Source organism: Cupressus sempervirens, chromosome 5 (genome assembly GCF_028749045.1).
Source record: "Cupressus sempervirens isolate cs-2001-9-10 chromosome 5, ASM2874904v1, whole genome shotgun sequence".
NCBI lineage: Eukaryota > Viridiplantae > Streptophyta > Pinopsida > Cupressales > Cupressaceae > Cupressus > Cupressus sempervirens.
This window is the reverse complement of record NC_143122.1, coordinates 634225463-634297551: the sequence shown is the minus strand read 5'-3', so window position 1 is coordinate 634297551 and position 72089 is coordinate 634225463. Positions and strand designations below refer to the sequence as shown.

The following is a 72089-nucleotide window of genomic DNA, read 5'->3' as shown; positions in this document are numbered from 1 at the left end:
CAGCATGTCCGAAATAGACCTTTAAGTGGATCACAGTCAGTAACAACCATTGCGGAGACCCCACAGACCCATTTACAACCCTCTTAGATCTAAAGTATCTCGCTTTCTTTTATGGTATGTTATTCACGGTGCAAGGGAAACAACATCCCTCAAGATTACTCACCATTGTGCTCCCCTCGTAGAGGCATAAGGCCACTTGGGTTTCATCTCCAAGGGTCGTTGTTCCCGCAGAAGGGGAACTTCTATTTGTCATGCCTTGAAGGTTCTCTGATGTGTATCCTTTGTCGATTGACTCTTGTATCGACTCACTTCTTCGATTAGAGGGAAATATTGCACTAGAACCAGGAGACATCAAATTGTGGGCCGTTGAATAACATATGACAATCAAATTCTGACTTGTAGGGATAAAGTGTGTGTTTGAATTGTCTTAAATTGTGCTCAAGACCTGTGAAAACATTTGTTGAACATACACAATTCAGTGGTTACTATCAAAAAAATTCTTTTTGCTAAAGAGATCAACTGTTTGTATTTCTCAAAGTTGCTTTGTCTTTTGAGAAATTGTTTGCTTATTTATCCCCGTATCAAAAGAAAGAAAGTTTCACCTTTGTCATCTCAAAACAACGGTTGTTAGCAAGTCCATTCGCAACAACTGCTTGTCTCACTGGTCCAATTTTTCTGTTTGTTTCAAAACGATCTACTTATTCCCTCAAAAATCACTAAGTAGAATCTAAGTTACAAATCCTTTGTTGGCCCGAAGTCTTGTTCTTTTTCAAAAATACTTTGCCATTTACCCTACTTGACCGAAAATATCACAAATTCTATCTTTGAGAGACCTCGCCTTCAATATATAAGAAACGGTTGTTAGCAAGCCCACTCCCAACACCGTACTTGACTGAAAATGCCACATTGTTTTCCCTGACTAGAAGTTAGTTAGCCAAATTAATCCTGAAAGAATCCAAAACTTGCTATTTCTTAATTGATTTATGTTCCAACCCAAGGTCTAGAAGGTATATTTAGTGTAGTCACTACCTCCAAAACCCCATAGTTGTGATCAAAATCCCTTGGAAATATCTCATGTCAAGCCAACCTAAGGCTAAGTTCAAAAAGGCTAAACTTCCACAAATACCGATTTACACGGAGATAGAAGTTGAACATCAAAAACATACCCCCAACCCAAGGATTGCCAAGCTAGACCAAATTAAGAAAGACAGAGCATATGTTGCATTACAAACTGAATGGGATTACAAGATTCAGAAACTAACTCTCCGACGAGGTGTCAACCATAGCCTTATCAATAACTCTCGTGTTAACTACTTTGATTAGATCCATCTTTTTCCACACACACTTATGCACTTGTCTCCTTGTAGGTTTTGGTCTCTCTATTAATTCTTCATCCCATCTAAACATTTGGTATAATCATCTCCTCCACCTTTTGTCATCAAACCTTAGGTTTTTAGAAATCCTCCAAATCAAGCATCAATAAACCCTAGAATCCTCCATTAGTTTCTCCACTCTTACAAACATTTTCGCATCCCCTCATTAAGATTTGTCTCCCTAAAGAAATCTCCATCCATCTCACCATCATAGTTATCCTTAAACTAAGCATTGTTTAGGATAAACTGTCACTTGTCTCACATCACCGTAAGCAAAAGGTTGGGCTACACACTTGATCCCATTTGTCTTCCTAACGGTCAAAAGGCTACCTTAGGGTTTGATATTGCTACCACATATTCAAGTTCACACTTAAGGGAAACACAATCTCCTCCACATAGCACCATATCATCTAGATTCCTAAAAGTATCATATACACTTAGGATCATCCCTCTTTGCATTTTCATCATTAGGAAAGTCATCCTTTCATGCCACCCACCACTCATTTTGGTAGGAACACAAGGAAAAAGGACATGGATCCTAGTCATAGTAATAACACATCCCGAGCTCAGCCATACCCCATAGTTTCCATGATGCTACCAGATCCACCACCATAAATCTCCAAAGAGACAAGTTCCTCCCTAGACATTGATGCTTTCATGGACCAACCTGGTCATGCCACCATTGTTAATGCCATCATAGACTGAAACAAGGAAACCATCATGGCAAATTTCTTAAGGGATAGTGTTGGTTCCTTTGAATTTGGGCGTCCACCACCTATCGACATTTCAGATCCTACACACCCTCTGTTTGGGTGGCAACCACCAGTTGCAGGGTCATCTATCCTTACCGATCCTTTCTCTGGATATCAACCACATCAAACAGAACCTGCAAACCCGAATATACCTTCAACCCAGGTGCCTGCACCTATTCCACAAAACAACCACCCCATCCTCACTCAACCCTTAGTACATACTACATCCCAACCAACCTCATGTGTATCATCTGCCTCTGCTTCAACCACTCATTTCCCTACTCCACCAAATCCTCCATTTACATCCATCAACACAACCTTTTCACTTCCACCTCACAGCACACTTAGTCTATTTACTACTCAAATGCCAACACTAGGATCAAATACCTCATCTTCCATCCCACCCAACATCACTATCAACCCCTTTGTAGCTAGCCAAAGCTCTTTAGCCTCATTTCCTTTGGGACCTTGGAGTGTTTCTATAACACAAGGGCCTACCACTAGTCTTCCCCCTAGCACTGCAGCCATGTCCACCCCTCGGACACTTTCATCTACCACTTCGCATTGTTATTCACTACCACCCCTTACCAACTATCTCTCCATGCCACCTTTGGGAAATAGCCAAACTACCCCACCATTGCAGTTCCTTATGATGAATAATCTACCGTAGATTAATTACCTTACGCCTGTTCATCATCCATCATACTCTCAAGCAAGAGTGCAACCCACATATATTGGACATGGTATGTATTCCCAAAGCATGGCACAGGCATTAACCACCTTACCACCCTTTTAGCCACAGTCTTCACACCAACAATATGCTCAAGCACCCACACAAAGATATCTCATAGGGCAGCAGCCTCATACTTATCATCCCCATCAACAAACTTCTCAACAGATGCAGCAGTATACCCAAAACACATTCCAAAAACCCATAACATCCATCCCATCAGTTGTGCAACCTATTTTTTCACAGACGCCATATGGCAACCAGGGTTTTTTATATCAACCGTTAGATCTTGGCATAAATCCTACGTTAGGGACACTCGCTCCCCCACCTATAAACTCTGAATGGGAAGAGATGAAAAATGCTCTCAAAGCCCTCAAGGATGGAACAGACACCAAAACATTCAAATTTGAGAATGATTGCCCATACTCTTTTGATAGGACTATCACGATGACTCCATTTCCTAAACATTTGAGATCCCCAAGTTTGACAAATTTAGGGGGAAAAGTGATCCAGTCACACATGTTAAGGAATTCTATATGCATTGTCAAGAGGTAGCTTATGATGATGTGTTCCTCATGCGGCTCTTTCCCAAGAGCCTAGCAAGACCAGCTTTGGAATGGTTTTGTCATATCCCTCAAAGTACTATTAAAACTTTTGTAGAACTTTCTGAGGCCTTTGTTGGTCAGTATGCCCATCTCGTTGAAATTGAACTGTCTGTAGTAGACCTAGTCCACAATAAACAAGAAGGCGGAGAAAGCCTCGCAGAATACTTGCAACACTGGCAAATCCTCACAACAAGGATCTCCTGTACCATCCCTGAGTGTCATCTTGTCAAGATGTTCATAAACAATGCACACCCAAGCCTTGCTCATCATATGGTTATGAATTGTTTGCAAACGTACAAGGACATCAAAGAAAAAGGAATGGGCCTTGATCAAAGCCTCATTAAGGATAGTGTCATTAGATTGTACAAAGAAAACACCCAGGACTGAGGTCCGAGCAATGACAAAACCCAATATTGGAACAAAAATAAGAATACAGTGACAGATGGTGCCACCGACACTCGACAGGTCCATATTGTTGGGGTGGCTACCAATGTTCCCACCACATTTGGCCAACAACAAACTTATCAACAACCCCCTGTGTATCACTCGTCACCCATACAAAACAATCAACAAATACCTACTCATCATAATCAAACCAATGCTATCACACTTTCGGCAGGAACTAAACCCTATGTTCAAAGACAACCTCGTGTATACACCCTGTTGGGGGAACCTCTTGATGCAATCTTTGAAAAACTAGCTAAGGATAATCTTATTCGACTTGCACCAACTCAACCCTTGGAACCAAACCAATCTAGGTCATCCTGGTATAAAGATAATGAGTTTTACAAATTCCATCGTGTCAAAGGACATACCACCCTCAAATGCATGCAACTCAAGGACTATGTCCAAGATCTAATTGATCATAAGGAAATCATAGTGGGGGCACAAACTTCACCTAATGCAGGATTAATGATGTATCAAAATGCTTTCCCTCCTCATAACACAAACCTAGGAAAAGCACCTACAAACCCTCCTGTCAACAAACCAAACAATACTCAAGGCAAACAAGGAGATTACCGAGACGAGTCTCAAAACTATAACTCAGCGTATTTAGACTATGGAAGCCTTATTGGTTGCATATCATAGGTTGAGCCATCCATCAACATCATTAACATTAAAGGCCCGGATACCCAATGTGCAGTTGCTACTCGCCAGACTCGACTCAATATAGTTGGCCCACCTATTTCTGCACCATCAAGACCACCTCCATCTAGTGCATCTCCATCAGAATCATCCTCATTAGGGCCACAATATAACATCTTAGAACACCTTGGAAACACACCGGCCCAGATCTCCATTCTGGATCTCTTACGAACAAGCCCACTTTATCAAGAGATCCTCAACAATACTCTACACGAGTCATGTGTCCCCTCTGACATAAATGCCACCGAGTTTCACAACTTGGTCGGCCATCTTTCGGCCTCATGTGCCTTATCCTTCAAAACCACTAATATCCCAAAAGTTGAACCAGATCATATCCTTCCACTCCGCATAGCCATCATGGTTTCCGACTTTGCTGTTAAAAGGGTTATGATAGATAATGGATCGGCTTGAAATCTATGTCCTTTAAAGTTCATCAAATAGGCAGGATACACTGAGGCAGATATCATTAATGAAGTAATCACCATCAAGCCCTATGACAATTTGGAGCGCACCACTGAAGGAACCATCTTGCTCCCTATAAGAGTTGGCCCAGCCACTCAAGAAACACTTTGCCATGTAGTTGATCTTAACCTTCCATACAACATCCTCCTCGGTCGCCCATGGATTCATGCCATGAAGGCCGTTCCATCCACATATCATCAGTGTATCAAATTTCCGCATAATGACACTAAGATAACCATCCATGCAGACCTTGAACCCTTTGCTTATTGCAATGCGGTCGAAGCTTCATACACCAATCATTGTCCTGGGATCGAAGTTGGCCACACTATGGCCAGTTCCTCTGGCACCTGCCATGATCCAAACACCATTTTAGCCTCCACCCTTTCCATGGTTAAGATCAACTACCAAGGTTGTGGTGAGTATAGTCTTACAGATGCTTTTGATGTTGGTGCTCTACCACTTGATCCACATACCCAAGGACGGCCGACACATCAAGGGCCTCTATCAAAAACCACCTCTCAACTCCAACAAATGGGCCCTACCACATTTATTACCAAGGGTACTCTTGATGGAGAGGAGAATGCACTAGACATTAACACATGGCTATACAAAGAGCCCCCTCCTAAAAGTGAAGCACTTCTTGACCACTTTAAATAGAAATATCCCTGGTCACATCGCTTGGCCACAGAGCAATGGGATTATCAAGGAGGTGGTTTAGGCTGCCAAGAATCAGGTATGAGACAACCTATAGAAGCACACCAAGGGCAGAAAACCAAAGGCTTGGGTTATGGACTCCCCGCAACTGGGGGCACTACAATGGAAGGCCACGCCTTTACGAACATCCAAAACACTCTCGTTGAGGTTGAAAACATCCCTGAGGAAGTTGAAAAGAAAGTTTATGATTATATTTTCCTTGAGGAAATAATCCTTGGAGCCTCTGTGCTCTGCCAATTATCCTTGAATCTCATAGACCTCCCTCTCGCTCACCTCGAACTCATAGATTGGGACCAACCAAGTGTCATTCATGTTGACAAGTTCTCTACTGAGCACGCGCTCCTTAAATTCATGGGGGCAAAAATGCCACATAAATGGCCGCCACTACATCAACATATGTCTACAAGCTGGATCCCGCAGGTTACTTTGGGGAGGAGGAAATCTCCAATCGCAAAACAGAGATTAAAAAAAAAAACAAAAAAGCAAAAAATCAAAGGAAAAATGTCCTCTAGTGAAAACTCCTCTAGAGCATCATTGGATAACTCAAAAAATGAAATAAAAATAAAGGATGTATTTGATGGTGAAAACCTCTTTGAGGCGCTTGAAGATGGAGATTTCATCCTTCCCCCGCAAGAGCATAGGTATCCTATCTCTTCAGTTTTGACAGAGGAAACTCAGCCAGTAAATATTAGTTTGACAGAGATCCCACATATTACATACATTGCAACCTCTCTACCATCTGAACAAGCAGATCTTCTTATTGAGGTTCTCCGCGAAAATGTAGGCCGCTTTGCATGGTCATATCAAGACATATCGGGGTTGGACCCCAAACTAGTCGTACACCATCTAGCAGTAGATCCAAGGCCTAGGCCCATTAAGCAACAGCTTCGTAAAATGCACCCCAAAGTTGCTTTATTGGTTAAAGTGGAGTTAGAAAAATTGTTGGAGGCCAAAATCATTCGCCCAATAGATTATTCTGAATGGATTTCTAACATGGTACCTGTTACCAAGCCTTTTGGTGATATCAGAATCTGCACTAATTTTAGGGATCTTAATAAAGCTTGTCCGAAGGATGACTTCCCATTACCAAATATTGACATGATTGTAGATCTCACCGCAGGTCATTAACTCTTGTCACTAATAGATGGTTTCTCTAGATACAATCATATTCATATAGCAGAGGAAGATCAGCATAAGACAACATTACTACACCTTGGGGCACATTCTGTTATAATATGATGCCATTTGGGCTAAAGAATGCCGGGACAATCATCTTCCATGACCTAATCCATAAGATTCTTGAGGATTACGTGGATGATATTTTAGTGAAGTCTCTCAATGCTCTTGATCACTTATTTCACCTCGAAGAAGTGTTTAATCGATTGGCAAAATATCGTCTCATGCTGAATCCAAAGAAATGTGTCTTCGATGTCACCTCAAGTAAGCTCCTAGGCTTCATTGTGTCACAACATGGTATTGAGATTGACCCTAAGAAGGTCAAAGCCATCATGGATATGGCTCCTCCTAAGACACTCAGGCACCTTCGTTCTTTGCAAGGAAAACTCCAATCAGTCTGGCGGTTCATTTCTCAACTTGCTGATAAGTGTCAACCTTTCACTCGCTTAAGAAAGATTAGAATTTCAAATGGGACTTAGCTTGTCAGCGCAATTTTGAGCTCATCAAGCAATACTTAGCTAATCCACCTATTTTGGTTCCTCCAGTTGTAGGGCGCCCACTCATATTGTACATCACAGCTACTCCCATAGCATTAGGTAACTTGACGATGCAGGAAAGGAACGAGCTATTTATTACATCAGCTGAACATTAGTGCGCTATGAGCTCAACTACACGCCAATGGAGAAGGCATGCTTAGCAATGGTGTTTTCAACCTAGAAGCTACATCATTACATGTTGAGTCATACTGTGCAACTAATATCAAAGATTGATCCATTGAAATATATGCTCTCTTGCACAGTACTTATCGGACGCCTGGCAAGATGGGTTATGCTTCTCAGCGAGTTTGATATTCAATATGTTGACAGAAAGGCCATCAAAGGCCAGGCTATTGCAGATCACTTGGCTGACGCACCCTTAGTTGTAGATCACCCACTCATTATGGAATTTCCAGACGAATACCTCTGTTTAATAGAACAACAATCACTTTGGAAGCTATATTTTGATGGCTCCTATACATCTCATGGCTCTAGTGCGAGCATACTCTTGGTTACACCTCAAGGTGATTATATTCCTAAATCTTTCAAGCTACAATATCGGTCTACTAATAACATTGCACAGTATGAGGCCCTTGTTGCGGGACTCAAAATCGCCATTGAATGGAATATCATAGAGCTTCAGGTTTATGGTGATTCTTAGCTTATCATTAAACAAGCATTGAATGAATATCAGACCAAGGATGACAAGCTACTACCTTACAAAGATCTGGTTGATCAATTAAAGGAGCATTTTACTCAGATCTAGTTCATACAGGTACCTAGACTCCAGAATAAAGCAGCTGATGCTATGGCTACTATTGGTTCTCTCTTGGAAATGTCGCGTGAAGCTACGCAATATGAATTCTTGGTTGAGCAGCTGCACGAACCCGCATATGAGTGATGAATCAACACGAGTCTGTGTCTTGGTTGGTCCCCAATCCCCATGGTACCATGAAATTCACGCTTACCTACTAAATGGTATCATATCTCCTCACCTCACACGAACCCAACACCAAAACCTTATTTGCAGAGCTTCCCGTTACACTATCATTGCCCAAACCCTATATCGTCGTGGTTATCATGATACTCTCTCTCGATGTTTAGATCAAAATGAGGCTGCAATGGCTCTCAAAGAGGTGCACGCTGGACTTTGTGGTGCTCACACGAGCGGGATGGTGCTAGCAAAGTAGATCCTTCGAGTTGGATACTATTGGCCTACTCTAAAACATGATGCATGTGAATTTGTGCAACGATGTTTACCTTGTCAACAACATGCTAATTTAATCCAGGATCCAGCACAGGACTTGCAACCCATTGCACCACCATGGCCTTTTGCCTGTTGGGGGTTTGATCTCTTTGGTCTTATTGCACCACTTTCTTCAAAAGGGCACAAGTGGATAATCACCGCCACTAATTACTTCACTAAGTGGGTCAAAGCAGTTCCCCTTGTCACTGCTACGGGAGTTCAAGTGTCCAAGTTTATCCTATATCCTCAAAAAAGTTGTCAATGACTCCGACTGTAATTGGAATTTGCAAATTAATCCCGCCCTATGGGCATACCGCACTTCATTTTGCACAGCCACTGGCACAACTCCATACTCCTTGGTCTATGGTGTTGAAGCAGTCCTACCTATTGAGGTTGAACTCCCACTGCTCATTTCTCTACAAGGATAGATATCTGATGAAGAATATAGAGTGGCTCGACTTACTCAACTTGATCTACTTGATGAAAAAAGGCAACAGGCCTATGACCACCTCATGGTCTACCAGAACCGCCTCAAGCGCAATTTCAGCAGGAAAGTCCATCCGCGTAGTTTTTAGGAAGGTGACATGGTCCTCAAAGAGAATACGAAGGTTCAAGTTGATAGAGAAAAAAAAGGCAAGTTCGAGCCCACATGGCTTGGTCCTTATGTGGTCACAGCATCTTTTGGCTCAGGAGCCTATCATCTATCTACCCTTGAAGGTGAAGTCTTGAATGATCCTACCAACATTATTCACCTCAAAAAATTCTACACCTGAGGGTAGAATTTGCAAATCCAAAACAGGCAAAGAAAAATAAAGCATCCAATAGTGAAAACTTGGCAATTCAAGCGCTTTGGATAGGTCCCTGGTGAAAACTTAGCAAATAGGCGCTAGGTGTACTACAACCTTTCCATTATCTATCAATGACCTACGTATCCAGTATCACCCTTTTACATCTCATTGCCCATCTCCCCATTTTCCAAGATATTCCAAGAGTTCCCTCCTCGCACTCCAACAACTCATGACACCAGCTTGGAAAACCTACCTAGATCACATATTCTACCATGGTTAGTATATTTAGTCCATTCTTGTACCTTACCACATGTATCATATCAGGTGTATTTTATCCTTAAAACCATGCCTTTATATCATATACCTATACCAAGCCACAATATTCTATGTACCACATCCTTGTCATGCAACTAATAATTATATGTCTCATACCCATGTAATAGTAACCATATTGCATCAATGTTGTTTCCTCGTCCTGAGCTTTTTCCTATGATATGCACATCCGCTACTATATTCTATCCTACATTCCTGAGTCATCCACCCATTTCCTATTCATGCTTGTATATTTTTGAGCCTTACAAAAAAACTTTCGCATCACTATCTCACTCACATCCTAGTTCCAATTTAGAAATTGCCAAGAAAATTATCAAAAACATTCATAAATCATTAAAACAATAAAAAAACAAAAAAAACAAAAAAAACAAAAACAAAACATCCTCTCATAATCCTTTCACAGACACCTTACTTTCCACAATAAAGACCTTGACATGAGACAAAAACTTTTCACAAACCCTACACAATGAGAAACCAATAGAATTACAACCCTTTCGCATAGACCTCTCGACAAGAATCTTTTGGAGTTGTAACCGTTTGCAAGGCCCATGCCAGTTGCCTCACACCATAAAAGGAGAACCAAACCCATCGACACATCTAGAAAATGAAGCCAAACTTGCTCTTCAATGTCCTCCATTGGATTGCCAGAGGATTATGCACAAACCACCCCAAAAATCAAACCCACACAAATGGAGGGAAAGATAGCGCTGATACCTGACACAACTACCCAAACTACCCAAAAATGTCAAAAAATTTCCAAAAATACCAAAAAAATTCATAACCTACCCAAAAATACCAAAAAAATTCAAAACTCATCCAAAAATACCTAAACAAATTAAAAAACTGCCCAAACAACATCAAAAAAATAAAATAAAATTCCAAAGCATTCAAAAGGGGGTCATAAATGCCAAATATGGCCTTAAAAGCTTGAAACATTAAAACACCACCTCAAAAATTCCTCTCAATTTCTGATATTAAGAAATTGATACTAAGAAGTGTGGCAATGTCCTGAAACATAATTCCAAGCTTAGAAAAATCTAGCACAACTCGGATAGCCAAAGAGATGCCGCAAAGCCGACTGTTGCCTTCCTTCCATGCAGCCATTATTAATGTGAATCAAGAAGGATTTTTCGTCCTATTTAAGTTGCAGTGGCCACGATTAGTCTACCCAGTTTCAACAAATATATCAATACTATCTCGTAAACCCATGTGTCCTTTTTGGACCCCTCTAGCACCCTTTTAGGCCTAAAAGCTTTTTTTCAAGGCCCACTTGTCCTTTTTTGGACCACTATAGCGCCTTTTTAGGCCTTAAATAATTTTTCAAAGCCCAAGTGTCCTTTTTGAACCACTCTAGTGCCTTTATAGGCCCAAGCGCCTTTTTCAGGCCCCGAAATGCCTTTTTAGGCTCAAAGCACCTTTTTCAAGGCCCTATTTTGGCCTTTTCAGGCCCCCAAAGTGCCTTTATAGGCCCAAGCACCTTTTTCAGGCCCCTAAAATGCCCTTTTAGGCTCAAAGCGCCTTTTTCGAGGCCCTATTTTGGCCTTTTCAAACCCCAAAAATGTCTTTATAGGCCCAAGCGCCTTTTTTAAGCCCTCGAACTACCTTTTTAGACCCAAATGCCTTTTTCAAGCCCCCATTTCGATCTTTTTACGCCCCCGAGACGCCTTTTTCAAGCTCTTAAGACAAGTTTTTTCGGCCCACACACCTTTTTCAAAGTCCTCTTTTGGCCATCACAAGCCTTGCGTAGGTCCCAATGCCTTTTCCACACCTCATAAACATCTGTCTCATCACGCACCTAGCGAAATGTCCCCACATTTTGTCTTATTATTGTCTGTCATACTTGCTAAATCTACACAGACATTCTCACCTACGAGTCATGGTTACCCTTACTCTACAGATTGGTGTGTTCCCACTTTTACAAGAGTCAAACTATTTCATTATTTATCACAAAAACATTCAAATATATATCAAACATCCCCAAAACATTTAAATATTCGACAAAAAAACACAAAAACATCCATATATCTTCCATAAAAATCCTAAAAACAAAACATGACATTACATTAGAAACAACATCTGTTGTCCCTTTGATTGCCACAACAACAAGCACAAACTTTCTAATCTCCTATGACAACAACAACAACATTCCATTTAACTAATAATGTTTGGTAGTTTTTTTATTCTAGCCTCCCTGGGGGAGGTGGCAAGATAGGGTGTCCAATCAATGGCATTCCTTCAGACCCAGTCCTAAATGATGATGCCCCTGGAGTCATCCTCACACCTACCCAAAGTGTATCCATGGGGATCGGGATGTTACCACGCCTCAAGAATGTGTTTATCTGCTCCATAAAATGTTTTTCAGAGTATACAACTCCTCTCCTTTGCTCCAAAGGGACTGCTTGGTGATATAATCCCATATAGTATGTCACCTCTCGCGCAACCCTCACTAATTGCTCCATGACATCTTTCATTTCTGCCCATAGTCTTTCTGCTCCTGGAATAGTTGTTGCCCTCTGCGCAATATCGCGTTCTCTTTCATATCTATTTGCTAGCATTTTCATTGACTCCCTCTCATATTTCACTGCATTCAACAGATTTTGGTACCACGTAATGCGCACATTACTTGCATTCAGCTGCTCTTGTGACCTCCGTGCTAAACTATTAGTCTGCACTACTGACTCCCTGAACGCTTCTACTTGCGATTGCAAGAGCACTAATTCATTTTCACATCTCTCCATTGCCGCTCTCTCAACTGCCAAAGTTGGCTCCACAGTCTCCACTCTTGTTTGCTCCATCATTAACATCATTCCTAGGCACTCAGCTTCCATCCATGCACCATCCTCTCGCGCTCTTTCAATCAGGCCTTGAAAGAAATTTGCATCTTTCTCCGCCTGGTCAGCCCGTTCTTTTTCCACTGCCAATGCTTTCTCCATCACCACCGCTGCATCATGAGCTTCTTGTATTGCAACATCAGATTGCAATGCTTGAAATGGCCAAAATGTAGACAACACTGGGTCACCCTTTTGTTCCCTAGAGCTCTGCATCCTATCCCCTAAACTGCTTTTTCCCTTCTTCCATACGACCGATGTTGGTCGCATCACGGATCTTTGTTCCCCTTCTGGAAGAGTCTCTTCTACAGATGATTGATCTTCTACACTTGCTCCCTCTACCAACACGCCCCCACTTGGTAAGTTTGTCTCCTTCTCTCTTTCCCTCACCTCTGTTTGTTGCATCGCACCTTCTGCTAATAGCTGCAGCAAGGTCGGATCTTCTTCTTCCTCTTCGAGCTGATTTTGCACCTTCTGGAAGAGTCTCTTCTACAGATGATTGATCTTCTACACTTGCTCCCTCTACCAACACGCCCCCACTTGGTAAGTTTGTCTCCTTCTCTCTTTCCCTCACCTCTGTTTGTTGCATCGCACCTTCTGCTAATAGCTGCAGCAAGGTCGGATCTTCTTCTTCCTCTTCGAGCTGATTTTGCACCTCCACCACTCCCTGATCACAATGACGCACACTTCGACGTGGCAAGGTTTCTCTTCCATCTTGTTGGTTCCGCTTTATGCCCCGCTTCTACCCCCGCAACCATTTCCTTTCTCCTTGGCTTTCATTTTCCTCTTCACTCCATCCCCCCGTTCCTCCATCGCCTTTGGCATTTTCTGCCTCTGCTCTTGCGAATCAGCCATTGATATTTCACTCACAGCTTAATTCTTCACTCACACTTATCTTATGCTTCAGCTAACACTTCTTGTTGTTAAGCTTTCATCAAATTCACTCACCTTTTATAGAACCAACAACATTCTTCATCGCTTCCATTACACGCTATCTATATCTTCAGCAACAAGCTTCAATACCCACCATCATAATAGTCAAGTCAGCAACTACTTCCATCATTTCCACACCTCACCTCCCCTATAGTAATATTATGCTATATCCTACCTCTTTCCACTAGCTTTTCACGCTTTTCATCGCACTATCTCCTCATCCCTAGATTTTCTTCTGCTCACCTTCTCATCGTCGTCTTTCCCACCACTATCCTATCATGTTGAACTTTTGTACGATCATCCCTTGTAAATACTTTGGTTTGTCCATTGTACCATCCTTTCATGTCAGTCCTTTACTTGGTATCCTTGTATATCTCTCCTCTCTTCGTGTTATTTCATGCTTGATCATAACTTTTAGTTCTCTTGGTTAGGTGCTTTAGTGAATTCTCGTATGAGATCCCTTGTCATCAAAATGTTGTCCTCAATAGTTCTGATTTTCCATTTTGATCCTAGTCCTCGATATTACCGATAGATCCTTGTAGGATGCATACTTCCTCTTGTCTGATCTTGGTCCCTCAATATCTAGTCCTACCAATCTCTTTGACAAGTTACTTTTTCATGGATTTACATTTTCTTTCGATTTATTTTCTTTTCAGGATTTCACGTTTGGTTCTTAAAGTATCTCTTCCAAGTGATTTGGGTTGTTCCCTCCTCATGGTCGCCACGATCTTTTATATCGTGGTGTGTTGTGAATGGGGCAAGTCAAGAGCAAGGTTTTGATCAAGTCTTTTTCTTTTTCTTTTCTGCTTGAGGCAGTCAGATATGACCCTTGTATAGTCCAAACATGTGATCACTTGTGGTTACATGGTGCACTTGGGAAATGTTGTTTTCTTGTGGGTTACCCAGTATCATTTCCACTCTGATTCTTTCGGGATTCATGTGTGATACTGGGGCAATCCTTGCGTGTTTGTTTCGCGTCAGTCCTATGTAATATTGGTAACAAGGCCTTGATGTTCTTAGTAACCTTGGCATATTCCCAATATTCCTATATCAAAATAAGTGCTCAACTACATGGTGGTGCTCCCCTTTGGAACACCCACACGCTCAAGCTTCAATGGATTACTTAATACTCCCATTTTATCAAAACATCCCATCCTATCCAAGCATCCCATCCAATTCATCTTATAATTCTGATCTAACAGTTTTATCCATAGCCCAATCATATCTCCTATCAATCCCATGGTATCTAATCCTGTATCAATCATAATCATACCTCCTCTATCCATCATAATCATAGCTCTTTCATCAATCATAATCTTAGCTACTTCATCAATCATAATCTTAGCTCCTTCATCAATCATAATCTTCGTTGCTTCACCAATCATAATCAATAGCTCCCGCATCGATCATAATCATAGCTCCTGCATCAATCAACATCTTAGTCATCACCAATCATAAATCCTCGAATCACAAATCCCCCCAAATCTCCCATCTTCCAAAACACTTCCCTACGTTCAATTTAGAAGCCCAATCACCTTCCCCTCTCTCCCTGTAGCCAGTGTTCTTACCCATTTATTATCCTTGCACCCCAAGGTTTTCTTTTGTCTGATTCTCCCATAGTAAGAGTATGGGCTTCCTTGAACCACCTCTCTTCGCCCCTCTCAGTCCTCTTGCTCGCCCTCGATTCTTGTACCTTTCAAGAAGTTGCCTGGCCTCACCTTCTCTCCCTACCATCTTCTTGAGGGGGCATCACACAATCTACTCTCTCCTCTTCTATTCAAAACTGGGGCAATCATGTTGCTTTCAAAGTTTTCTTCATGTCGTCTATATTCAAACTTCTTTGAAATAGTATTGTTCCAACACTATCCCAAAGAGGGGCAAAATGTAGACACTTAAATCTGATTACATCACTTAAGTAATTCTATTTAGTCATCTTCTAAGGCATCATTAATTAAATATTTAATATTTAATTAATCTACTATCATCCTCTAGTTAATTAGTTAATTTAATTAACTATAGTCCAATTGATAAAATTAAAAGATCACCAAAATCAATTTATCAATTAAATTCGTATTCCTTTATTAAATTGAATAAATCCTCAAATCTATTCAATTTAATTCTATATCCCTATTTTATTAAATAAATCATTTAATAAAATATCTAAAATCCTAAGAGCCTCCCTAAACCCTATCCTAACCCCTAATCCAACCCATTCACACATACTAACCTCACTTAGCCACCTAACTAACCCATCCCATCAAATCTAAGCCACTTACCCCCTAATCACCCCTCTAATCCAAGCCTAATCCTCTTCTAATCATGTGCACAATCATAAACATGGGTTAAGACTTGCTAACCCAAGCCAAAGTCAACAATCTCATTCTCCCCTCACCCTCCAACATTTAAGACCCAAGCCAAAGTCAATAATCTCATTCTCCCCCCAACCATCTCCATTTATGACCCAACCATCCCCATTTATGGCTCAACCTCCCTCATTACTCCTTTGACCAACCCATATCCTACCCTCTCACACCCAATCACCCTTTGACATGTGTCACCTCCTAATTCGCTTCAAACAAACACAATCCATGTGCTCCCCTTTGAGTGCATCCTAGCCTTCCGTCACAATCTTGTCATCCTTGCATCTTGACCGTCTATTCCTCTACCCCTTGGCCTATAAATAGAAGCCTCTTCCTTCACTAAAATATCCACTTTTGAAGCAAACTTATAATGCTATTTTGAGTGCCTAAAAACTATCAAAACACTATTATAATGCTGAAACCCCTCCATACCTTCATTGTTGAATCATTCATCCACACCCATATTTGATTATCACTCATCCACTTGGAGCTTGAGCACATCTTGAGCATACATCCGCTATCCATCAGGGACATAGCTTCATCATCATGAGAAGCACTTGAGGAGTTTACCATCTTTGGTCTACTTTCCTCAATTTTGTCTTCTTTGGTCCTATCTTAAGTATTTACTTGTTTTTAGTATTGAGAATGCTTTTTAATAGTTAGTATTCATAATTTCATATTTACTCTACTAAATTAGGTGATACAGTGATTACCATGAGCATCAACAAAAAATCTGTTCTTAGGAAATGAGAACAAATAGACATTTTACTACTAGCTGCAGCTTATAAATGCTTGAGGACTGCTCTCACTGAGCTTACAATTTTGAGAGAAAATCAAGGCAAGCTACCAAATGCTTAAAGACAAGATAGAGTCGAAAGAAGCTACAAGGAGCCTAAACACAAAGTAGTCATAGGATGCAACTCCACAAAATTTATAGAAAAGCTATTAGCATCTAATCTAGTAAGAGAAGGAAAAATAGCAGTTTGCTGAAAAGTGCTCATAATGGCAGTAAACCTTCAGGTCAGCTTGTCACAAACAGCCTCTCTGCCTTTATTAACATCTCAATCAAATTAAAGAAACAAATTATATACATATATCTATGGGTGTGTGTACACATGCAAATGTGTGTGTGAGAGAGAGGGGGAGAGAGAGGAACAATTAAGAAATAGTCAAAACTGCACATGCATGCACTTGTTTGTGTGTGTGTGTGTGTGTGCGCACACACATGTATACATGAAAGAAGGGGAGAGGGAGAGGCAGAGAGAGTTTCGAACAATTAATAAATAGTCAAAACTGCATGCATGTGCAACTGAGTGTCTCTGTGTGCCCACACTTGCGCGCATGAGAGAGAGAGAGAGAGAGAGAGAGTTAAGAAATAGTTAAAACTGCACATATGTGCAATTGTCTCTGTGTGTGTGTGCGCACGTTTATGTATGAGAGAGGGAGAGGGAAAGGGGGAGGGAGATTCAAACAATTAATAAATAGTCAAAACTGCACAAATGCACAACTGAATGTCGCTGTGTGCACACGTGTACGTGTGTGTGTCTTGTGTGTGTGTGAGAGAGAGAGAGATTCAAACAAACAATTAAGAAATAGTCACAACAGTACCGTGCAATAAAACTTAAAATCAAAGTTGTAGGACAAAAATTTGATCTCAAGATGCCTGGACATGATGTCAATTTATGAATCTATCTCTAAAAAGAACTCTTATTTGACTCCAACCACAACTTTAAGAAACTCGAGCTTCTCTTTGACCTTAACTAAGTCAAAGGAATTTTCAAAAGATGCAGGAGGTTCAACACCTGTGAAAACATATAGTGCCTTTATTTCTTCAGCATAAGATGGGTGTGGTTCTTCTTTATATCCTACTATCTTTCTCACTGCATGAATTTCTTCCCAGATCTTTTCATCGCTGTCACTTTCATCTGAATCCTGCAAAAAAATTAACAGGACATAATCTCAACGCCTTGTTATGGGCACTTCCAAGCTTTCTGTCAACAACTTCCATTGGCAGGTAGCATCTCAAGACACATAAAGAGGTGCATTATAGACAATTAAGTAAAAACAGTCATTTGGCCCACAGGTCAATTGCCCCCATGTCATGGAACATTGAACAAGCTACAATATTAGATACTTTTAACAATCCTACAACAAGTATTTGCAATTAAGTTCGTTCACAAGAAGCTTCTAATGTAATCTCTCTAAAGCAGCATAACAGTTTGAATCCAACCAAATTCCAACGGAGTTGGTTTTTATAAGAAATTCTCTAAATACACAAAGCATTTCCATATTCAAGAGAGCAAAATCTCTTTTTTTGAGTGTGCAAATAAATAAAGCAATATTATAATCCCAACTATTCATTGACCATCAATGTACAACAACGGAAAATGTGTAGGAACATAAGGAACAAAACAATAAAAGCAATTGAAGAAGTTACAGTACAATATAAGCTTTATTCACCAACAGCAACCTAAAGCAGAAGCTCTCTTGGATCATGGAAGCTACATAAAACTTTTTCATCTTCACACATCGATTATGTTTTTCTGTTCTCAATAATCCTACATTTCTTGGAGAAATGTGCTCTAAACATGAATTTGCTTGGTTACCTTTCAAATCTTTGTTTCGTAAGGTTTATTCCATTTTCAAAGAATATGAACATACCTAGACAAGTTTTTAACATTTTGGGATGTCAATTGATTGAATGCTGCCCATATTTTCAACAGTGATATGAACACGCATGCCAATATTTTCTAGTTCAAAACTTAAGTTGTGAGTTAACCTTGAAAATAAGAAGCCATGTGATCTCCACCTTAGCAATTGATTGGAATCCAAGATCTATGATAAGAAAATGCCCTTTGAACTGCCAAACATGCAGAATTATGATATTTTCTGATATCCAAACTTTCTTGCCAATCAATGCCTCCACACACCATCTGGGTTGCAAGAACCAAAACCTTGGGTTTAAACACTGAAATCTGGTACTAGATGACTCTTAAGAATTAAAAGTACAATATTATATTATTACAAAACTGAAATATCTACGAACAGGAAAGAGATCATACCCAAAACAGCATAAACGCAATATATGAAATATCATCTTTGTTACTAAAAGATGTGATATAGGAGCAACTGCTATTATAAATAGGTGTACAATTAACAATGTGAAGGATGAACAGACCACATGAAAGCCTCTACACCAGAATATGTCCCAATCTCTTCCATTTGTCAAGGAAATATGAAAGAAGTGATCATAGATGTTTGCATCTATCCACAACACTATTTCAGCTGCATATGTCCAATGGTACAACTATTATGATGTTCCAATCAGATTTATCTATGCATGTTCTAGCCACTGTGTTGCTCACATAAATTTGAATTCAAATTTATACAGGCTAAATTCATATAATCTACTCAGGAATGACCTTTTACTTCTAGTAGCTTGGAAAAGTTATTAGGATACATTTGTAGAATGTATTTCTTTGCTTCTGCATTAAGTGTTTTGCTTCTACTTCTTTTGCTCTCTTTTACGATGCAGGTTTATCAGCTGCTTGTTCCCCTTGACCTTAGTTGCCTTTCTTCTTAGATTTCTCTTTTGATTCTTGAAAATAATTTAAAGCTAGCTTCACATTATGAATCTTAATTTCCATTGACATTGCAATGGATTCATCAATTCAAACCATCATTCTCGATAAGTGTATCCCCTGTTATGGGCATCCATATGTAACTCCGATGTTACAATGGCTACAAAAATTCTTTCCAACATTCTTCAAAACTATTTCTCCCCTTCATGGACAACAATACAATCTTCCTCATTTTACTTTTGGCTTGGAAGGCATTTCTTGTAACTTTCTTTCTGCTTACACTTGGGTTCTTTGCTGACGGAATATTTCCCCTAACAGTTAGCCACACTATAGTTATTCATTCCACAATACATGTTACATGGCATATTCTTTATAATCAAGAGTAGATTTTGACAATTAGAGGAGCTTAGCCAATACTTCATTCCCCTTCTTGCACAAAGCTCATATAGTAGTGATATGCTATGTTACACCAAGTTCTCCCTTTTTGTTGGTTCCCAAAACCACAGATTGGAAATCCAAGACCTTTGCCAATTCTTCAATAGGATTTCCCAATCAGTCTTGGCCAACAAACGGGAACGATCTCCTGATTCACTTCCCCTATACTTCAGCCTTCTTGCTAAACCTAGGCGGGAGAACCTTCCTTGGCCAACAAACGGGAACGATCTCCTGATTCACTTCCCCTATACTTCAGCCTTCTTGCTAAACCTAGGTGGGAGAACCTTCCTTGAACCCTGATTGCTTAGTTCAAAGAACTTTTCTATAGCAGATTTAAACTTGTTGGCAAAATCTTATAACTTATCAAAACAAAATTGAATAATGCTTTGATATGATTGAATGTTTATATAATAACTAAACCGATGCTAGTAAAGAGGAGATATAGGAAAGAATTGTTAACTTCAACTATGAATTGAATGACTTGAAGACCAATGCCTTGTTTACTCGGGCAATAGTGTCAACAACAATGAAGATTATTATGTATAGCTTTATGAGACAATATATTAAAATATCATCAATTACCCCTATACTCCAAATGCAGAAGATTAATCTTATATACAATTCAATGTTAGTCCAAAAGGAATCTAACTTCTTTGGTGGAAGTCCAATTAAACAGAGTTGCAAAAACACTCTATATTTCACACTATTCCCTCTTTATCAAGAGTAATTTCATTTAATTTATTAATCATAAAGAAGGAATCAAAATTGTATTTTATCCTTTCTGCCTTGAATAAATACAAACAAAAATCTTTTATTTATCATCAAAATATTATATTTTTTAATTCACATTGAAGTCACACTTTAATTTTTTACATTCCTCCTTACAAGTAAATATATCTCCTTTTTGTTTCTCTTCTGAATATGTCTTATTTTCTTTTTTATGACTCCTCTTAATAATACTTACCCTTTCTTAACTTTAGTTACACCATTTTAATTTAGAGTTATATATTCATTATCAACTCCTATTATTAATTTTATCGGGCTCAATTCTATCATCTACTTCAAATAATCTCTTGTAAACAAATATTCTATTAAGTTCATCAACATCTATATTGGCAAGTGGAAATCTTCTATTTGTTTCGTTGTGTCTCTTTAAAAATGTTGCCGTGTCCCCCGCATTGTGGGTATCAATGTGCATCCTGAAAGGTTAATTAAGAATGCAAATGAAAAGTGCAAATCAGCAAGACACATAAACACAGAGTTTATCATGGTTCACCACAAATTGTGGCTTTGTCCACACTGAGAGCAGAGGAATAGTATTGATTGAAAAAGTGTGTTTACAAATAGATACAATCAGCATTTATAGATCACAAGCAATCAGCTGAAGAGACATATTAATTGGAGAGAAAATCCCAGGAGACCGTTGGTCTTCACATACTTAACAATCTCCCACCTGAAGACAATGGATGCCTCAACTGATCACCCATTCCCCTGCTCTACATGCTGACCTACTTCTTTTTAACAAGGCCAAGAGAAGTCCTAGCACATTTGAACTTCTCTTTGGCAACAACCTTCATCAACATTTCCATTGGATTGATCTTTGCATCAATTTTGGCAACCTTTAATTTTCCTCCTTCTACCACATACAGAACATAGTGAGCATGCTTGTCAATATGTTTGGAATGTCACTAAGAGGAATGATTGTGAGCCAAATATTCGGCTCTAGCAGAAGAAAGAGAAACACAATGTTGCAGCCTTGAGGCCCAACTAATGGCAGCCCCAACAAATATGAAAGCATAACCAGTAGTCGACCTGTATTTTTCTTGATCTCCGGCAAGATCTGAATCACTGAATCCTTGCAGTTGAGCATGATTTCTACCAAAAAATAATGCACAATTAGAAGTTCCCTCGAGATACCACAATATCCAATTAACTGCTTCCCGTTGAGGCTACCCGAGATTGCTCATGAATCTACTAACTACTCCCACTACATGAGCAATGTCAAGACATGTAGAAATCATAGCATACATTGTGCTACCAACCGCTGATTTATAAGGAATGTTATTCATAAATTCCTTCTCTTCTTGTGTTTTGGGATACAAATCAGAAATTAGACAGAAGTGAGGAACAAGAGGAATAGGAACATGTTTTGCTTCAGCCATACCAAACCGCTCTAGAACTTTGTCAATGTATGATTTTTGTGACAAAGTAATCACCTTCTTTTGTCTATCTCTAGTGATAGTCATTCCAAGAATCTTTTTGGCAGCCTCTAAATCTTTCATGGAAAACCGAGAGGCTAACTCTTGCTTTAACTTGTTAACTATCCGAGGAGAAGAACTAGCAACTAACATGTCATCAATAGAGTAGAAGAATAACAAACTCAACACTAGGAAGCCTTTTATGGTAGACACACGAATCTGATTCGCACCGGGTGAAATTGTGTTCAGCCATGAACCGATCAAATTTAATGTACCATTGCCTTGGAGCTTGCTTAAGCCCATACAAACTTTGCTTAAGCCAACAATAGAGATGTTCTTTTCCTTTTTGAACAAAGCCTTCAGGCTGCTCCATGTACAACTCTTCATTGATGTCACCATGTAGAAAAGCCGTCTTGATATCAAGGTGTTCTAGTTCAAGATCCCAAATGGCTACCAATCCCAAAACTGCCCGGATTGTAGTCATCCACACAAATGGTGAGAAAATCTCTGCAAAGTCTGGTCCTTGTTTCTGAGCATACCCTTTGACAACCAACCAAGCACGGTACCTCTTTCTTCTACCATCTTCCTCTTTCACCTTATATACCCAACGGTTTTTAAGAGCTTTATGGTTGGGTGGAAGCGGTACTAAATCCCAAGTTTTATTGATTCTAAGAGAATTCATCTCTTATTCCATCGCGATCATCCACTGATTTTTATCAATACTTCTGCAAGCAGCTTTGAAATTAACCTGTTTCACTTGATCAGAGATTAAAATCTCGGGTTTTGCCTCCTCGAAGTAAAGTAATTCATAATCTAAATACTTGGTTGGCATTCTTCTCTCTCTTGTAGAACACCTTAATTATGGAATGTGTTTCTCATTCTCAAAATTGCTTCTTACCAATTCATAATCACTGCCCTATGAATATGTGCGAACTGGCTAAGATACATCCAAGTCTTGTTCTCTATGGCCATGATGCATTATGCGAGTGCTTAAATCTTCTTGTGACCGCTGTCTAACAAGGCATTTGCTAGGAGGAACAAAATTGGTGTCATCGTGGACTATTGTAGAGGAAATACCTAGATCCACGAGGCTCTTAGGACAATCTTTCATTTTATCTGTAGATGACCAAGGCATGGCAGGTGCAAAGTCACGTAGATCATTTCTGTTATTAACTTGCAAAAGATGTCTAGCTCCAGTGTTAGTGTCCATGCAAGGTCCACAGTGGACATTGTTTCCATCGAGCATGGATCCACCGTGGACATTGTTTCCATCAGGCATGCATAAATGGAGTCACCTAAAAGGAAGTAGGCATTGAGAAACTCTAGCGCCTTGTTCAGAAGAATTTGGCGCCCAAGTAGATGCTCCACAATGGTGAGAGAGGTGTGGAGGCCTGTTATTAGGCAAAGGCTCTATATTAAGACTGTGTTCACCATGGGCAAAAGTAGTAGAGGCGTTAGCATTTCCTATGTTCCCAAACACGTTTTCACTACCGTGACCTATTTCTAGCACGGAGTGACTACCAACATATAGATCAAAGTGTCCACCATTTTGGGATGCCCATACACCCTGTGTAATGGCATCATGATTGTGAATTTGAAGCTGATGTTCTTCCTCATTGCCGTGGAGTCCAATAGGAGGATTTTGGTAACAATTAACACATTCTGTGTGTGGTGATGACGGAGTTTCTATATGATATAGAGGAACTATGTTCTAATGCACTTCATCTCTAGGAAGATGTGAGGTATCTTCAAACAATTCTTCAAGGTGCCAATGATTACAATCCATGCTAGTAGAAACAAAGGATGAAGATAGAGCAGGATTTGGAGCTAAAATAGAGGTAGAAGTAGAAACCATAGTTTGAGGCTAAGAGTTTATGGAAGTATTCTTATTAAACAAAGACATAGGAACAAAGTCTTTAGTAACTCCTTCCTGTGGTGCTAATTGAAGAGCCGGAAACGTTGTCTCATTAAAGACCACATCTTTGCTCCGCACAATTTTCTTTGCAACAGGATCCCATAATCAAAATCCAAATTGATCTTCACCATAGCCCATGAAGATACACTATTGTGATTTTGAATCCAACTTGCTCCTTTTTTCTTTAGGAACATGAACAAATGCTTGACACCCAAACACTCGAAGATGTGAGAAGGAAATCCTTCTACCCAACCATTCCTCTTCCGGAATTCCAAAGTCCAAACAAGATGAAGGACTTTGATTAATCAAATACACTATTGTATTGCAGGCCTCCGCTCAGAACTCTTTGCCTAAACCAACATTAGAAAGCATGCATCGAACTTTCTCAAGAATAGTTTTATTTAGCCTTTCCACTGCCCCATTTTCTTGAGAGGTGAATGGAACAACTTTCACCCATCGAATACCTTGATCTGCACAAAAGTTATCAAACTCCAATGAACAGAATTCACCTTTGTTATCTGATTATAAACATTTGATTTTGTGCCCACTCTAATTTTCAACAAGAGCTTTAAAAGCTTTAAATTTTGAGAAAACTTCAAATTTTCTAGAGATCAAATAAACCCAAACCTTTCTAGTACAATCGTCAAGAAAAGAAACAAAGTAATTTGCGCCTCCATAAGAGGTTTACCTCTGTGGGAACGAAGACATCTAAGAGCACCAACTCCAATGCTGTTGTCTTCTTGTCATGGCCACTCTTCAAAAAGCTGACAGGTTTTTGTTTCCCCTGAAGGCAATGCTCACAAAATTCCAAATCTGTTGATTGGAGACCTAGAAGTTGCTCTCGATTAAGCATAACCTCTGGCCCATTTTTGCTCATATGGCATAATCTTTGATGCCAAAGTGCAGCATCGCTGTCCGCAATAGTCATCGCAGTTCCCACCTCATCACTAGTTTCCACAACATATAGGTTGCCAACTTTATCCTCTTTGGCGATAAGCATGGAACCCTTGGTAATTTTCCATGTGTCCGTGAGAAGTGTCAAAAATCCTTGAGCATATAGTTGACTAATGAAAATCAAATTCCTTTTTAATTTGGGAACATGCCTAACATCCTTGAGCAATAATTGAGCACCTCCTTCTATTGATAACAAAATATCACCCTTTCCTACAATCTCACAAGCTTTGTTGTCACCCAAATAGCCATTCCCAAATTTACCTTCTTTGTAGTTTGTGAAGGCTTCACTACAAGAAGATGCATGAAATGAAGCCCCAGAGTCAATTACCCATGAATTTGAAGTTGTGTCACTTGTTTCAAGAACCAAAATACCATCATCCTTATCATGAATGATGTTTGCTCTGCTGTCCAAAACTTTTTCTTGAGCCCTTTTATATTTTCTACAGTCCTATTTAACGTGACCAGCCTTTCCACAAAACCAACAACCATTTTGTCTACCCTAGGATTGCGATCTTCTAGCTGACTGCGATCTTCTAGCTGATTGTGACCTTTAGTTGTTATTATTTTTGCCTCTATGATGAGTTCTTCGTCTATTTTTTATGCTAACCATCATTAGAGCATCTCCAGATGAAGACACTTTGCTGGTCCTCCTCATGTCTTCACTAAGCAAAGTATCAACTACTTCATCATAGACCAGCTTGTTTTTGTCGGTAACAGAGGTGCTAAATGATGTTTACTACATCCCAGCTGTCCGGTAAGGAGCATAATAAGATGACTGCCTTATTTTCATCATCTTGAGGCATACCAATGGAGTTTGCCTAACAAAAAAGAGTATTCAACTCATTTATGTGATTCGACATCGCTGTTCCATCTTTCAACTTGTAAAGCTTCTTCATGATAAGAAATTTATTTATAGTAGGTATCGTTTCGAACATACTTTGAAGCTTATCCCATACCGCCTTTGTTGTCGTTTCATTGTTCACATTGAACAAAACACGAGAGAAAAATCTCTATCATTGCCTTTTCATCATTCGCATTCCAAGTCTCATCCGTCATGGAGGTTGGCTTTTTTGCTTTACCTCCGATTGCTATTGTAAGTTCATGCTTGATTAATAATGATCGCATTTGTACCTTGCATAGACCAAAATTCTTCCCTGAGAATTTCTGCAATCTTGATTCCTCCATGACTCAGGAATTCAGTCATAGAAATTGATCACAAGGTCTGGTACCAATTGAAAGGTTAATTAAGAATGCAAATGAAAAGAGCAGATCAGCAAGACACGTAAACATAGAGTTTACCATGGTTCACCACAAATCGTGGCTACGTCCACACTAAGAGTAGAGGAATAGTATTGATTGAAAAAGTGTGTTTACAAATGGATACAATCAGCATTTATAGATCACAAGCGATCAGTTGAAGAGACATATTAATTGGAGGGATAATCTCAGGAGACCGTTGGTCTTCACATACTTAACACATCCGAATGGTGTGACTGGAATTTCCCAAACCAAATGTTTTCATAAAACTACTCAAAGGCACAGCATGTCATCAAAGGGATTCCGCAGGAAAAGACCACGCTCTAGTCAGTGAAAATGGATTTACATCTCACAGATTTTTTGCATCAATATCCAATGGGAAAATTCTACACATTCCCTGTTATAGATGATAAATGCTTATAATCCAAGAGTAGCAGATAATGTAAGGATGAATATGAAACAGATGCAAATTGATGAGGAGTCTCAAGAATTTGAAGATCTCAAAGGAATGTGTATGGCTATGTTGGTTCCCAATTGCTTCTATATTCTGAGATTTATCTTCAGATTCCAGCAGACCATACTCAAACAGATCAATCTCCATTATAGCTTCCCTTCTCTCAAGATTAACAGTAGAAGCATCTTCTTTACTTGCAGAAACTCTCTCTCATGATAAGCTTTTATGATTATGATGTCCATCTGTCAGGTTCCTTCTCAATTCAAAATTCTGAAGTTTCTCCTCTCTATAGTATATGTTCACTGTATTCTGTAAGTAACCAAGTAAATGTTCTATCACATCAATGACGACTTTACCAAGTCTCCAATACTATCTCTCAAATGGAGGCCCTAAATTTCCATCACATTCTATGGCCATGATTGGCATTCCCCTTTGGCTGTGTGAAGTGAAAGTGTGCTACCTCCTCCATTGAAATTCTTCTTTCTTTTTAATGTCCCCTTGCATCACTTGTTTGCTATTTTCTTATTGAGTTTTGGAAAAAATGATATTGAGTGTGTTAACTCCCCATGGGTACATAATTTGACAAGAGAGAATCAGATTCCTTCTTGGGAAGATGGTTATATTAAAATGAACTTCAAGCATTCTCCAACAACCATTATAATAGGAAAAGCATACTCCAAACCAACCTCCATAGGATTACTCATTCCTTTGCCACTCTTTTAAGCTTTGGCAACCATAGAGTATCTTCTTCAGCTTTAACTTTAGGCCAATTCCTTTAGTGTTCTTTATAAAACTACCTAGGGACTATTAGATGCTGCATTGGAAGAAAGAAAATATGTTGAAACAATTGGCATGCTCACCTTCAATATTATTTGGGCATCTTATGTAAAGGCTAGTCTACTGTGTTTGATAAAAAATTCTTTCCTATTAGTCCTTGCAGCTTAGCCACTACTTCATTCACAATCAAATCATGCTACAAATCCACCATGAGACTGACTATTGTGGAAAAATCAATTGCTAGACAATTCTGTGACTTTTGATTCTCTGTGCCTAGGTAATTCATCATCTCCCTTGTCTCTTCATTCTTGTCTTAAATTTGTAGATTGGAGTATTGTAGCTCAGGGCAATTTTTTTTTTGTCTTCAAAGCTTTATTTGAGGTTGAAATGTGCAACCGACAATAACATACAACTTTTTGTAAAATATATCAAGTTCAGAAGGAACTACACAAAACACAAGGAAGAACCACTCTAATACCAATATGAATTGTAATATGACGAAGCTATTGCTGATACAAACCTTCACAATAATCCTTAAGTTCCTTGCATTGTTAATCTAGTAAAGTAGCTACTGAAATCCAGATAACATTGGTAAAATTTAACATGGGACATAACTGCAAACTCTTTACATTCTTTATGGTGATCCTAATATATATATGCCACAAACAGATTTTCCTTGTACTAAAAGACAAGATATAAATGCACTATTATGGTAAGGTGTGTGTTCTCATGTCATAAAAACTTTTCATGACAGTTGATATCCCCTATTTATGTGGATAAAATTCATGTAGATGTGATGAAACAATGCCCCCATACTACTATATCCAGCCCAATTGTTCATCTTATCACTCTGCAATAATGAAAAAATTAAAATAAATCTAACTGTACAGTTGAATCCTGAAGAATTACTCACTCGTCACATCAATGCATAACAAAGAAATATATAGCTACAACATTGAATCTTGAAGAATAATATTACATAATTAAGAACTCTAGAAATTCCACTTGTTCAAGAATGAGTAAGTTAGGGTACATCAAAAAGACTGGTTATTTAGACATAGTACTTTCTTAGGGTTTTGTAAATTGAATAACAAGCTAAAAAGGCCGACTGTGGGGGGGAAAATTAAACATACTTTAGCTGGGACAATATTGATACAGAGGACCTCCAAGAAGTCCTAGTGCTTCACCCTTGTGGGCATAGCCTTGATAAACTGGGTGCCAACTTGTCAAGTGACCTTTCATGCTTATTGGAGATTAGATCCTATGTTCTTCCTACTTGTAATATACGGGTCAATGTAGATTGACTTGAAATTCTGCACCTTGTTCGTAAGACAGTCATATTGCATGAACAAACCAATTAAGAGAATGACAGAGAACAAGGAACATCTTTTATGTTGAAGGCTATCAAAGAAATGAGTTTTAACCTAATTTTAGTGGACATGTGGATGTGTTAAATTGCTCGAGTTTGAATAACAAGTCATATGGAGATGCCAGTTGTTCATCTTATAGTGTAATAGAGCAGTTGGTTTCTCTTTTAACAGGTCAAATAGATGAGTCTTGATTTCAAGTGGAGATCTGTCATCATACCTCTGTTTATAAATCAATTTACTTCTACTCTATATGACCGAGCTATGACCAAAATCAATTTGCTGTTCTGCCCTCTTCCTCGGCAGCTTGGAATGACAAATAACCTAATTTTTGCTTGAAAACTTGGTGAGCACTGTATGAATATTTGCCCCATCAAATTTCGAGCTGATACGACTTTTGATGAATATTTTGTAGCCATTTCACGAACTTCCATTTTTCTGCCCATGGCTTTGATCCATTTCAGATCATTCCCAATTAAGAAAGATAGTTATCAAACTACCCTTCAGCTTCAAAATCAAATTAACATAGTGAACAATATGCACAAACTTGTTTTGTTAATAAAAAGCTCCAGCAAGTGAGAATGGCTTGAATTTGGTTTTCCTCCTATAGTAAATTTAGTTGAAGATATTTTAGCCACATCATTGACTTCAATTTTTCTAGTCATGGCTTTAATCTATTTCAGATGATTCCAAATTAAGAAAGAGAAGTTATCAAGCTCCTCTTCAGGCAATTAAGATAGTAAAATGATGATGCAATTGTAGTATGCAAGAACTTCCAGACTTCTAGTCCTTAATACATAAATACTTGCAGCATTTGAGAATCTATTAGCTTGAATGTAGTTTTACTCCTTGTTCAACCTAGTGAGCTACCTCACCATAACAATACTTGCTCAGTTGTTTCAATGAACTCGTTGGAAGTTTGTCATTGATGATTTTGTCGGAGGAGAATATTGTCCATATGCTATACCAGTTGTCATTGATGTCAACATACTTCTGTTCACTTATTTTGTTATTGCTCCAGAAAATAACTTTGTTGATCTTGTTTTGGTCTGTGCTGCTCCCCAACTGGTGTGCAGTTTGCACGGAATGTTTTGGTATATTAAACGCTTCTATATTCAAGCGTGTACATGTTATGATTCTTTTGACAGAGAGATACTTGGTATGAAAGTTCAACTTATCAGTTGCTTTGTTCCTCCATGTTTTGATTCTTTAGACAGAGAGATACATGGTATGAAAGTTCAACTTATCAGTTGCTTTGTTCCTCCAGAACAGAACAAGTTTTCAAGATATCCACATTTCATCAGTTGGATGACTTTGGCCATATGATTTTGGGATAGGACTAAGCATTGGATGTAATGTGTGAATTCCAATTGATATCAATATCCATCATATTCTGGCCGACCTATGAAAATAAAACATATGTAGTGTTCCAGTAGAAACATGTAAAGAACTTTTGAAGCTAACTAGTAGCTGAAGCATGTTTGGCCAACTTAAAGGATGATTAATCTGTATTTATATTTGACATTCTCCTTTCTGAGTGGTAAGGGATGCAAATGTGAACATAATGAACACATGCAGTGATATGTAACTAAGTCTGATGCTATTACGCTAATTAAGTGTGAGAAGTCTCGTTTTCTAGCCCCAAAAGAACTGAATTTATGCATATGTCAGATGCAATTGTAACTGTTCATTTTATCTATTTATTCTCTATTGGGTAGCAAGCCCCCAACCAGTGAGCCTCAGGTAGTGAGCCTTGCATAGAGAACTTGTAACATATTATAACTAGTTATTTTATATTGAGAATAAACCCTGTTCGTGGTTTTTCCCGTTTTGGGTTTTCCACAATAAAAACTTGGTGTCTTCTTGTGTATGTTGCTCTATATGATGTCTCTACTTCAGTTGTTCATTCAATTGCATATTTCTTTTTGTTGCATGCATATTAAGAAGAAATTGCTAAGTTATAAGTGGATTGATTTTTAAGCTCAAGGGAATGTTTATTCACCTCTCCCACCTCTTATTATTCCAGTTGCTCAACAATAGGTATCAGAGTCTGGTCCTTTGCTTTAGCTTAACCGCTTAAGAGAAATCTTGAAGGTTGAACAGGTGTCATCTAAGCAAAATGTAGAAGAAAATTACATGGATGGAGAACTATAGACTGCTCTTGAAGATCTAGAGAATATGGAAAATGAAAACAAGGATCTAAAAGTAAACAGCAAGGAAACGAATGAATGTGTGAGAAAGCTGAGAAAACAGATCAAGAAGTTCAAGGAAAGACCTAGAGAGGTCTGCAAGGAATTGAAGCAAGCGAACGAAACAATTGTCAAATTGAAGCTACAAGTTGAAGAAAAAGAAAATTGAAAAATGTCTAAATGGAATAATCAAACAGAAGACAGGGAAATGTGCAATGTTGGAATAGGAGATTACGTAATGTCCCCAATTTTGGCAGAATAATTATTTAAATTAACTATTTTAAAATTTCAAATAAAATGAATATTAAACAGGTGACTTTATTTTAATTGATTTAATTAATGAGCGAATAAAAATAAAATTGTATTTTTTAAGTCACATTATTCTCCAATTTATTCTAGAAGTGATTTTATGAAAGAAATCTAGAAGCTTCTCCTAATTGGAGAGGTTTTCCATTCATTTGATATGTTCAAATATCATGAAATTTGGTCAAATCTCCTGGTACTTTGCATTGAGAAATTTTTGGAGACAGAAACCTTCAGGAATGGACAAAAACCTAGCATTTCCAGGGAGTGGATTTGTGACAGAAATCAAAGCTTGAGATAAATTTGAGAAGTTTTCACTTGTAGTAATAAAGTTTTTTTTTTTGCTTTGGTGATCCATAAATGCGATTCAGTAGTTTGTGAGCTGGATATAATAATCTGACAAAATTATTATTATTGATGTTGTTTACATAAAAGTTATTTTATTATGAAATTTGTGGACCTGATTCACTATGGGGTGAGTGGTATTATAGGGGAGGATACTATTTGTCAAGGAATTGAAAGGGTTTTAATGACGTCAACTAGACCACCAGTCTAAGAGACCAAAGGCCAGCTAAGTAGCCTGCTGTAATTTCCTTAGGTTGTTCCTTTTGTTGTGGATCTACATTAGGAAGTTAGTTGTCTTGTGTAATTTTGTCTCCTCGAAAAGTTCCTTCATGCTGCTCAACTGCAGGCTATCCTTGTACTGGCTACGAATATATTCATACACAAGACAACCTTGACAAAGTGCCATAACGTTTCCACCACTCCCTTGTTGCAAAAAGTACAGATTATTTCCTCCCACCCTTTTCTAGGAACCTTCCATCTACCAGTTTCACATTGTAAATGATGAGAGCTGGTCCTTAGCTGAGCAATAATTTTTTTTGCCTTTGCTTTAATTGCGGATCCTAAATATTCTTTATCCCCATATTCCCTTGTGTGATTAAATTCTTTGATGTAATAGGCTTTTATTCTTAACTATCAGATTTGTCCGCATGGCAATCCTGAATTTCTTTAACACACATTTCTTTATATTGGTGTTTGGGCACTCCTAAGGATTAAAATTCCATTTGTTCAACCACTTGCTATTTTGTTTCTTCCACATTTTTCCCTACATTCTAGCCCCTCCTCAGCCACCAATTTAGGCCAGCAATGCTTTGCATGTTTCCCACCTTTTTAAAATATCTTAGCAAACAAATAATTGCCGAGGCCTCAACCAGAAACATGTCTACCTCTGCCAAAAGGATCTTGTAAGGAACCGTTGACTTGACCTTGAGGTTAATAGTAATGAGACGCTTTTGGATTCTTTCTATTTGCTGCCATTTATGATTTGATATGCTGCTGCCACAAACCTCAAATCCATAAAGAATAACCGGAACCACCAAAAGACCAAAGAGGGTCTTCCTCGTTTTCCAATCCCACAACTCCACTTTCCTACATCTGTTCTGATTAAGGTAAGAGGCCTTCTAACCCCCCTTGTATTCTCTTTGATCTGCATGTCTCCCAACTTAATCTATAACGGAAGTCAATTCCTAGATATTTGTACTCCTCCACAATTTCTAGTGTGGTGCCCTCAAATATGAATGTGTTTGGCCATATTGACGTAGTAAACATTTGAGACTCAAAAATATTTTGTCGTGGACATTTGTCTCGACATAAATATTAATGGAACTATGTTTTATTTAATATATTTCATTGGGCATATTTTGATGAAACTATTGCAGTGTTTGTGTTACATCCCAAATTTTGACCTAATTTTTAAATTTATTTATAGCCGTTCGATGGAATGGATTTTCTTTCATAATCATGTGAACAAGGTAATTAAATATATCCGTTGTATTCATTATGTTAACTGTTTAATGAAGATGATCGTTATCCATTATTTATCATGTGATGATTAGCAGTTGCTTGATCTTGGAATTATGGTTAATAATTAAATTCTTTATCTATATTAAATGTTATTATGGAACTTGTTACTATCGTGGAAATATTGCACAGGTGATTGTAGGAGAAGATGAGGGGGAGAAGCATTGCTAAACAGGATCAACAGAATGGGATACTAGCTTAGTCCAATTACCCAGTTGACAGGTATAACTTTTAATTGCCTTGGTAAGGACCTAGTGACTTGAAGATCAGGATACAATCAATGGACCTGCATGCGCTATTAAATAAACATTTAAAACATTAATTATTTTAATTAAAAATAATGCTTACCTCAAATGATTTTTGATTGATTTTTTCCACATCATTAATGTATACCTGTGTACGTGCACATAGATATAAGAATAAAGTGACACCATAATATTATTTTTATAAATAATATGATGCCACCTCATAAGTATATCTATGTGCAAGTAGATAGATATAAATTATAATTATCCTTGATTTATAAACTTCAAATCTTTTTCCATATTTATTCATTTCTTCTTGCTAAAACTAAAATGAACATTTGGCATATTTTATTGGCGACCAAGAGCCAAGTCTCTTCTTTATGAGTTACGGCTTCTTGGGAGCCAAAGAGACTTCGATACCTTATTATATTATGAAGCCAAGAGAGTCGGAAGGCATAAAATATATCACCCAACTTCCTTTTCATACCACCCGACTTCTTCCTTATACCACCCGATTTCTTTATAGCACCCAACTTTTTTCTATATTACGGATACCTCTGCAGATATCGCACGATATTTTCTACAATTTACCATTGTTAATCATTGCATATTCCTTCCACGATTTGCCATTGATAATTTGCTGAAGACGTGACTGGCAATCATACTGGGATTAAGTTTAAAGATTTCTTTCGTGAAGAGTAAGCTGATTGATAGCATCCGACAAGACTCCATTTCATTCCAGATTTTACCAGGTTATATTCCAAGTATTGCAATTTGTTTTGTTATTTGATATTGCTGTATTCCGATTTTGATAGCAGTAAGATACAATTTTCAAAACTATGATGCAAATCATCTTTGCTTAATTATCATGGGTTAGACCCTCTTTAGAATAGAGCCATTTATGATGATTAAAAGCCAAGTATCCATGACATGATATCATATTTATACCATTGAAAGTCAGAACCAAATGATATTTATTCTACAAGCCTTAAAGATTACATTTCTCAGAATCACATATTGTGATGAACTAGAAATATATAATATTCTTTTATCAGTTGAGGATCAATAGACAGAGTCGTTTGTACTAAGATTCGAGCACCTTGGACTCATCGGTTGTATAGCCATGGAAAAAGTGAAGAGGTGAGATGAATTTGGAATAACATGGAAATAAAATTTAGACATGACAAAAGAAATTTAAATTAAATTGATTTAATAGCTCATGCTTGTTTATACTATTTTTCTCCTGTTGTCAAGTCGAGTGGTGGTGATCGGGTCATTGAACCCATTAGAAAACCTTGGCCAAGGTCACTAAAATACATGTTTGCCAACTATGATCACTTGATGTCAGTAGAGCCAGTTATTCAGACATGTTCATCCATAATTGTGCGGACATTCTAAACACCGGAATGCTCAAGTGGTTGGACCAAAAGTATCCCAAGCCTAATCCCGAGGTAGGGAGGGCCTTTCTATTTTTTAGATTGTGTGGAGATAAATATGATCCGAAGTTGGGAGGTTAAGCCTAAGTCAATGCTTCTCCTCTTACCGAAAGCCAAGGCTTGCACAACCAATTAAAGACTCACCAAATACTTCTCGTATGTTCTTCTTTCTTTTTCATGTTATGCATTTACTTTACTTATATGCATGAAAAGATAGTAAATCATTATTATAGTTATTACAATTGAACGTTATCATAGTTAATTCAGTTGATCATTGTTACAGTTATTTCAGTTGCTCATTGTTATAGTTATTTCAGTTGAGCTTTGTTATCTCAGTTAATCGTTGGTTGTTAAAAGCAGTTAATGTCTCATGAAAAGGAATTCAATATATATAGTTGAAAACTCTTTCTAGATCGTTTTTATTTTGTTATGAAAATCCGTTTGTTACTTATGGTATTAGAGCGTTGGGTTCAACACTAAACCTAGGGCACACTACTTTCTAGTAAACCTGAAAATTCATAGAATAATTGTACAGGATGCAAGTACGTAAAACACCTCGCAAGAAGGCACGACATCCTATCTTCTTGTACTTAATTAAGAACATGCCAAACTTCGACTACACTTGTTGTTCCATGCCTCAAGACAATGAAAACCTGAAACAGGCTTTGCAACGACTGAAAAAGGAAAGAGTTAGGTGGACTCCTGCTAGTAAAGCAACATATAGAAACAAACTAATTCAAAACTGGAACGCTCATCAGGAAAATTCTCTTATGCACTTCCATAGATCTTGGATGGTGCGAGATATGTACAAATCTGAATCAGAACTGAATGATGAGAAGCAAAATTTAGATTCCATAATGTAAACATCCTCAAAAGAGGAAATTTTTGCATATAAAGGCTGCTATAAATGCAGCAACAAAAGTATTAAAGTTGATTAAATAAATTGATTTATTCATGTGTTATATTCACTCGCAAAACTCTTTTAATTTGTTATAGGTATTTTTTTTTTTTTTAATTACAACAAATTGACATAAAAAAATTGTAATTTCCAGGTTAAACCAGTAAACAAACAAAATGTGCAGCGATGAGAACGTTGCAGGTCATGACATGGTTCATGAAAATAACACACAATCATCCACTAATTTATTACTTCAGATTTTGCAAGAAATGCAAGTGAAGTTGGATAATATGGAAAAAAGAATGAATGAGATGGAAGCCCAAATGGGGCAGAACCAAGAGGAAATGCAATCCTCGCCTCCTCCCAGAATCGAGATAGAAGTCTCTGAACACAACAAGAAAACCTCACAAGCTTCACCCACTCAAATTGAAGAACAAAAGAAACAAGAAATAGTGAGTAATCTGTCCGCAAATATTAAGAAGATCAAACCACCCAAATTTGTTGGTTCTGAATCCGGAGAGGATGTAGAGGCCTGGTTAACCGAAATGGAACAGTATTTTGAAATTAGGAACTTTTCAGAAACCTCAAAAGCAGTTTGGCGAATATACCACTTTACTGGAGAAGTTGCTACATGGGGGGGAAACACCAAGGTTGAGCTAAACATTAACACCACTGAGATTACCTAGGGAAAATTTGTAACCGTCTTTAGGAACCGTTGGTTACCCCAAATCTTTTACGACCAAAAGTTTTTGGATTTCCAAAATCTTAAGCAAGGAGATATGACTGTACACAAGTACTGGGAGAAATTTACCCGATTATTGAAGCATGTACCACCATATCAACAAGCTAGGAATCTGAAAGTGAGGAAATTCATCATGGGTCTGAATAATAGAATAGGAGGAGCAGTTGATGTTCTCACTCCTCGAACAAGGGAAGAAGCTCTAGAGAAGACTGTCCAACAGGAATATAAAATCAAGAGAGATGACTCCATCCGGGATAATAAAAGAAAAACAAACTACAACACAGAAGGTACAGATACTAGATCTTAGAAGAAACAGTTTAAGGATTATGAATTTAACAAACCAGAATCATAAGGGAATGGAATCAAGGATTTTAAAAGTAATTTCAGTACAAGTAAGAATACTAAGAGCAATGAAAAGAAGGGGCCACCTTCAGGATGTTTCAATTGTGGAGATCATTATGCTAATAAATGCCCTGTCAAGACCAACACCAATCAGCCAGACCGACCACCCCTTCCACAATAGCAGCATGTTTATTAGCAAAGGAGCCACGCAGCCCTTGACAATAGACAAACAACACAACAAATAGGCCCAATCGAAACTCCGGCTAAGATCTAGGGGAACTCCATTTCTATTTTAATTGATACTGAAGCTTCGAAATGTTTTATATCACCTAAACTATTAAGTAGATTTCCAAAGAGATCTAATTTTATGGCAAAACCATGGACAGTCGAGTATGCAAACCAGTCAAGGGCTAAGGTAGAGCAGTGTCTGTTTGAGGCTGGGATTGATTTTCCAAATTTCTCCAGTGAATTGAATCTATATGTAGCGCCTCTTGGGTCTTACGATATTATTATAGGCATTAATTGGCTCAGTGAGCATAAGGCCACGGTTGATTGTCTCTCTAAAATTGTAGATTGTTTGGATGACCAAGACAAACCTACAAGCATTAAAGGGATTAAACATGAAATCAAATCAAAACAGATATCCGCCATGCAACTTAAGAAATGTGGAAGAAAAGGCTATGAGATTTTTGCAGTAAGAGTTGAAGATATGAGAGATCCTATAAACACCACATATGGAGATGACTATATTTTTGAAGATGGGGAAATCAGAAAAAAATTAAAGGAATCCTTCAAAGAAAAGTATCCTTATCTAAAGAATTATCAAAATGTGTTTTCCGAAGAACTCCTTGGTTTACCTCCATCTCGAGTCTTTGATTTTACCATAGATTTGTTACCAGGAGTAGGATCCATCTCTTGATCACCTTATCGAATGACCGCCACAAAATTAATGGAGTTGCAAATACAATTGCAGGATATGTTAAATAAGAAATTGATTCGGCTCAGTGTTTCAACATGGAGAACCCGGGTATTGTTTGTTACTATCAATAAGGTTACTATCAAGAACCGAATCCCACTTCCTAGAATTAACGACCTTTTGGGTCAAATGAAAGGCGCTATAGTATTTTCAAAGATTAATTTGAGGTCAAGATATCACCAGCTTCGTATTTAGGACGAAGGTATTCACAAAACTTCATTTAGAACTAGGTATGGGCATTATGAATTCACAGTGTTACCTTTCGGGTTAACCAATGCTCCAACAGCTTTTATGAACTTAATGAATAGCATATTCCAAGATTGTCTAGATAAGTTTGTACTAGTCTTTATAGAAGATATCCTAATCTATTCAAAAAATGAGAAAAAACATCAAGAACATCTGGAAAAAGTCTTACAAAGGTTGAGAGAACATAAATTATACGGGAAATTGTCTAAGTGCACTTGCTATCAAAAGGAAATTCAGTATTTAGGACACATTATATCAGCTCAGAGAATAGTTGCAGATCCGTCAAAAATCAAGGCAATTAAGGAATGGCCTATGCCTAAAAATGTGATAGAAGTCAGAAGTTTCCTGGGATTGGTAGGGTGCTATAGGAAGTTTGTCAGAAATTTCTCCAAGATAGCTTACTTGATCACATCACTTAGAGAAAGGGAAGGAAGTTTGCATGGACTGAAAAATGTCAATCAACTTTTGAATGTTGGAAGGAAAAGTTAACTATAGCACCATACTAAGAGTACTTGACTCACAAAAGAAATTCGTCGTCATAATTGATGCATCAGGAGGAGTAGGAGGTGTGCTAATGAAGGATGAGTAGGTAATTGCATACGAGTCTAGGAAATTGAAGAATTGCGAACAAAATTATGCCCCTCATGATCTGGAATTAGCATCTCTTGTACATGCTCTTCAAATGTGGAGACATTACTTGATTGGAAAACCTTTTGATTTTTTATCTGACCACCACGGCCTAAAATACGTTTTTACCCAACCCAACCTTGATGCTAGACAAAGGAGATGGTTGGAATTTCTAGCAGATTATGAGTTTGACATTAATTACATCAAGGGCAAGGAAAAAAAAGTGGCCAATGCCTTCAGCAGAAGGAGACACATTTTCACAATGGCTAATATAAATTTCAGACTAAAGGATCAGATTTTACAACATCTAGAGCATGATGAATTTTATGCAAAGATCAGCCAAGGTCTCATCAGAGACCCACAGGATCCCAGGTATTCAGAATTTAGGATAGAAGAGGATGGATTGTTAAGATATCGTGATAGGATTTATATACCCGACAAAACTGAACTTCGGAGAATGATTCTGGAAGAATCTCATTCAGCTCCATATTCAAGACACCTTGGAGTAACTAAAATGTTGTCAAATATAAAACCTCTATATTTTTGGAAAGGAATGAAAAACGAAATAACATAATTTGTGGTAGGATGTTTGGAATGCCAAAGAGTAAAAGCAGAACATCGTTACCCAGGTAGCCTTTTGCACCCAAATGAGGTACCAGAATGGAAATGGTAAATAATTTCTATGGATTTTGTACAAGGGTTACCTATGACATGGAATAGACACAACACCATTCTAGTAGTAGTAGATAGATTGACAAAAGTTGCTCACTTTATACCGGGAAATCTAACCGATGGAGCACCAGAAATCGCTCATAAATTCATAAAGGAGATTTTCAGATTACATGGTGTTCCAGAGAAAATTATCTCAGATAGGGATGCTAGGATAACTTGTAGATTTTGACAAACATTATTTTCAGCATTAGAGACTAACCTAAACATCAGTTTAGCTTATCATCCCGAGACTGATGGTCAAATAGAAAGAGTAAACCAGGTATTAGAAGATCTTTTAAGAGTTTACTGTATGGAATGGCAATACCAGTGGGAAACGTATTTACCCTTGGTGAAATTTGCTTATAACAATTTCTATCAATCCACCATTAAAATGGTCCCCTTTAAGGCTCTATATGGTCGCAAATGTAGAAACCTTGTGAGTTTGAATCGATTGGAGGATAGAATTATTGTTGGACCCAAAATGCTTAAGGAAATGGAAGAACATATAATCCAAATTCGTCAGAGATTGAAAGAAGCCAATGATAGACAAAAAAGTTATGCAGATGCAAAAGAACACCTAGACAATTCTCAATGGGAGAAAAGGTGCTATTAAGAGTAAAACCTTAGAAGAGTACCATCAAGTTTGGTAAGAATGCCAAGCTAGACCCAAGGTATGTGGGACCCTTTGAAATATTGGAAATTATGAACCCAATAGCCTCCAAAATTGCCCTACCACCAACTCTTGCAAGGATGCAAGACATCTTACATGTGTCATACCTTAAGAAATACATAACTCATCATGATCATACAATTGATTGGAACCTATTACAGGTGCGAGAACCAGGGGTGGTGGAAATAGAACTTCAGAATACTCGAGGTGCGTAAGCTACACTTACGAAATTGAGAGGTGACTCAATGCAAGGTCCAATGGGATCATTATGCAAAGGATAATGCTACCTGGGAAAATTATCATGAAATTTTTCAAAAATACCCTCATCTTTTCTCCAGGGCTAGAGCCTGAACATTTATTTTCTTGAAATGATCTGAATAGATATTGTTTTAAGTTTTGTGGTGATATTCATCAGGGATGATGAAAAACTTAAGGGGGAGGGTATGTTACATCCCAAATTTTGACCTAATTTTTTTAATTTATTTGTAGCCATAGATGGAACGGATTTTCTTTAATAATCATATGAACAAGGTAGTTAAATATATCCGTTGTATTCATTATGTTAATTATTTAATGATGATCATTATCCATTATTTGTCATGTCATGATTAGCAATTGCTTGATCTTGGAGTTAATAATTAAATTCTTTATCTATATTAAATGTTATTATAGAATTATTATGGAACTTGTTATTATTATGGAAATTTTGCATGGGTGATTGCAAGAGAAGATGAAGGGGAGAAGCATTGCTAAATGGGATCAACGGAATGGGATACTAGCTTAGTCCAATTATCAGGTTGACAGGTATGACCTTTAATTGCCTTGGTAAGGACCTAGCGACTTGAACATTAGAATACAATCAATGGACCCGCATGAGCTATTAAATAAACATTTAAAACATTAATTCTTTTAATTAAAAATAATTCTTACCTCAAATGATTTTTGATTGTTTTTTTCCACCACATCATTATAATGTATACCTATGTTCGTGCACATAGATATAGGAATAAAGTGACACCATAATATTATTTTTACAAATAATATGATGCCACCTCATAAGTATATCTACGTGCAAGTAGATAGATATAAATTATAATTATCCTTGATTTATAAACTTCAAATCTTTTTCCATATTTATTCATTTCTTCTTGCTAAAACTAAAATGAACATTTGGCATATTTTATTAGCGACCAAGAGCCAAGTCTCTTCTTTATGAGTTACGGCTTCTTGGAAGCCAAAGAGACTTCAATACCTTCTTATATTATGAAGCCAAGAGAGTCAGAAGGCATAAAAATATATCACCCAACTTCCTTTTCATACCACCCGACTTCTTCCTTATACCACCCTACTTCTTCTTTATAACACCCGACTTCTTTCTATATTACAAATACCTCTGCAGATATCGCACAATATTTTCTGCAATTTACCATTGTTAATCATTGCATATTCCTTCCATGATTTGCCATTGATAATTTGTTGAAGACGTGACTAACAATCACACTGGGATTAAGTTTAAAGATTTCTTCTGTGAAGAGTGGGCTCATTGATAGCATCCAACAAGACTCCATTTCATTCCAGATTTTACCACGTTATATTCCAAGTATTGCAATGTGTTTTGTTATCTAATATTGCTGTATTCTGATTTTGATAGTAGTAAGATACAATTTTCAAAACTATGATGCAAATCATCTTTGCTTAATTATCATCGGTTAGACCCTCTTTAGAACAAATCCATTTATGATGATTAAAAGCCAAGTATCCATGACATGATATCATATTTATACCATTGAAAGTCAAAATCAAATGAAATTTATTCTGCAAGCCTTAAAGATTACATTTCTTAGAATCACAGATTGTGATGAGCTAGAAATATATAATATTCTTTTATTAGTTGAGGATCAATAGACAGAGTCGTTTGCTCTGAGATTCGAGTACCTAGGACTCACCGGCTATATAGCCATGGAAAAGGTAAAGAGGTGAGATGAATCTGCAATAACATGGAAATAAAAGTCAGACATGACAAAACAATTTAAAATTAAATTCATTTAATAGCTCATACTAGTTTATACTATTGTTCCCCTGTTGTCAAGTCCAGCGGTGATGATCGAGTCATTGAACCCATCAGAAAACCTCGGCCAAGGTCGTTTAAAGGCATGTTTGCCAACTATGATCACTTGATGTCAGTAGAGTCAGTTATTCAGACATGTCTATTGATAACTGTGCGGACATTCTAAACACCGAAATGCTCAAGTGGCTGAACTAAAAGTATCCTGAGCCTGATCCCGAGGTAGGGAGGGCCTTTCTATTCATTAGATTGTGTGGGAATAAATATGGTCCAAGATTGGGAGGTTAAGCCTAAGTCAATGCTTCTCCTCTTATAGAAAGTTGAGGCTTGCACAACCATTTAAATACTCACCGGATACTTCTCATATGTTCTTTCTTTTTCATGTTACACATTTACTTTACTTATATGCATGAAAAGATAGTAAATCATTATTACAGTTATTACAGTTGAACGTTATCATAGTTAATTCAGTTGATCATTGTTACAGTTATTTCAGTTGATCATTGTTATAGTTATTTCAATTGATCATTGTTATAGTTATTTCAGTTGAGCTTTGTTATCCCAGTTAATCGTTGGTAGTTAAAAGCAATTAATGTCTCATGAAAATGAATTCAATATATATAGTTGAGGAAAACTCTTTCTAGATCGTTTTTGTTTTGTTATGAAAATTCGTTTGTTACAATTTGACTATAATGAAATCTTAGTGGAATGAACTGTATAGAGCTATGAATTTTACGGCAAATATTGGTTGAATATTTGAGTTCAATTGTTGGCACATTGTTTGGGAAAGGGTTTCTACTCTACCAGATGCGCAAATGGAGCCATGGGGTGCAAAGATTAAAGTAATAACTTTTGAGAAATATTGTAAACAATTTGGTTACCAAGCATTCCTTGTTAGAGAAGCCTATGCGATGGATGTGTGAACGAGATTGAATGTCAACCACAGCCAAATGAAGAGAAAAGAATGAGCAAGTAATTTTGCATGGGTAAATGTCGATGCAGTTTAGTGAAGATATTACTCCAAGGTTGTTAGGCTTCTCATATCTGCCAAAACTAGTGAACTGTGTTCAGATTTTCTGTGTAGAAGATTGATTCGTGCTCAATGTGCCATTACAATAGTCGTTGATGGTTTCTCATTCCTCTAGAACTCAGAAGTTTTGACTAGTTTGATATATAACATTAACAACTAAAGTGTTTTGCAGGTCCAAACTGATTTGGGAAAGTGTTGGGGATTCGTCAGGTCCTCAGGAGTCGTTAATACTTAAGATACAATTTTGTACTTGTGTGAGGTTAGGAATGCTATCAATTCCCTTGCAATTTGTTTTTTTAAAAGGATGCAACTCATGCTCTACTCTAAAATGACATTGAAGATAAATATTACTTTTCATAGTGCATTGGCTTCCTTCCATATTTGGTCCCTTAGTTCTTGCAGTGAAATTGTAAACTAGTAGTATATTGGTATTCTATCACATTGGAAGATTTGAAACTCAGGACCAACTTTCACGCAAACTATTTGATGAAATTACAAAGAGAGAAGAGGTCAAAGTTTACCTAAGATCTGGTAGGGGTTCGTATAGTGGTATCAAAGCATTGAACCTTCCATTCTATTTATATAATCAATGAAAGCATTGAACCTTCCATTCTATTTATATAATCAATGAATTGTCAGTTTCAGGAAAAACTAGTCCGAAAAGGTCATGACGGAATCAACTCAAGCACAACAACAATTAGCTTAGAACTTGCAGAAAGATAAAAAGGGATAAGTGCTTAGCTTGTTTGAGGAATACGATACCCTTTTTGCATCTTTTAAGAAAGATCTAACTTTCATTGATTACATGGCCTACATCCAAGAATGCATTACAAGGCTGGTTTGGAAAAACAACAATATCGTAAGAGAGATGAAGACATGTTTGCACAAGGAGTTTGCAGAAATCTGGACGGGAAGTTTTCAGCAGTCACTAATCAGCCTACAGGAGAAAAAAGCTCTAAAACAGTCATAGAAGGGAAGATTGAAGAGGAGGCAATGTCTGGAGAAGAATTGCAGAATACAAGGTATTCGGAAAAGAGCAAGAATCAAATGAGAGAGCAGATTTGTTTTCTTGTCAGGAACATTGGTCACTTAATCACATATTTTGAGTTAATATGGAAAGAAAACTATTGCAGCCAAGTAGTGTTGAGAACATTCAAACAGACATGGCTACAAAATTTGAAGAAGGCTCAACTCAAGGAAGGAGTATGCTTGAGTCTCATGATGTCTCCAAACTGAATCTTCATATGATGAAGAGTTGCATCATAATGAAGACATGCAGCAGGCTTAGCCATGCATTCAGATCAATCATACAAAGAATATGAGGCATCTACAAAGGAGTGCAAGAGTCTCTTGGTGGGTGACATAGAGATTGGGTTTGATAGACCATTGAAGATATTTTCCAATTAGCCAATGATGATGACTCCACATCTTATGTGAGTGGCGATGCTTATGTTGGTCTGGATAAATTAGTAACTACATATGGTGTTGATCCTTATTGGAATGAACATACTTTTTACCATAGTATCATCTCCACATCATCTACAACCAAGGTTGGAAATAAAAAACCCAAAAGGGTAGGTGGGAAGATATTTGGGCAACGGGTGGACCAATCAATCACCAAGCAAGCATCTGACTGATAGATCACATCCAAATCAATCAAACAATCACTACCAATCCTCTCTGGAAAAGAAACCTGGTAAGGAGGGAGAATAGGGCTTACTTACAGTTTCACTTCCAATTGAGCTAGATCCGATCCAGCTTTGATCAAATAGGCATGAAATATGCCATTAATAGGATGGACATGCGTAATGAAAGAAAATCGTGCAAATGTGATTTCTCTCACACACCTGCTAGCTCACTGTTTTGGAGAATTGAGTGAAAATTATTAAAGATCAATTGTTGCAGCTTAATGCAATTTGACATGGGTTGATTGAAAAGCACCTTTGGAAAGAACAATTGGAGAGAAGGCAAAAAGGTCTCAAAGAGGAATTCTTGCATTTGCAAGTGGTCAAGGAAGGGATGAAAACAATGAAATCGGATTGTCTTCATCTTCTTCAAATTTTGATCATCTCCTTGATCTTGCAGAGATTTATTTACAGGCATTGAGAAAGAAGGAAGTAGACACAACTTTGAGATATTGAACACTCGGGACACCATAGAGACTACCTTAGTGGCATTACATGAAGTAGAAAATCAGCTAGATGAGCTTGGTCAAAAATTGATTATATCACAAATTTCTTCAGCTAAATCAGAAATTCCATCTTCTATGGTATCATCAACTCAAACGCAACATTCTAATGTGATAGATGTGGAGGACAAGCAACAGGAGTTGATAAACTTCAAGTGAGAGAGTTGGTACAAGAATATTCAAATTGCAGGCATGAGACTATTGTAAGTGAGCATGATGTTGATTGTAAATCAGATACGAAGGAGGAAACTTCATTCCTCAATAGCAATTATGATGGGAAAAAAGTCAAGAGTTTAACTCTTGAAAGAGTAGAAGGATTCACAAGGATGTGCGACTTGCAGCCATGAGGAATACATTTGATTTCAAGCAAGTTACATCTATTGGAGTAGCTCTTGAGAGTGAACTCTAAAGAAGGAAGTTGCACAAGCCTTAGCTCGTTTTAATACTGCAGATATATTCATTAAATACCTCATTTGAAAAATTACATAGCTTTTGTGATCCAATGAGAAAATGGGCTAGGTTGAAACCACTAAAAAAAGGCACCAATCAATAGTCCAATCAGAATGAAGCACCTAACTATGAACCAATAAGAACATTTATTACCACATGGGCTTGCAACAACTCAATCTTTTTCCTTTTTAGCATATTCAATGAACCTAGACATTATTTCATTGAGCTTGTCCATAAGTACACTTGGCACAAATCTAACCCTATATTCACGGTATTACAAATCAACTGCACAAGTGCAACTTGTCCTCTTCCAACCAACAACCACTGCAAATAGCCATGAAGTTTTAAAATGTTGTAGCCTTCTCCAAATGTTCCAACATAAGTAGATTTGCCTCGATAAAGTAGATGTTTTTCACTTTTCCTTGTAGTTGGTCCATGCTTATCTTTTCATCATCCTCTAGTTCTAACTAGACCGTGGTCTCACATTAGTAAGGATGTTTTTGTTGATTGCTTGAACTGTATCTATTGTTGTTGAACGATCAGATTCCACTTGCTTGAGAATTTCACACTTGAGAGATAATGCACAATGCCATCCTTGAAATTCAGTCGCTTTCCTTTCTCCAATAGATGTGCTTTCACCAGCATATGTTGTGGGAGTTCCATTATAGCTTGTAGCCGAGAGAGTGTCTTTTCGTTGCTTGAGAGAAATTCTTCACAACCTTCTAAAATGACTTGAGTTTTTCCTTGAAGAGAGAGCACGGTATCATAAATCTTGACAAAGCTTCCAATAAACCTCTTTGCTTCTTGAAGAATTCCAACACCCACTTCTTTTCTTCTTTCGTTGTTAATCCAATTCCTTCAAATCCATCCATCAATTCATTAGAATAAATGACTGGACGAACAAATGTTTGATCAACTTGCTATATCAGGTTCATCAATTGTCTAATATATTCTTTCAACTGTTTAGGCTCTTCTCTGTATTTTCTTTTCTTCTCAACCCCCTTGTTCAATCTCTCCCTGAGGACTTGAATAGATTCATAAGCTTCTTTGACCTGTTGATTCTTGGTGGCTGGCCCCAACTCATGTTCTTCAATGTCATAGACCTGTGAAAGCATGTCCACTATTTGTCTACCTTTGGTATTGCAACTTGGACTATGCTCGTGTCTTCTTTGTAAGCATCTTGACTGACCCTTTATCAGTATTATTTCTTTTTGCAATTTCCTCCATGCTTTCAACTATGTAATTGTCACTTGTATTTTCTTCATGTGTTCTAACAACCATGTTAGTGCAATGAATTCTCCTAGTTCATCCTCCTAAATTTCCTCTTCTTGATTCTTATCTTGTACTTCATTTGACATCCTCATTACCATTTTCATCCTTAACTCTTGGTTCATCATCTTCTCAAATGGCTTCAATATCAATTATATTATTCTACCCATCTTGATTATCTTCAACTCCTTGAGGAAGAGAGTTTACTCCTTCTTCATTTTAATTAGGGGAGTGTATTCAATTCTCTTACATTTACTTGCTTCTGATTTAATCTCAACTTGAACTGTCATTTCGTTTTTTTCTCCTTGCTTTTCCTTCTTTTGTGGAGGTTTGTGGTTTGTAACTTCTTTCTTTTTGGTTCCCTTTGTTTGTGAAGCCTTATCACTACCTTTGCATTTCTTGTTGTTTTGACTCTCGTCTATGGGAGACCTCTTCTAGTTGTTTAAATGATTCCTCTACATTGTTCTTCAATTTTTAAGTTGATGGAATTCCTCTTTCTTGGAACTTTTCCATTTGTTTATCCAACCATGCATGCACAAATGTCCAAATTGTTATCATTACTACAGAAAGCTTCCTTTATCTTTATCTAGTTGGTCAACAAGCAAAAATAGTATCTTTCTTTTCTCATAATCAGGTTGGAGATAGTTTCCATCATTCTCAATTTGATTCTGAATCCATTTGGTTGCTCTAATCAATTTCATCCATTGGGAAAATGATCTTCTCTTGATATCGTAGTCATCATCTACATTTGTTGTGCAGGATAGGGCTTAAAATTCTCTTACAACTACAAACAACCACAAAATTTCACCAAGGGTATGGATTAATAGCACTTCATTCACAATTAGGCCTATAGTCTAGTAGCCTTTGAAAACAAGGTTTTCAAACATCTTTTGCAGAATATGTGATCTCCACAATCTGGTGCTCTTCAATATATCCTTGGTTAGGGTTTCTATCTATGTAACATGGAACTCATTAATTGACTGGTAATCAGCATATAAGCCTAAAGGGAGCAGAAAAATGCATATAATTGGCCATAACTTTTGTAGGATGGCTCTGTTGAAGATTGTAGTTGCAATAGAGATCTTTATCTCTGATTTTTCTTTATGTTGAAAATGAGATAAAACCTATATATTGTGTTTACAGCTGGAGAAGATATTTAAGATATTTATTTGAGATAATATTTCATGAAGAGAACTGTGTCATGTGTCATGCGTAATGCGAAGAGGCGTGCATTTGGAATATGAAAAGATTTTTTTTTAGAAATTGAATAGACCTTCAGTTGTGAGATGAAGAGTCTCTCAATTCTTTATATATATTTTATTTTGTGGAAAGTATTGTATTCAAACATTTCATTATCAATAAAAAATGATATTTTCATGGTGTGCTTGGGTTTTTCCCTTCAAGTGGAAGGGTTTTGCCAAGGATAAAATTGTCTGTCTTTTGTGCAATTTTATTTACTTTTCTTATTGTTGTTCATCATTGTTTTCTGGGCTAAACATTAACATGGTATCAGAGCAAAGTTGGATTACAATAAGGAAATGCTGTTTTTTCAAGGAGCTCCGAGATATTTCTTCTACTTGATGTTCTTTCTCGTATATCATAATTGGCATCATGCGTCTGATGCTCTCTTAGATGGTCCTCCTTATGAAGGTGACCGTTTATGTTTGCCATGCATTTTTGTAACTGACGTGGGGATCCTTTAGTTCCATTTTAGGCACCATCTCTCTTCTTTTCTATCATGATTTATTTTCTGATATTATTCTTTTGGCTCTGAAAGTTATAGTGTAGTCTTTGTTATTTGATCAAACTTTTATTGATCGCTCTAGTGCTGAAGTCTGATATATGTGAAGCTCGTCATATATGCCATTTTGTCAGGGGTCACAACAACGATTTGAACAGAATGGGCTGCCTGATTATTTTATTAATAAGTTTTTTTCAGTGAAGCTTTGCATGTTCTTCAATGATTTTATTCCCTCTCTCTTGATGACGATTTATGGATTGTCAATGTATTCATTTGCCATCATCTTCCTATTGTGGTGTGTTGTAGACTTGGATAATCTGAGGTTTTTTGGCTTTTGGCAGATTTTAGTTCTCTGTTATGTTTTGCGGGAAGCTTGATTCATGTCCTTATTTGTTCGAAGGTCTTTTATCTCCATTTGGTCGGACTTTTCCTTTGAGCTCATAAGCTTTAGTTGCTGTGTTTTATTCCCTTTCCTTGGCTATTTTGTGCTTGCATGTAGCCTTCAATCTTTGCTTTATTATATTTGTGTTGATTCTTCCAACTTGTCTTTATGTTATCACGGCAGAATGTTTTCCATCTTTTCTTCCAGCATTAATATTTTTATGCTGTGGCTCTATGGGGTAACAGTAGGGCAGTTTTTTATTTAGGACTTTTTTTTCATCCTCCTTTCTTTTATGTTAGCGGTGAATAAGAGATTGGCGGTGATTAATAAAGATATACGTTTCTTTTTTGGTGGAGCAAGCTCCGATGATCTTATCGTGCACTTTCTCTATTTTTATAATTATAAGCATAATAAGTTCAGGACAAAGACTGGTTTCTGATGCTGATAAATATATATGTTCGCATCTCATTTTATTTTGAAAAAAGGATCCTTAAGTGTTAGGTTTTTTCTTTGATATTTGTCATCTACAGCTTTACGGGTTTGACAAAAGATTTCTGCAGTGCTATTTTCAGCATCTCTCTGGCATCAATAGGTTTCATAGAAGACTCCTACAGAGCTACCTTCAGAATCAAATTCATTTGTCTATGATATGCATGGTATCACGTATGACAATACAAGTCTTAAGTTCTATTTTTACTGCATGATCGAAGGCTGCTATCTTATCTTCAGTCATTCTCTCAGATATTGCTTGATATCTTTCTCTATGTGCTTAGCAAATAATAGAGTCTAATTTATGAGTCCATTCATTCTTGTGATTTCTTCATATGTTTTACAGCATCTTTCATATTGCTATCAGAGACGTTTGTTATTGTGGAACTCTGAGCTTTTCAGAAGCAAAGACTCTATATTGGGATCTTGCTGTGGAGGCACTTCCTATTTTATTGGATGGCTTAGTGTCACCATGGGGTGCTATTTTAATATTTGTTACTATGATTCTCTTATATGGAAGGATTATACCTTAATCTGTTTGTTCTTGATATGGTTTAACAGTTGGTGCTATAGTGGCACCTTTGGTTTGTATGCTTGTTTGAATATGTTTTCAGTTGCATGGCCTATAAGTAAGCTCTTGAACTTGTTATTGAGCAAAGGACATGTTGCTCTCATTATGCCTATAAGTAAGCTCTTGAACTTGTTATTGAGCAAAGGACATGTTGCTCTCATTATCAGAGCTGAGTTGAAAACATTGGTGGATTTGTATGAAAACGAGTCTATGTGAAAGAGATAAGTATCCTATGATTATATCTTGAATATTGAATTTATGTTAAATCATTGTGTAAAGTGTTTCCATTGAGCACTGATCTCTATATATCTCTTAATGATAGATTGATTTTATAAAATATTATTAATCCCTCTTCATTGCAGGATGCAGCAATGAAATGATGAGAGATTGATGAACATGAGGACGTCGCTTGTATTGATGATACGTATCTTCATTAAAAGAGGAAGATCATATATAGAGGGGGACTTTTCAGCTCCAGAGGGAGGTTACGTGACAAAGAGAGATGTCAAATTCTTTGCAAACTTATGTGGCAGTGTAATTGCTAAAGCTCCTTGTTTGGTCAAACTGGAATCAACTATTTTATTGTGGCAATCCTAAGAGGGAGTCTTTGTTATACATGCTGGTAATGAGTTCTTTGTGAGAGAAGTTCAAGGTGCAATCCCTTGTTAATGCATTTTTCTCTAATAGAAGTTTGAGGTGAAGGCTCTCGTTCCACCCTCTGCAAGTAGGCATGGTGGAAATGCATTCTTCTCTAGGAGAAGTTTGAGGTGAAAGCCCTCATTCCACCCTCTATGAGTAGGTATGGTGGACCACCCTGTAGGAGTAGGCATGGTAGAAGTAATGTATGTGACTCCATGACTTTAATTTTTATGTGCTTATGAAGTAACTATGGTGAATTATGTTATGTTGAGATAACATGTTTTCATGTGATGTGAATTTATCAATCACATCATTTGTTGCAGCTTGTGTGCCTGCCATACTAAAGATCTCTCTCTTTTTAAAAGGGAGTGTTGAAGATTGTAGCTGTGATAGAGATCTTTATCTCTAATTTTGCTATATGCTAAAAAATGAGCTAATACTAGATATAGTGTTTACAACTGGAGAAGATATTTAAGATATTTATTTGAGATAATATTATATGAAGAGACATGTGTCCTGTGGTGTGAAGAGGCATGCATTTGAAAATATGAAGACTGTTTTTAGAAATTGAAGAGACCTTTAGTTGTGAGATGAAGAGTCTCTCAATTCTTTATATATAGTATATTCGGTCAAAAGCATTGTATTCAAACATTTCATTATCAAGAAAAGTGATATTTTTGTGGCTTGGCTGGGTTTTTCCCTTCAAATGGAAGGGTTTTCCCAGGATAAAGTTGGGTCTTTTGTGCAATTTTATTTACTTGTTTTATTGTTGTTTATCATTATTTTCTAGGCTAAACATTAACAAACTCAATCCCACGGTCTAAAAAGTGAAAATTGTTTTGGATACCCAATATGGAGTTATACAACATATGTGAGAATGGGTATATGTTAATTTGGAAAGTATGCTTAAAAAACGGACTATTACACTGGGAATTAGGTTTAATTATGCCAATATGCATGCAAATGAAAGGAACAATTACCTTTAACTTCCACAAATCAATAATTTAGCCAATTGCTCTGGTGAGACTTTAGAAAACCTTGTTACAGACATTTTCTCCAATGTTTAGAAAGATAGAATGGTGGAAATGAGAATTACACAATTTTCCCCAGCACTGGTAACCTTAGGGCAGATTCAAATTGAGTTTTTATAATTTTGTCATATCTTCCTCCAAACTCAATGAAAAACTGCCAAACCAATTGGAGATGAAAGGTGATTCAATTCTCTATCCAATCCAATCTGTTTTAGATCATTAAATGCAAAGTAAAATTTGTACAAAGTTAAAAACAAGAGTCAGATCTCCTTGAAAAACACTGTTTTAGACATGTAAACTTTGTATTTCTTGCATTCCATTCCTCTCCAAAACATTCCCAACCTTGGGATTCATGTCTACAACATGTATTTATGCTTATATAAGCATTTCCCCCCTAAAACAACCGATCCTAATAACTTTTTAAACTCCTTGACCATTTAGCTCCCCTTAAAGCTAAAATTGAAAAATCAATTTGACAACTTTTTTCCCCAATTTTGCAAAAATGACTCAACAACCCACCTAGAAACCTAATATTGACTCTAGAGTCAAGACACCTTACATATATTAGGAAAGGTCTTCAAGATCTTAATACAACCACAAAACATGACAACACAAAATGCTAACCTAGGATCTTAGATCAAATAGACTAGGTGCCCCTGCACCATACTGTCCAAGCAAGATGAACTCAAGTCCTTTTGAATGCAGGCCTTCTTTCTCTTCCTGATCTTCCAATTCTTTTGTAGCATTTGCCTTGATGTTTTGTTGACTTCAATGTTGTGTCTGCAGCCTGTTGGCTACTTCTTTCATCCTTATAAGGGACTCATTCTTTGGCATCCTTCTCTGAACCTAATCTCTTTCAAGAGCCTTCTTATGAATGATTTGAATCTCCTTGTCTAAAAAACCTACACATGCATAGTTCAATGAAAGATAAGAAATAAAATATTGAGACCTTAAGGTCTCCTCCTTGTCACCTTGCACCATACACCCCACTTTAACCTTGTCTTCTAAGGGTCTCCTTTGATGAACAACATCTTCCAACTCCTCCATCATCGCATAAACATGCCTTTTAGACCAAGCCTTAGGTCTGCACCTTCCACAACTCATATTTTGACACCAACTCACAATCACTTCCCTCCAAAATCAGATAATTCTTCAAATTTTTTGTCTTTGTATCTTCAAGCTCTCAAATGGCTGCAACCTTCATATGCTTCTCTTCTTCTACTTTGATTAACTCTTCCCTACAAACCATCATCGCCTTAGCTCGCTTGGTTGGTTCATCATCTTCCTCCATCAACAAAGATTTTGTGATGTCTGGTTCTATTGTCTCTTTCGAAAAATCTTCTTAATAGATGTTTTAATTTGTAAATTTGCTTTCTCATGCAATTGTTGCATCTCAAGATCCAATCTTTTTTGCAATATCCCTACTTGTCCCTCCATTTGTTCCAAGGTTTGCCTCAACTCTCTTATCTCTTGCTCAACATCTATTAATTTACCTTCTCACATTTTTTCTTTTACTTCTCTTTCCTCTCTTATTTCTTATTTTGGAAACCCTCATTTCATATCTCTTCCACACATCTATTTCTCCACACACATACAACTATCCTAAACCCAGTAGGATTTTGGAAGATGCGCTCCCCAAGACCTCTTCTACCTGCTCCCTCATAGTGGAAAAAATCCACACACCTTCTACCCAACTTTGTCATTGTTGGAGGATACAACAAACTCTCTCACACATCTATTTCTCCACACACATACAACTATCCTAAACCCAGTAGGATTTTGGAAGATGCGCTCCCCAAGACCTCTTCTACCTGCTCCCTCATAGTGGAAAAAATCCACACACCTTCTACCCAACTTTGTCATTGTTGGAGGATACAACAAACTCTCTCACAACTCCCTCTCAGGGTTTTCTCGCTCCAATAACAAATGACGTGGAGAAAGTCTTAAAATCCTCCTACAACCACAAACTTTATACCAAGGGCATGGATTAATAGCACTTCATTCACAATTAGGCCAATAGTCTCGTAGCCTTTCAAAACAAGGTTTTCAAACATATCTTCTACGACATGCATGATCTTCACGATCTGGACCTATTTGGAATACCCTTTTGGCCCCATTTCAACATATCAAAGACTTGGTTAGGGTTTATCATCCTTTATTTGATGGTATGGATCAAAATTGGTTCTAGCATTGTCTACCCCCAATGAATAGTATTCAATCTCTCTCTCTACTTCCTCTGCTGCCTGCAGTGAATGACAAGTTTCAATTGCATTCCCAAGAGAGAATGAAAAAGTAATCCTTGGCTTACATCTGTGCTTCTAAATTTTATCATATGTGAGCAACTTCCTTGCAACCACTATTATTACTAGTTTGTTTGGTGGGAACCCGTTGTTGTGAGTTTTGTTCCACTACAACATGCAGAATCAAATATCCAATGTTTGGAGATGAAACATTGACAACTCAATCCTCTCTTGATATATGGTCATATCTCATGCTAAGCTAGTAATGTAAGATCATGAAATGATTTCAAGGTTCCTTTTATTGTGGATACTCACTTAGTGAAACATCACTTGGGGGACTTACATCATTCATTCAATGGATATCAACTCTTGCACCTCTAAAGATTTGGCTTCACAATGTGCAAAGAAAAATTAATATGATTTTGATCATCCAACTTTGTACAGCTAAAACACATAACTACAAGATAAAATGATATAATTAAAGAGTAAGTGAAAACTGCTGAGTCTCTGCATTTGAAATTGGCATGATACCAGTTCTCCACAAGCCCCAGTAATGTGGGTATATTGTGAGCCATACCCGGGCAAGGTTGGCGCAAGTCCCAAGCAATAGAGATTCCCAGACAAGTGGCTTCTAGTCCAAATGGTTGTTGTTCAAGCTTGGCGGTGAGTTCCCAAAAGATCGGACCACATCTACATGACTGAAAGCAAACCCCAAGCAATAAAAGTCGCGTGGAAGTGGTCTCTACGGCCATGGATAATCTAAGCTAGACAGTCTATTGCCTAGTCATGAAAAGATATGGACGACTTAAACGCTATGAAGCAAAAGGAAAAGCCAAAAATGAAACTGAACAGCAACTCTCACCAGTTCGATAGAGCTTTCCAACACAGATTTCGAGTCCTTATCAGATCCAGAAGCTGAAGAAACTTGCACTTCAAGACTAAGTGTGGTTTCAATATCCGTTATATCATTTTCTCTTGAAGCAGCAGTATACTCAGACCCCGGAAGTGAGACTCCATGAGGGCTTACAGCCTGAATGGATAGTGCATCTAAACAATACCTTGCTTCAGGACTTGCAGGGTCTCCACCTCTGATTGCATTGTCACATGATGGTGCCAGCTCCACTTCTCTCTCTTGTTCGCGTGGGTACGTTTTAGACAGAACTTCCTGCACTTTATCGGATTCTAGAACTTCTTCCTCTTTCCCCTCTCTGTTTTTATGCCTTGTATCACTAGGAGAGAGTTTTCCTGCATCCGGTTCTGCACCTTTTGCGTTACTAGACCTATCGCTGCTTTCTTGCATTTCGTTAGAATTTTCTCCTTTTTTTCCTTCCTCCTCATCCTCTTCTCGTCCTCTATGCTTCCCGTCTCTAGGAGACAACTTTTCGGAAGTCAATTCTCTACCATCTTCGTGGTAATTTCTTTTGGATGGTACTTCTTGCATTTTACTGGATTCTTCCCCCTCTTTCCTTTTCTCCGCATCATGTTTTCTTCTTCTATGTTTCATAGCTCGACGAGACAGCTTTCCTGAATCCGATTTTCCACCATGTTCATGGTGCAACTTTTTAGATGGGAATTCTCGTATTTCAACAGATTGTTTATCTTCCTTTTCCCCCTTCAGCTTTCTTGAATCCAACTCTCCACCATGTTCATGGTGAAACTTTTTAGACGGAATGTTTTGTATTTCAACAGATTGTTTCCCTTTCTTTCCCTCCTCCAGCTCTCTTTTTTTATGTTTGGTGTCTGGAGAGGAGAACTTTTGCAGATCCAATTCTGCAGCTTCTTCATGTCGAGATTCGCTGGCGGGTAAATCTTGCATTTCATTCGACTCTTCTTCTCCCTCTTCCTTTTCTTTTCTTCTAAGCCTGGTATCTGTAGGAGATATCTTTTCCACACTACGGGCATGGTGGTGGTCGGATGTCAACCGAGTTTCATCGTTAGAGGCTTTCGCTTCTTCCTTCAGATTACAGTTGGCTTCATCTTTAGAAGTTTGTTCCTCCATTGGAACGGCATGTGGCATAGATTGAGTGTCATCTTCAAGGCTGTATTCTTCCACAGAAACCCGGTGGTCTGGGTCCCTTGCCAACTGAGTATCTCTCTCAGAAGCTTTGATTTCCTCCTCCTGACTAAAATAGATTTTATCTTTGGGTATGTGTTCTGTTGTAGCAGTCTTCTCTATAGGAATGACTTGTGGGTTCAATGTCAAGTGAGTTTTTCCTTCAGAAGCTTTCCCTTCATCCATCTGCTTAGATTGGCTTCCATCTTCATGAATGCGTTGTTCCACGGAGATATTGGCATCTGGGTCCCCTGTCAATTGGTCTACTCCACCACGGACTTCTACTTCATCATTCTGCATCGAATGGTTTTCACCAGCAGGGGTCGGTCCTCCAACACTAGTGAGATCATGTGAGTCCCATTTTAATGGTATTTCACCTTTACAGAGTTTTATCAGGTGGTGAGGTTCTTCATAAGTTTTTAGCCCATGGGCTTCTTCTTCTATGGTTTTAACCTCAGGAATTTTGCCCTCATATCTTCCTTCATAGATGGGAGGTTCACATAGATGGTCATTTCCATCGACTTCCTCTCCTCCTTCATATCCAAGTTCTTCACACTGCACCTGTGAATGACCCACAAGATCAGATTTTCTTTTCCCATACTCTTCATCCACATAACTACCGTCCAGATACACCCCATGCCCTGCAGCTTCTGCTTCATTTTTCTTCACCCCAGAGTTCTCTCTGTCGCAGCCAATAAGCCTTTTCCTAGACAATACACTAAAACATTTCCTGAAGCAAACATAGCCACCAACAGCACAGCCCAATGGAATGGAAACTGCTACTCCAAATGCCGACAGCAGCATCACAGGAACAAACATAAATGGCAGAGAGGAAACCAATGCACCCCATAGTGTGAGTTTCTTGCCGTATATCCACAATTTACTGGCCATCTCGATTGCGAAAAACTTTCGCTGTAATTCATTCAATCAATGTGCGTTATATATTTCGTTCCACTAAACATTCTGAAATGGGTACTGCTCCGGTCCATTCCTCTGCTTAAAATTATCCTCTGTTTCCATACAAATGCCGAGCAACCGAAACAAATGAAAACTCTATTCAAAATGATCGACCGACTATTGCGTTGCTGGGTGATTGACACTTAATCTGTGACGTGGCCTCACTAGAAATGATCCACTAATATAGTAACATATTTTTATCATTACCATCCAAGTACCTGTCAAGGCTCCAGAAGATTTCACATCGGGATTGTGATTTTTACTCAAAACGAGGTATATCCTTGATAGGATAAAGACAGACGTCACAAGCGAAGTGTAACAGCACAAGTGACCCCGTCTCCCACAGGGTCACTTGTGCTAATGAGAGCTTCTCCAAAGAGCTGAACCCCATGGGACCCGATTAAGCTCTAGACAAAATGTACGAATTGGATATGCAGCAGTCAGAATGTCTGAATATTGTAATTTATTAATTTTTATAAATTTATAAAACAGTCAATTTATTAATTTAAATTAATATTAAATAATAAAATAATATCTAATCTGTCTGCTGGGTAGATGCCTCTTGACCAAAATTTAAAATATCTAAAATATCATAGATTTTCTTAAAATTTTCATCTGAACTTATGATCTGTTTAAATTTTTAAAAAATTGAATAAAAGTCATTGTATTTTGGTTATTCTTGAAAAAAAAAAAAGGTAAATTTAACCGTAGTACACCTAATATATGTATTTATTTTGTTGAGTCCTCGTATAATGTATGTATTTATTTTGCTTGAAAAGTGGAAGATGCACTTGTCACAATAGTGTCAAGCTAAACAAGAGACACATTGTGTCATAGTTCCTCCTCAATTATAATAAGCTTGCATAAATGTAAAATATTATTATAATATTGAAGATAATGACTTATATATATTAGAAGAGGAAGAAAAATTTAGAAAGTGCTTAAGGTAATGAAAAAATTGATTGGAGAATGGATACTTTGATTCAAAAAAATTTAGCATTAACAAATACTCTAAATTTAAATAATATTTAAATGTGAGAATAATATAAGAAATAAAAATAAGCATCTTCATTAAAAAAACTTAGCATATAATGTTAAAATGATTAAAAATAATCAATAATAATAGGTGGAATATAATTATTTTGATAATGTAATTATGATTAACTATACTATTGTTATTAATTTTTTATGTAATTCAATATTTCCTTTAAAGTAAAAATAGTTAAAATATTATGTCAAATTTTACAACAAAAGAATTAAATAAATATGAGATAATTAAAGGAAAATAAATAAATGTATCCTCTCAATTCCAAAATTAAAAAAAGGGAAATGTCCATGTTAAAAAATAATTAGTTAAATTATATCATTAATGCTAATGGTCACCACCAATGAGAAATGGTTTATAAAACATGTTAGCATTAAAATATTCTTATTTTAGTTGCATGACAAGCATAAAATTAAAGAGAAAGTAAATCAGTGAGTGAGTCAAAAGCTAAGGTTTGCTAGAAAAAATTGGGAAAAAACATGTGTACATTGTTTGGACAGATGAAAGAGTATAGTTGAATATGAACAATGGAGAAGGTAGCGGTTATGTTCTACAAATGCCACTTGAAAACAAATTTACCTTCATGCAAACAATGTAACTCCATAAAATACATACTCATTAAAAGATCAGTGCTTCTCCAAATTACTATCATAAGTAGTTTGCAAACTGAATTCAATTGTATTCCTCCACGGGCATGACAAAATGAGTTAAACATAATGGAAGAAAATACAAGCATGAAAAATAATATATGAAGAAAAATGAACAAAGTGTAGCTGAAAATTGTTCTTAATTATTTGTTGCTTGCAATGACTCCGTCCAATCTGCAGTTCAATTGGTGCTTGCCTGTAACAATTATGTCGACTATAGGATTGTATGCTGAAATAATATGGCAACAGAAGTTTAGTGGGACAATGGGAAAAGCGTGCTAAAGTTGCCAGAAACAAGTAAAAATCTACTAAACACGTTGCTAGGATCACCAAGTAATCTTCCTCAGCTGATAACACTTCATTTGGATCTAAAAAAAACATCTTTCGTGTTGAGCTTGTGTGTTTCCTTCTATATTTTCATTTTACAACACATGCATAAATTGATACTAGGGTGTGATCTCTGTTAGTATTCATTTAGCAGGCTTAGTCTTTAGTGATAGATCTAATTAGCTATCTTGGGTTATTGGACTCGCTAATCCGCCGGCCCCTCGTTCCACCTTGTGGTTGCAAGCTCAGCACCATGTTAAATAGGGGAGGGGTCTACAGGACATAAGCGTTAAAGGCTCCACAAGGCAACCCTTTTGTGCTTTCTAGAACTCACTAATTTCTGAGTTGTGGACTCGTTTTGGCTTGTGTGAGGGGTTAAATGTTCCACATCTTTGGACTCGCCTCACATTAGTTAAAGCATTAAGTGTACCACCTTGTGCTTTTTGATTACTTTTAGATAGATTTGCTTTCAGGAATAAACATCTGTACACACATAGTAATTAAGCCCCCATGAACACTATTAATGGATCTTGAGGGAGTGGGTTCCTAGTGAAACTCCTCTCTAAGACGGATTCCTTATGGGTGGGGAGGATACTTTGAGCATCTCGTAGATAGATGAATCTTCAACTTGTTGATTAAGGCATCCTTTCTCCGGAGAGGTTGATAGATCACAGGAAGATGATATCATAGATCTTTAAGAGATAATCTTAGTCTAGCGTGTCGGATTAATCTGTTTATTTTGATTGGGCTAAAGGTGAAAAGGTGTCAAAACCTTGAATCTAGAAGCTAAGTCCCCTTGTGGTATACTATTGTGAGTCAGTTACCTTTAGAGAGGGTTAATCATAGCAGACAATCCCTCTACAAGGAAAACTACATTGACGGAACCTCAAGCGGTAATAGCCATTTTCACCATGGTAGTGACAACCGCTATATAAATGTCCTTGTGGAAGAAATCTCCACGGGTGTGGTTCATTGTGAGTTGTCAGATCTCCCTAGCAGCTCTTGAAGATTAAGTTCTCAGACTGTGTCAAAACCTCGGTGCGCTGGGATTGGAGGTCACCCGGGCTGTGAGTCATAAAAGTTGTAGAGTCAAACCATTACTAAATACCTTAGAGAAGCCAACTTTTATTTTCTAGGAATGTGTGCAATGATTGCAAAACTCTTTGAAAACGTACACAAATAGCTCTCTTAGGGATTAACACAAACTAAGTCACTTGATTGTTCATGCGCAAGGTTGCTTTTGCCCTTGCTCATTGTTTTCAGACGTGCTTGAAATCACTTGCTTGTTGTTCTACGTGTCTATTTATCTGTCTGGTTATTGGAACAATCAAAATTTTTGTCAAAATCAGTCGCTATTGTGAAATTGTTTTGTCCTTTCGCGCAAAATCATTTGGCTCTCGCGCGAAGCCATTTTGTCCTCATGCGAAATTAAAGTTCTGTTGCGCATCTTCGCGCGATCCAGAAAACATTCTCGTGCAAAATTAAAAACTGTTACTGATCTTCGCACGAGACAGAAACATCTTCGCGCGGCCCGTAAAACTTCTTCGCATGGCCCGTAAAGGTTTTTCACGCGAGACTTTGTATCAGCATTTACAATCTGGGTCTATTCTAGCTATCTGCGGCTTGCACACTGTCCTTTTCTGCATCCATTTATCACTCTTTGTTTGCAAACAGTCCTGGAACAATGACACTTTGCTTAACTGAAACTTGTGTCTTATACCTTGACTAGTCTCATCTCATAAGTAATTTTGGTCCTCATCTTAATGCGTGTCATACTTTGTGCCACAGTGGTCATAATCTCTGGTTGTTCTAGCCTTTAAATCAGACCATTTGTGCCTTAGTGAACATCATTCTTGCTACTATCTTGTCCTTTTTGAGACTCAGTTTTAGTATAGTCCTTGTCCAGGTTCTAGCTTTTTGTCCTTGCCTGTGACTATCACAACCAGAAGCGGAAACGTGTTTTATCCTGATAACATTAGACGTGGTCGTGCTAAGGGTCATAATTGCGGCATAGGTAGCTTACCTTTCGCTACGCAATCTATATCTAGTTTGGCTAGTGAGGCATCTTCACGGTCTTCCTCACCTGCAAGGTCATCTCAAGTTCAACGAACATTTTCCAATTTGCAACAAATTAGGAATCCTTTTTACCAAAAGGATACTGAGACAGGTAGGAGTCCTGCATTCTCAAACACAATGTATGATCCTTTCTCCACGGACCCTTTTGAAACACAACATACAAAAACTGAACAAATTCCTATAATGACTAATCGTGAACCTGAACGAGGTAGTCATAGTCGATATCAAGAACAACCTAGGGATGACAAGGAGAAAGAGAAAGAAAATGGCACTGATGAAGAACAAGAAGAGGTGGAAATCCTTCCTGAACACATAGCAAGATGTTGAAGAGACAAAAACTTTCAGAAGGTCATGGGAATCCTACTCAACAAAGAGAAAGAAAAGTACTTTCTCAAACTCGCCCAAGAGGGAGCTAAACTGCCCACACATTTCAATGTGGAGACCATTATCACACGTGAAGAAGAAACTGAGACCACTAAACTCCAAAAACAACTAAAAATTATGCAAGACCAATTGGCTCAGATGATGCATGAGAAAGAGAAACCCAAAAAGACATACACATTGGACGCTCTTTGTTCATTTCCATTTGACAAAAGTATAAACATGCCGCCTTTCCCAAGAGGCGTAGAACTACCCAAATATGATAAGTACTTTGGTACTACTGATCCCCAAGATCACTTGTGGGAATTTGGTGCTTTGTCTATGGAGTTTATACACAATCAAACGTACCTCATGCGTTTATTCCCTAGAAGCCCAGGCGGTCAAGCTTTGGAGTGGTTCTCACATTTACCTCCTAGTATCAAGACATTTGACGAAATTGCAAATTCATTTGTTCAGCAATATTATCATAACATTCAACATCTTGTAAATATTCGAGATCTATGCAACCTTAAACAGAAGGTTGGTGAGCCTTTTCTCACTTTCCTCCAACGATGGAGACAACTTTATACTAAGTACTCCCGTAAAATCCCAGAAACGGAGAAGCTCGACATTTTCACTGATAACCTCTTACCTGATTTCAAGTATAAAGTCCAACTACAAGGTCCACGTACCTTTGAAGACATGATTACACAGGCTATCTGTATCGAAGAATTTATGGTCAAGAAAGGTGAGCTCACTCTTCAGAGAGACTCAAAACAAGGTTCCACTTCCAACAGGGATAAAACCAAACATGTCAACAAGAACCGAGAAATTGTACATGATGGGGTTGTTGATAATGTCACACCAAAACCTACTAAAGCAACATTTAATCTCACAGACTGCTTTAAAGTGGCCAAAAGTGCAGAGAAGCCCCCTCTTGACAATAAGGCATTTGGGAACAAACCGAGAAACTCATGGGCAGCACGACCCAAGCGAGAGTATATACTTTTAGGAGAAACTTTGGATGTGGTTTACAAAACATTGCTACAACACAAGCTTATCTCACCAATGGATAACCCTCGTCCCTATGATCCACAACCACGTCCACCATGGTGGAATGAGACCTCATTTTGTGAGTATCACCAAAACAAAGGACATAAAACCAGCAACTGTATAAACTTACGTCATAAAGTCCAGGACATGATTGATGCTGGTGAACTTGTGGTAGATGGACATAACAAAAACTTGGACCACCAGGCATTCAAAGAACCTTTCCCAGCCTATGAAAAAGGAGAGACTTCGAAACTAGAACCCTACAATAAGGTCAACTATACGTATTCCAATGATGACAATGTCATTCACATGGTTGAACCTGTAGATTCTGAATACTGCGACGTTATTACCATAAAGGGCAAGCAAGATAATGATAAACCCAAGACACCATTTGTCTTGAGAGGCCCTACTTCCAATAACATGGATAATGTGTCTTCACTGCATTGTGCTAATGCTATTACTCGCTCTCATGCAAAATTGGTGCTCAAAGGCCCTACACCTCCTACTTCAAATCTTGAACAACACAAGGACAAAGCCCTTGCTGGTCCATCCGGTAAAGGTGTAAAACACACAACGAACTTGACTGCAACCAGTTATAGTGTTCTAGATCAGTTGAAATGAATCAATGCTCACATTTCCATATTTGAGCTGCTTAAAATCTCGCCTGCTCACAGGCAAATTCTGGACAAAGCTCTCACTGAGGAAAATGTTCCTCAAGATCTTGAGCGATTTCAATCCATGGTAGGTCACCTGACCTCACCTCATCTTATGACCTTCTCTGAGGAGGATGACAACTCACTGAATCACCCACACAATCAGCCTCTACACATTAAGGTTATGATCCACCAGACACATGTTCGTCGAGTACTCATTGACAATGGCGCTGGCCTAAATATTGTTTCTGCTGCTCTGCTTAGATAATTGGATTATTCTGAGGACTCTGTTGATCCTCAACGAAAGATCACTATTAAAGCGTACGATGAAGTAGAACGAAAGTCACTAGGTCTTGTGACTTTACCAATTCGTGTCGGTCCTGTCGAAAGGGATGTCACCTGTCAGGTACTTGACATTCCCTTAGCCTACAAAATTCTGTTGGGACGGCCATGGATACATGAGATGCGCGTTGTGCCATCCACATACCACCAATGCATTAAATTTCCATTTCATGGCTCTGAAGTTACTATTCCTGCTACTACTAGCTACACTTGCAATATGCTCAAAGCTGCTGATTCTTTCGTCCCTGCTAACCGTGAGTCTACTGATTGTCACAACAATAAGCTGAAACAAATTGAGCAGTCATTTAAATTGATAGAAACTAGTATGAGAGAGTACCACATGGAACTAGTGTTGTCATTAACATCTATTCCAGAGTCCCCTCGACATTTTGGGAGACCCTCAGTAGCAAAGAAGCCATTCATGTTGACACCTCAGACCAAGTTTAATGGCTCTTTTGTCAAAGCTACAGTTCCCTTAGAAGATGAAAGTGAAAACAGAGCCATTGTTGCATGGCTTTACAAAGAAGAGTCTCTAGTAGACCTAACAGAACAAGCTCGAGAAATCACTCCTAAGAAGTATGGACCTGGTCTTAAGCTTATGAAGCATTTTGGCTACAAGGGAACCGTCTCTATTAGGTGCAATAATAATGGTTTAATAGATCCTATCAAAGCAACAACTTGAAGCAACAGTGGCACAACTAGCCTAGGGTTCAAGAAGGTCCCTTTCCATTTGGGATCCAATAAATTCATACCCGTACTTGAGAGTTCATCTGAAAATGAGTCACAATTTGAGTCAGGTACTCGAGAGGAAGAATCTGATGATGAGGATTCTTACCCTCATCCTATTCCTTATGATCTTGCTAAATTCTTTGCTCAGCCAGATGACTTTGTGCCACATGTTAGCACTGTGGATGATACTAGTGATTCTTCTGAGGACAATGCTGAGCAACTCAAATATCATTCAGAAAAGGGAGAATCTAGTTAGTCATGCCATATTGAGTATTTGTGTAAGAATCACGAGGCTGAAGGAGAGTATGTCCCTATCACTATTGGGGAGTTCTATAGTCTCTCACCATGTAGCACCGATTCTCATGAATATGAATTTGACAATCTTTCAGAAGCGACTACTGATAAAGACATTGACCAAGTGCATGTCTATGAAAATCAAATTGAAGTGAGTGAAACGTCTAGGGATAAGTCACAGGGGTCTGATCCAACTAGTGTCCTAGAGTCATCAATTACTAACGTTCGTACTTCGAGATGTTTGAATACACCTGTGGGTGAGGTCGCCGTAGGTCTCGAATTGCTGGTCCACGCATTTAATGACTATACTATGAACGCAATTGAACCAGCCACTACTCTCTCACTCACACATCTTGAGCTTATAGACTAGAACCCCAATGCATCTAACGAAGTCCCCATGTTCCAGAATGACTATGCTCTTGCCTGTTACCTAAACGCTTTCGAACCTGTAACATCTTCCACCAATAAGCAGAGCATCAACATGACTGAGGCTGACATCAAATATCTCAATCACATAATTAAAAGGAAAAAATGCAAGAGGTCTGATGGTGAAAACCACATTGTGGCAGTGTCGGATCCAAAAAAAGTAAAAACAAAAGATGTATCCAAGGGTGAAAACCTCTCTGAGGAGCCCGCGGATGAGATATTTGATGTCCTTCCCAGTCACTTTCAGGAGAGATCATCAGTGTTAATAGAGCCAACACAGCCGATTAACCTGGGCATAGAAGGACATCCTCATGTGATACATCTGGCTCAGTCATTGTCAACTGAAGAAAAGAAACAATTCATTGCCTTTTTCAAGGAGAAGAAAATAAATTTTGCCTGGACATATTCTGACATGCCAGGATTGGATCCTGATCTTATCATGCATCACTTGTCCATAGCACCAAGCGTAAAACCAGTTAAACAAAAGCTTTGGAAAATGCATCCTCATGTTGCATTGCTAGTCAAGGCCAAATTGGAGAAACTTCTAAAGGCTGGTTTCATCCGTGCAATTGATTTTGCTGAATGGATATCCAATATTGTGCCTATGTCCAAGCATGATAAGTCTATTAGAGTTTGTACAGACTTCCGTGATCTTAACTTGGCATGTCCTAAAGACGATTTTTCGCTCCCTAATATTGATATGATCGTGGACATGACGACTGGCTATGAGATGTACTCACCTATGGATGGTTTTTTTGGATACAATTAGATAAAAATTGTGCCAGAAGATCAAGAGAAAATAGCTTTCACATGTGCATGGGGAACCTTTTGTTGGAATGTGATGCCATTTGGTTTAAAGAATGCTGGAGCTACATATCAACGGGCTATTACTACAATTTTCCATGACATGATGCATAGAACTATGGAGGACTATGTTGATGATACCTTGGTCAAAAGCATTAAACGCAATACTCATTTGCATGATTTGGGACCAATCCTAGATCGTATGGAAAAGTTTAGTCTTCAACTCAATCCTAAGAAGTGTGCATTTGGTGTCACATCAGGAAAACTGTTAGGATATATTGTTTCTGCAAAGGGAATTGAAGTAGATCCAAAAAAAGTACAAGCAATAATGGACATGCCACCACCTCGAAACATCAATCAGATGAGAGGACTACAAGGAAGGCTTCAATCTATTCGTAGGTTCATTTCACAATTGGCGGATAAATCACAACCCTTCACAAAGACCTTACATAAGGGTGTGAAATTCAATTGGAGCCAGGATTGTGAACAAAGCTTAACACAAATTAAACAATATCTTGTCAATCCACCAATCCTGATGCCTCCTATGCATGGGAAGCCTTTGTTTTTATACATTTCAGCCACTGAAACATCTTTGGGGATCCTGTTGGCTCAGGAAGATAATGATAACAAAGTAAGAGCTATTTATTACTTGAGCCGAACATTGGTCTCTTATGAGAAAAATTACAACATTATTGAGAAAGCTTGCTTGACAGTGGTCTTTGCTTCCCAAAAGTTGAGACACTACATGCTTGCCCACACTACACGGCTTGTGGCTAAAATAGATCCATTAAAGTACTTGCTCAGTAAGGCAGCTCTCACAAGAAGATTGGCTAAATGGGTCATGATACTAAGTGAGTTTGACATCCAATATGTTGAACGCAAAGCCATAAAGGGACAGGCAATTGCAGACTAGCTGGCCGAGGCACCCATACAGAGTCTTCTACCAATAAACATTGATTTTCCAGATGAGTCAATTCTAACACTCACTCACCATACATGGGTTATGTTCTTCGATGGATCCTTCACACAACAAGGATCAGGTGCTGGATTACTTTTCATCACACCACAGAAATACTCATTGCCCAAAGCGTACAAGATTCTGTTTCCTTGTACAAATAACATTGCTGAATATGAAGCTTTGATCAATGGTATGAAAATTGCAGCTGAATGGAGAGTAGATCAGTTGGATATCTTTGGTGACTCTCAGCTTGTCATCAACCAAGTAAATGATGTGTATCAAACAAAGGATGAAAAATTGATTCCTTACAAACACATGGTTGATGACTTGACAAAATATTTTGCACACATCACCTTCCAACAGGTTCCACGTGCAGATAATAAAGCGGATGATGCCATGGCCACTCTGGCCTCCCTTCTACAAATGCCAAAAAATGATCTATGACACGAGTTCTTGGTGGAAGCGTTACACTACCCAGCCTATGACACACCTGATTCCAAGATGATTTATTCTGTTATAGGACAAGAATCATCCCGCTACCATCACATCTATTCCTACCTTCATAATCAAACCATTTCGGAAGGTCTGACCCGAAATGAGAAATGTTACCTAATCCGTAACGCTTCACATTATGTCATTATTGCTGACAATCTGTATAGGAGAGGTCTCGACGGAACACTCCTTAGGTGTTTAGAACCTGACGAGTCCAAACGTGCACTAATTAACGTTCACAAAGGCATTTGTGGATCTCATTCCAATGGCCTAACACTAGCTCGCAAACTCCTTCATGCTGGTTACTACTAGCCTAAAATGGAGCAAGAAGCTATTAAATATGCTAGGTCCTGCAAACAGTGTCAGCTACACGGGAATCTCATTCACGCTCCAGCTAGGGAGTTGATTCCCTCTACTACAACATGGCCATTTCAACAATGGGCCTTTGACTTGGTGGGACAGATTCACCCAACCTCTTCTAATGGACATAAGTTCATTAACACCGCTACAGATTATTTCACGAAATGGGTAGAGGCAGTCCCTCTCACAATTGTTGATGGCAAAATTGTAGCGCTTTTTATCACAAACTACATCATCTGTAGATATGGTATATCGTCCTCAATCATTACTGACAATGGAGGATAGTTCAAAAATAAAGATCTTAAGGAACTGTGCAAGAAATTCAAGATCACACAACATTGGTCTTCCATTTATTACCCCCAGGGTAATGGCCAAGCTGAGGCATCCAATAAGGCGATCCTCAAAATTCTTCATCGCACAGTCAATAAGTCAGGGAGAGACTGGCATCTCCAGATCAATCCATCCCTATGGGCATATAGAACAAGCATTAGAACTCCAACGGGCATGACTCCTTTTGCATTGGTATATGGGACGGATACTGTGCTTCCAATAGAGGTCGAGATTCCTACCTTGAGAATCTCTATGAAAGGTCTTATCACTGATGATGACTATAGGATAGCCTGGCTTCAAGAGCTTGTGTTGCTGGATGAACGATGACAAGTGGCCTGTGATCATCTACGAGCATATCAACAAAGAATGGCACGAAGCTACAATAAGAGAATTAGGCCACGTGACTTCCAGCTGGGTGATCTCGTCCTGAGAGAGAATCCTAAGAATCAACAACAACGAATGCAAAAGGGAAAGTTTGAACCAAACTGGCTAGGTCCTTACATCATTACTGCAGTAGATGGATCTAGCGCCTACCAACTTTCCACAACCGAAGGAGAAGTGCTTAAAGAGCCTATGAACACTCTCCACCTGAAGTGGTTTTATAGTTGATTCAATCTCAGCAAGCTCTTTGTACATATCTAAATGTCCTGAAAAAAAAATCAAAAAATCAAAAACACAAAAAAATTGAAAAAAGAAAAAAGTGCCATTGGTGAAAACCTAGAAATAGGCATCATGGTAGCAAAAAAAAGAAAAACTTGCTATGAAGGTGAAAACTTGGTAAACAGGCGCCTCTTGTTCTCAATGCTCCATCTTGCAGCGCATCTTCTGGCTACTCTGTATAGTCGCTTTCATGCTATCGCTTTCCTGCTTTTCCTGCTCATGTATCCATGGATTGAGTCTTGTCATAGCTCGGGGGCCTTCCCCCCTTAGTGTCACTTTTTTCGAGATTCTCCTCATAGAATCTCCTTCTCGACAGTCACTAGTCATTCTAACTGCGTCTGCCTACTGTCACCAGTGTCACTTTTTTTGAGATTCTCCTCATAGAATCTCCTTCGTGACAGTCACCAGTCGTTCTGACTGCGTCTGCCTATTGTCGTTAGTGTCACTCTTTTCAAGATTCTCCTCATAGAATCTCTTTCGTGACAGTCACCAGTCATTTTGACTGCGTCTGCCTACTGTCGCTAGTGTCACTCTTTTCGAGATTCTCCTCATAGAATCTCCTACACGACAGTCACCAGTCATTCTGATTGCGTCTACCTACTGTCGCCAGTGTCACTCTTTTCGAGATTCTCCTCATAGAATCTCCTTCGCGATAGTCACCAGTCATTCTGATTGCGTTTGCCTACTATCGCTAGTGTCACTCTTTTCGAGATTCTCCTCATAGAATCTCCTACGCGACAGTCACTAGTCATTCTGATTGCGTTTGCCTACTGTCGCCAGTGTCACTCTTTTCGAGATTCTCCTCATAGAATCTCTTTCGCAATGGTCACCAATTGTTTCAGCTATGTCTGCCTATCGTTGCTTAGGTCATGTCTCAAGATTCCTTTATGGAAGATCTCTTTTGCGTCAGTCACCAGTTGTTCTAGCTGTGTCTGTCTACTGTTGCTTAGTCCTTTTTAGGTTCTTCATCGTGAAGATTCCTCTTTGACCTCAGTCACCAGTCATTCTGACTGCGTCTGCCTACTATTGTCACCCTACTGAAGAGATTTCTTTCTTACATGTTTTGAAGATTGACACTTGACATCAATCCCGAAAACATTGAACTCAAAAAATAAAAATAAAAAATAAAAAAATGATGATATACTTGTTTGGATATGCTGAGCATTTTCTTTGTTTGCTTTGTTTTGCTTTATCATATCTCCTCGAGCAACTCGATGATGCCATCTTTGACTAGAGAAGTAATGACTGGGGGGCATTGATCTTTTTCTTTGCTTTCTGTTTGTGGTTTAGTTCCAATAAGTTGGTCTATTCCTATAAGAGGGGTTTCCACTATAAGAGCCTCCATCTAGTATTGGATGGCCTTGTGTACCTCGACTCTTTTATATAGATACGCCAATGACATTGGTTCTTCTCCTTGTTTGTTGGAGTGAACTCTTCATGCTATTGTACATACTGATACTCATCCTATTAAGTGAATGTACGGGTCACTACGAGTACATCTAGCACACTTCTGTCTTAGGTTACAGACACAAGGGTCGTTGCGGACAGAATGAATATTGAATACTTAGCATAAGAGGAATCTCTCGTGTGTTTGGTGTGCCTATCATGCAAGCAACATTCAAGTCATCCTAGCATCTATGCTTTGATGCTTATGTTAACTTGCTACATTAAAAGGGACAAATATTCTGGTCATTCTGGCTTCTTGTGCCTCAAATGCTTACATTTAATCCCGACAAACCAATAACATATGTTATATTTATATTTCCATGATTGCAATGTCAGTAGGAATTGTATGACCTACGAGCTTTGTTCTATATCTAGTGATGATTAAATATTGAGGCTCAGTAACTAGACCTAGGGTTGCATTTAACATAGTCTTGCATTACATACTTCACTTGCATAAGCATGCGATTCAATTGCAAATCTACTTTCACCTTCTCTAATGAGGGATTGCCGATCTCTTCAAAGTATCATGTTCTTTCATGAACTGCACAAATGATTGATTAATCACCCTCTTGGCTACTTTGGTTGCTCTTAACCCATTTTTCGGGATCAAATTTGAAATCTGACACACTTAAGTGGCTCAAAATGCATTTTCAAATTTTTTGTGCAATCCAAATCGTTCTGATACTTTGCAATTCTTGGAATCTTTTCAACTCAAACTTGGTCTTTTGGATCTCGAAATCACTTCGAATCAACCTCCAAATTTCTTCTAGATCATTCTGATCTCTTCATATTTCTTATGATCGTTCTGATCTCTTCATATTTCTTCTAATCGTTTTGATCTCTTTATATTTCTTTAGATCGTTCTGATCTCTTCATATTTCTTCAGATCACTTCGGATCTCTTCATATTTCTTCAGATCGTTCTGATCTCTTCTTTATTGTTCAGATTGTTCTGATCTCTTCTACATTCTATTGAATCTTAGATTTCTTCTGTATCTATTGCTATATTGCTTCACATCTATTTCTGGTGTGTCATCTTTCGATTTCGCTCCCGAGGGGGCAGGATGATTACATCATTGAATACTTAATGCTCGAGGCATCTTGTTCCCTTTTATCTGGCATCTTTGCCATCTATCACTTGGGGCATCTAATCACTCGGGGCATCTTGTTGCTTTCTATTTGGCATCTTTGCTATCTATCCTATCTTTTCATCAACTAATCAAATAACAACTCTTCTCAGAGTTCGATGGACAGGTATTGGGACAGTCTAAACCCCGACTCCTGAGGATCAAGCCTTGTTCTGGGGATGATTCTATGACTTATGATTGGACCTTGTTATCTTTTAAATCAATTTTAGGTATCTAGATGTTTTGTCTAGATCCTTAAAGATTACGCTTCGTTCTGGAGGTAGTCTTTTAAATGCTATCAATCTTAGGTATCTAAGTGCTCTGCTTGGATTCCTTAGGATTAAGCTCTGTTCTAGAGATGGTCCTTAAAAAGCTTTCTGATTATCTTTGAATTGAACATGTTGCTCACACATTCATTCAAAGAGGGGAAAAATGTAATACCCCAAAATTGGCTCATTGCCATCTCAACCAATTCTGGTCTATTTCTGATCAATTTCAAAGTCCTATTCTAATAGGCAATTCTCATTTTGCTATTCACTACTTGACTTAATTGTCAGATGCAGAAAACCCTAATCTGCATTCATCATATTTCTTATTTAATTCCTATAGTACGTACTCATATTAGTCGCATTAAACTTACTTGATTTAATTATAATTTAATTATTAAGTATTTATACTTTAATTAAAT

General features: G+C 37.9%; 1 protein-coding gene across 2 annotated transcripts; it reads right to left on the bottom strand.

Annotated features, from left to right (window-relative positions):
* Nucleotides 1–17575: 17575 nt before the first annotated feature.
* Nucleotides 17576–57349, bottom strand: LOC149557495 (uncharacterized). 2 transcript variants are annotated; one of them, XM_089832150.1, is made up of 2 exons: nucleotides 55126–57349; nucleotides 17576–17914 (listed from the first exon to the last, which is right to left on the bottom strand). In XM_089832150.1, the coding sequence occupies exons 1-2, from the start codon at nucleotides 57205–57207 to the stop codon at nucleotides 17690–17692; spliced, it is 2307 nt and encodes a 768-aa protein (XP_089688276.1). In that variant the 5' UTR covers nucleotides 57208–57349; the 3' UTR covers nucleotides 17576–17689. The 2 variants fall into 2 exon arrangements, with proteins under 2 accessions (XP_089688276.1, XP_089688274.1); XM_089832148.1 differs by lacking the exon at nucleotides 17576–17914 and adding an exon at nucleotides 53573–54961.
* Between the last annotated feature and the right edge of the window lie 14740 nt (nucleotides 57350–72089).

Excerpts from the sequence above, each read along its gene's own strand:
- LOC149557495 (XM_089832148.1), bottom strand. The coding sequence starts at position 57,207 with ATGGCCAGTAAATTGTGGATATACGGCAAGAAACTCACACTATGGGGT. Across the intron at positions 54,962-55,125 it reads TGGAAAGCTCTATCGAACTG|TCATGTAGATGTGGTCCGAT; the intron begins GTGAGAGTTGCT and ends GTTTGCTTTCAG.